General features: G+C 37.8%; 2 protein-coding genes across 6 annotated transcripts; both read right to left on the bottom strand.

Moving 5' to 3' along the window:
• Positions 1–10,412: 10,412 nt before the first annotated feature.
• On the bottom strand, positions 10,413–27,545 carry tlcd4a (TLC domain containing 4a). The gene is made up of 7 exons (XM_087789077.1): positions 27,212–27,545; positions 20,785–20,954; positions 19,950–20,039; positions 18,712–18,770; positions 18,534–18,628; positions 13,666–13,739; positions 10,413–12,745 (listed from the first exon to the last, which is right to left on the bottom strand). Exons 2-7 carry the CDS (start codon positions 20,937–20,939, stop codon positions 12,427–12,429), a joined length of 792 nt encoding a protein of 263 aa, XP_087645203.1. The 5' UTR covers positions 20,940–20,954; positions 27,212–27,545; the 3' UTR covers positions 10,413–12,426.
• Positions 27,546–29,905: 2,360 nt separating this feature from the next.
• On the bottom strand, positions 29,906–71,505 carry phldb2b (pleckstrin homology-like domain, family B, member 2b). Of its 5 annotated transcripts, XM_087789091.1 has the most exons (26): positions 71,304–71,505; positions 64,123–64,176; positions 63,907–64,030; positions 61,615–61,713; positions 60,932–61,015; positions 52,665–52,784; positions 49,880–50,064; positions 47,534–48,634; positions 45,508–45,867; positions 44,310–44,471; positions 43,999–44,136; positions 42,901–43,029; positions 41,917–42,072; positions 41,746–41,856; positions 40,934–41,008; positions 40,746–40,844; positions 40,413–40,553; positions 40,108–40,293; positions 39,852–39,995; positions 39,128–39,227; positions 37,755–37,905; positions 33,622–33,712; positions 33,393–33,539; positions 32,267–32,486; positions 32,115–32,200; positions 29,906–31,083 (listed from the first exon to the last, which is right to left on the bottom strand). In XM_087789091.1, the coding sequence occupies exons 1-26, from the start codon at positions 71,331–71,333 to the stop codon at positions 30,943–30,945; spliced, it is 4,434 nt and encodes a 1,477-aa protein (XP_087645217.1). In that variant the 5' UTR covers positions 71,334–71,505; the 3' UTR covers positions 29,906–30,942. The 5 variants fall into 5 exon arrangements, with proteins under 5 accessions (XP_087645217.1, XP_087645213.1, XP_087645215.1 ...); XM_087789087.1 differs by lacking the exons at positions 40,108–40,293; positions 40,746–40,844 and having other exon boundaries at positions 40,419–40,553; XM_087789089.1 differs by lacking the exons at positions 40,108–40,293; positions 40,413–40,553; positions 40,746–40,844 and having other exon boundaries at positions 71,304–71,504.
• Between the last annotated feature and the right edge of the window lie 584 nt (positions 71,506–72,089).

Here is a 72,089-nt window from a genome sequence, read left to right as displayed (position 1 = left end):
TCACTATCTCTTGCTGATAAGAACTGCTGCTTGGCAGACTTGTCTCTTTAGCTGCTGCAAGTACGAATGAGCTCCGAAAGAGTTTTTCCTTGTTGGTGGGAGTGGTTTCGCTTGGAGGTTGAACTTTTAAGACTTCCTTCTTTTCCTCACCGACCCTCCCGTTGTATTCATGTCTTCTTTAAACACACATTCTTACGTCATCTTGAATTCTATTCACTATTGGGTTTGATTACTTAATTGAGGTATATATGAATATTTACAGTTAATTACTGGTATAATTGGTTTAAGAAGAAAAACAAACCAACTCACATTTCAATTTTCTCCTTCTTCTGCTGTGTTCAATAACAATAACACAATTAACATTGATTGTTGGCACACTGTTGTATGTATTAATGATCTTGATCATCCTCTCTTCATATTTCACATTATCAATCGATCAACTCACAATTGGTCACATTGAGTGTAACTTGGTTGTTTTGTGTTGCTAATACTGCTTATCTAAAACAAGTGTGTCACTGACTGCTTGCACGTGTGTACGTTTGTTGATATCTAGTTCCTGTTTTCTCTTCTTCTCTCAATTTCTGATCTTTGGTGTTGTATTTGCTATGCTGCCACCTGCTGGTTTGCTCTTTGTTTACTTCCTAATTGACTTTTGTTCTGACTCAATTGGTGTAATTATTTAATTATTGATTAATTGAATCAATTGCAGTTTATTCTGTTTTCTTAGTTTTTCAATTATTACTTTAAATACATTTTATTATTTTAACAATTAGTCATAAATGTACTATTTTATTATTTTTAGTAAATTAGGGATTGGATATTTATCTTTTTAATTATTGGGGGAATATTAAGTTAGATGTTTTATTTGGTCTTTAGACAGTCACTCTTATTCCTCTTTGTCAATTGTGCTATATATATGCAACTAATTAGGAAGTTAAATAAATAAAAATAAATTAATACTAAGTTGTTAATTGAGAATTGTTTTGACTTGAATAATTGTAATTGATTAGTATACATTTGATTAGATCTAATTGAATTTATTATTTTCAAATTATTCCATTTTATTTTTATTTTTTATTTTTTTTATTATTAATATCTTAGTTTACTATTTGTTTTATTTGTATTATTATCTCGGATTTTATAATGGATTTTAATTAGTTAATTGAAGTTTTGGTTCTTAATTTAGATTTTTAAATTCTTCATCTTTTATATTTTCATTTAATTTTTTTTTGATAATCGCTTCTTTACTTATTATTATTTTTAGCATTATTATTAATATTATTAATATAATTATTAATTTGTTCTATTCATTTATTGACCTCCTCTTTTTTAAGACAAAAGTAACTTTTACTACAGGTGACAAGTTAAAGCTCCTGACAGGGAAGAAAATAAGAAACTTTAAACTCTGTTTTTTAATTTAATGGTAAATCTTATGAGTAGGTTACTCACATCAATGATTTCTGAGAATTCATAATAAATAAAATAGTTAAACAAAGTGCTCTTATTGAGCTCTTGAGCTAGCTTGATACAGCTAATTAAGATTCAAATTAAAGACTTGAAAGAGCTTCTCTAAAAATAGAGATGATGATAGTTCTAGGGTCCTATCATATCTCCCTATTGGCCACTGGCAGGAGTGCATGGGTGTGGCAGGAGAAGAGGACGAGGGGATGGAAACAAACAAAGAATTTTGGTCAACAATGGCACATTTTTGGCTTTTAGTCCAGGAACTTTGGTCCAGTTCCCTAATGGTGACACCTACAGTTGAAGCAATTTTTCTGAGCTGAACAAACAAGAACTCAACCTCAACAACTCTCGACCAAGAATGAACTTCTGCTCCAGAGAGGGAGGAGCTGTACTGGTTCAACGTGATTGAACATCTGATTTCCCTGATCTTGAAAAGACTTTTGAGACTTCATTCCTATGATCCACCTTTGGACCCCCCACACTGCACTATGAACTATATCTGGGATGATGATGAACGTGATAATGACGACAAATGGCACGATCTGGTCACAAACATGAACTTGACTCTTGTCTGCGGTGACATTTTTGTGGTCCTGATGGTGTGGCTGCTGAACTAACAAACAAACAAGGTGTTCTCTATGCTCTCTCTGACACTTCTGTCCCTCGTGTTGCTCTTGCTGTGGTTGCTGGTGGAGAAGCTAGGGCCCTGAGACACATGATTAAGAAATGCAAAGTTGTTCGTTATTTGACGAAAAAATTAGACAAAGCTAAACTGTTAGAGACATGATATCTTAAATTGTAACAGTAAACAGTTAATCCCAGAATAACATACTCTGATTGCTCCACTCAGAGCTACGATGAAAGCAGCCATAAGGCAATAAAAAATAAATAAAAAAAACATGTGTGGTCAACTGATGCAGAATTTTATTTTTAACTAATTAAAAGTGACTCTGTCTAGAGCTGCTCGCTTGTCACCTCCAGAAACTAGACTATAGAGACTAGACAATAAAGAATATACTATAGAGACTAGACTATACTATACTAAGCCACTCCATATTGATGCGAGTGAAATTTATGTTATTGTTCTTTGGTAATTAGACTTAAAATAGTGAAAATGGAAAAAATAGAGACTAAAATACTGTAGGAGGAAAGTTCAAAGAAAAAAAATAGATTAAGAGATAAATTAAAAGAAACACTGAGAAATATTAATATGATATTCTTCTCTCTAGTTGCATAAACCAAACACCTATAGACCAAGAGGAAATCTCATTGAAGTGAATATTAATTAAAGAAACTAGTCAAGATAAGCAAAATAGTAATCTAGAATAGATACTGTATTTATGTTGTGGGTAAATAATCAAAGAGGTCTGACTCACACCTGATCAAATTAACAATTACATTCAGAAAATACATTTGAACTGACACAACACTCTCATTCATTCACATAGATACTACAAATAACACACTGATCTCAGAGACAAACAAACAAACACATGACTTACATTTTAAATTGAATAAGATAAAAAAGTGTCTCTGCTACAAACTGCTCCCTGTGTGTGTGAGAGAGAATGAAAGAATTGCCTCGAACCCACCTCTGTTTCCCTCTTCACCATGAAGTCAAAACATACTGATAATTTGAACTCTCTGCTAACTTCAAGGTTTATTCAAATAAAACACATGACAATCTTTAACAGACATCCACAGATCAAAGTTATGAATACACAACTCATGACACACACACAATATCCTCATCACCACCTGAATAGATGCATAACTGACCTCATAACTTCTGATCATTCTTATCCTGTCAGAGGTGGTGTTGAGAAGCTCCAGTGAGGGAGAAATAAGAAGCCACTGTCCACTGTAGACTTTTAAATATATCAAAAGATCTCCTTGTTAGAAGGTGAACAAGAAACATGAGCCAGCATGAGTAAAGCTAAAAACTTGACTAGCATACTTTTAAATATATATATGAACAAATGTAGTTTTAGGAAACTACTCTTTGGACATGTGGTGAAATAGTTAAGATGTTTAAATTACCAAACACAAGAAATCATGATTTGAGATAAAATACAACTTCCCTAAAACTAATAAGACTTTACTTAATGCTAAAAGAAGGAACATATTGGTGTTATATATTTAAAAGGACAATCAGATGGGCTGGAAATTGTCCAAACATTGGAGGAAATTTCAAATAACAGAAAACATATTGTTATGATTAAAACATATTTTCAGAATTTATATATATAATTTTTTAATAAATTAAAATAAAATATTTTATCTACATCAATAGCAGCCAATAATACAATAGACAATATGAAAAGTGAAACTTGGAATTAAAAACTGAAATTGATTAATTGAAAAAGTTCAATAAGAAATGGAAATATGTTTCTAAAGCTGCTTCTAACATTCTAAGACAACTATAAACATTAAACAAAATATAAAGCAGGGAAAATAATTGACTTTGAAAAATATAAGACCCATCAGAAAAAATAAATAAATGATGCCTTCAGGAAAGAAAATAGTAAATAATCTATTTAGAAACTACAGAATCATATCAATCTTTAAATTAACTTTGTTAAGGGTAAATCTACCTTTAATCTAAGTTGATCAAAAAATAAGAACTAGAGCAAGAGATTGATGGAAAATAAACAAGTTGAGTTCTAAATTAAAATATGGACTAGCAAGTGTAATTTATTGAAGGAATTGAATTACATAAGCATTGAAAATTACTAGTCTTCATCCGCATGACAAAATGAACCTGAATAAACCTAAAATAAATACCAATTTGAAATACTAGAGTTTAACAGTTATTTGGGGAACTTTAAAATAAAGATAATAAATTCGTTGTAACGATAAGACACTTAAAATTAAATTAAATTGAATTGGTTAATAATGGAAAATAAGGTTACAAATTTTAGTGGAGTTCTATATCTTACAAAGGAAAAGAAAAGAAAAGAATGAATCATTATAATTATAATCGGAAAAAATATTTTATAGAGTAGATTTTTATTTTTTTATTTTTAATTTTTAATTTGTCAATTTTTAAATTATTCATAAATTAAGTCTTGGTTAGTCTTTATTAATTGGTTAAACTTAGGTCCGGAAATCCAACAATAGAAATGCTAATATAGAAAAAACAAAATTGAATAAATAAACGGATGCAGAAATGGTCACTTTTGACAGTCACTTTTTTATTTTGATATTATCCATTTACTTTAGCAATAGACTTTCAAACCAAATCTAAGAGGAATAATAAAGATTAAACAAAGCTTAGAATATTTTTTTTTAGCTAATAATGTCATATATTTTAATTTAATTAAATTAATAATTAATTAATCTAATTTAAGAGAGTTAATACAAAGAGTATTATGATTAATTAAATGATTTGACAATAGATTTGGATATAAAGTTATTCAAGAAAACATTTTTTAAATACAAATAAATTAGGTTGTTCTATTTGTCCCTCAGGGGGAGGACTTAGATAGATACTTAGCTGGATAATAGGTTTGTTACGTGATGGTGATTCTTGTTGCACGGTTCTGTCGATCAACACTGCTGAAGGGAGCTCTGTCCAGATTGCATTCAATTAGTTTAAATTTTTGGTGTAGAAAACAGCTCGAGAATAAGGTACGACTGTGTTTTACTATCTCTCTGACTTGGGTAGTAAATAGGAAGGGGTTAATTTTGTCTGCATGAAGTAGTATGAGTCAATTCTAAATAAAAAGCATGATTTAAAGATGTATTGTTTCTCATTTGTCCAAAGAATGCTATGCTGTTCATGTCTTTCCTATGTTGCAGGACGAGCTCAATGATGCACTGTTGACGGGGGAGTACGTCAACAACAACTCACACGAAGAGCCCACATCCAAGTCGCCGAAAACGGGGCTGCTGCTTTCTTTTTACCTCGTTAAAGAGGTTTTTCAAAGCAGTGGATACTGGCTCCATATCAATATATATTTTATCAAAATCTCTACTTCAAAATAGACTTATTAGATTTGAGTTAGTTATTGTGAATATGTTTTTTGATGATTTGGCATTCTATTACTTCAGTTTTAATTCATAGCATAATTTGGAATTATTATTATTATTAATTTTTTTTTTTTTTTTTTTTTTGGAATTTTTCTTTTTTTTTGTGATTTGAGAGAAATGCTCATAATGTATAATTGTTTTCATTAAATGAATCTGTGTTTCCTCTGTTGCTTTCTCACCATATGTAATCTTTGTGTGGCACTATACGGATGATAGTTTAGCATGTTTAGTTTATAATCAGATTCGCGATTATTTTGAAATCAGACTTGTCTTTGTTTTATTGCATCATTAGTTCATGATGCAATCAGGGGGAGTGTAAGGAAATGACAACTTTACTGTAATCAATCATCTAGATTTAACACACATTTCAAATAGTCACTTGATTAACTGATAATCTTACATATTTAATTCATATTAAATAATCCTATTCTTGCATTGCATTCACTTAAACTATACTCAGGTTCACAACTCAAAGGCCGAGGTCACAAAGCCTTGCACACACAGAAAGATTAAACAATCCCAGATTCCAGGATGTCTGGACACCTGTCTGAGAATTCACTCTGAAGGACACAAGTCGCTGGGATCAGATTCTTGAAAACAACAACTTTTGGTAAATTTCCACTACGATCACGTGCGACCGGCCATCTTAGAATCAAATGTTTACACTTACTGACCAATCCTACGTTCACATTTGACTAGAGGCGTTAACCTGAATATTCTACTATAAAGATCCACCATTTTGTATGATCTTTGCGTTCTGGCATTCGAAGACGTCTGCGATAGATCTCTCTGCTTGCTAGCGCCCGTGTTCACGTAAGTTTGTCTCTGACTTTTGCATAATTCACTAAACGAGCATTTTTCTTAAACTCATCCATGTGTCTGTCCGTCATTCCATCACCACGTACGAGGCTGGGGAGGGGTCGGTTCATGGAAACACAAAAACCCCTAACAAGATCCAACGAGATCCCGGCTGTGACTGAGGAAGAGAGGATACATTCAACTTGAGCAGTTTTTTTTAAAAGCTGATCTTTAGACATATATTGTCTTGAAAACAAATGAAAGCAGTTGCGACTTCGTCAAGAGTCATGTGGTCTGTAAACTCTGCAACACCAGAGTCAAGTACTCGACAATACTACGAATATATCCTTGTTACTACAGTATATATTGTATAGTTGCCCTGTAGGTATTGAAGTTTTAATGCTAATACATACCCCTATTTAAAACCAAAGACTAGTGATGTGCTGATGAAGCAGTGTCATGTTTTTTAGAGGTCAGTAGGTGGCGCCATCAGTTTAAAAATGATGTGATGTTTCATTAGAATAGTTGCTCAAATCAAAGGAAAATAGTGCCGAGACTGCCATTTAGTGGATACTAAAAAATAATGGCACTGCTTCTTGAAGCTTCCTCAGACCATCACTACCAAAGACTATAGAGTTGAGTGCCATCTAGTGGCCTTTGAGACACACTGTATCATGAAACCACATCGACCAACCACATATAAACCATAGTTGTTGACTATGATTTAACGCATGTATCAAATCACATGTGGGTTCTGTGTCATTGACTGGTTTAAGAAACCACTTGGTAGAATTTTACCAGGTCACATATCAGTTGAAGATCTTATCTGATCATTACAGGAACACAGCCTAGATCAGATAAGATGAAGAAGTCGATAAATGGTACCTCTTTTTTTTTTAGATATCATTTGATCTGCTGCAAAGTTTAGTTGTAGAAATAATATCTGAGCCTGGATTGTATGTTGAATACAGTGAAGAAAACAAAAAATGTCGAGCCTGAAATACTCATAATTGAATCACACATAAAAGTGACTCTAGGATTCAAGCGAGCCTGATAAGAAGGGTGAGATTACACACACACACACACACACACACACACACATACAGGAGTTTTGTAGGATTATAGTGTATGATCAACCAATTATACCAAACAGGTGCTAATGATCATCAATTTCACAAGTAGGTTAAAACTCTGCTACCAAGCTGAGGTTGTGGAAGACAGTTCCATGTCACAGGTCATACACCAAGACTGAGCACAGTAACAACAACACACAAGGTAGTTCTACTGCATCAGCAAGGTTTGTCCCAGACAAAGATTTCCAAGCAGACTGGGGTTTCAAGATGTTCAAGCTCTTTTGAAGAACCACAAAGAAACAGGATCATAGATGCAGTGGTCGGCCAAACTTAGTGCAGCAGATGAAAGACGCATCAAGCTTATTTTCCTTTGAAATCGAAAGATGTCCAGCTGTGCCATCACCTCAGAACTGGAAGAAACCAGTGAGACCCAGGTACACCATCTACTGTCCGGAGAAGTCTGGCCAGATGTGTCTTCATGGAAGAGTTGCAGCCAAAAAGCCATTCATCCGACATGGAAACAAGGCCAAGAGACTCAACTATGAACAAAAGCAAAGGAACTGAGGTTCAGAAAAATGGCAGCATGTTCTCTTGACTGATCAATCAAAATTTTGAATTTGAAGGGCTGGCGAGCAGTACAATAATTAGTGTCTACAGGCAACAGTGAAACATGGAAGTTTGGGGCTGCATTTGAGAAACACCTACAGAAGATCTGTGGTTAGTTCTCCAAGATGTTTGGAACAACCTACCAGTTCCTTCAAAAACTGTGTGCAAGTGTATCTAGAAGAACTGATGCTGTTTTGAAGGCAAAGGGTGGTCACACCAAATATTGATTTGATTGACATTTCTCTTCTGTTCATTCACTGTATTTTGTTAATTGATGAATATAAACTATTAACACTTCCATTTTTTAAATGCATTCTTAGTTTACAGCAATGTTTCACAACCGCCTAAAACTTTTGCACAGTACTGTATATACTGTATATATATATATTAAGCATTAAAGCTTCCTTAGAACACTTTGTCTTGCGTTTAACTGTATATCAGGATTCTGTTTAGCCTTGGACCTTAGTGTCAGAGTTCACGCTCCCTCCTCATGGGCATAGCTTACAATCTTCAAGGTCTAAATGACACAAACAATATTCTAATGATTACATCACATGATCAAAAAGTAGATATTAATATTATTATATCTACTAGACAGGAAATCTAGTGCAAGAACAAATAATTCTAACTAACCCTTCTCATTTGTTGACATTTTTTGCCACTTTATTGTCCTTGATAAAATAATTGCCAACTCAAAACATTTCTAAAAAATGTGTTTCTGTTTTTCTACAATCAGCCCAAATGCTTTGTCACTAGACAGAACTCTCTGAACGTGTCTCAGTTTCTCAGTAAATCGTTTACAATGGAGATTGTGGTTCACCTTTACACAACTCTGACCTGGAAGATTTTCAAATGTTCAGAAAAGATTTGAAAAAAAAAAAATGAAGTCGCTGTGACCTGATAAGAGCCAGTGAGTCTTCTGATAAGATGACACGTCATTCTTTACCCTCTGGCCATTTCTGGCAAGTATGTTTTTTTTCCTGTCTAAATACAAATCGTCAGCATCAGATCAATTGATTAATAACCAAATTAATGTGTTACTTAAAAAAAAAAATCAGTGTCTTTGTCATAGCCAGATGAGTGCAATTACTTTAGGGTGGTATGTATTAAGATTTTAATATCACATTTTTTTTTACGTTAAGGAAGCTAAACAACAGTATCATGTGACATATTTGATTTTTGATTAGAAAATTAAAGTAAATTCAGGTGAGTTTAATTACGAATATATCAGGCACTTTAGGAGTCGAAAGAAATGTGTTCGTCTTAAAAAAAAATAAAAAGGTGTAATTTTAATTTAAAAATACCAAAGAAACATGCAGTAGGTAATTAAAAAAACTTTTTTTTTTTTTTAAACTAAATTCACTTAAATGAAATAGGAAATACCAGATACCAAGACATATTTTGAATGAAAACCTTTCATTTAAAAATGTGTTTACATAAGTTACATGAAACCAGTGATCCCCAACCCCCAGTGAGACATTTGTTACCGGGTCGCAAGGAAAAAAAATATACCCCCAAAAAAATCTGTTCTATTGATTATTACTCGCCTGGAAAGTTTATTTATTTTGATAAACACAACCTGAATGTATTTGTAATAACATTTGCATGTGGCTAGCGAATAGTTAAAATGAGTTAAACACAACATATTTAGAAACAAAACTTTGTCTGCATACAATCAAACATGGATAGATATAAATACACAAACACTTTGTTGGAACCAGTCCAGAGCTCTTGCTGATTCAGCATTATTGTGAGACGTTTTTATGCACTGTTGTGTAGATTTTTGCAGGCGATGTTATTTTATCTTAAGTTTTTTCTATCTGAACATCGGTCCGTCAATTTAATCCTAACATTTAAACTGTCGAAAAAAAGGTTGGGGACCCCCGGAGGTAAAGTATGACAGAACGAAATATCGCCCTCCAGTGGACAATAGTGTTAAACTTTTTGGTCAAATAATGACAAAGCAAATTTGAGCCTTTGAGCTTGAAGATCCTTCAAATGCAGGTTCTAAAACTGTAGTCACAAGGAAGTAAGTACTCATTTAGTTGAGGTACAAGGAGGTGTCGGATCAGAATCATTACTAACAAATTGTTCTTTACGAGGAAGTCAGGACGCTGGAAAGTTGGGGGTACGAAGACCAGTCCAGGAAAGACAGAATAGAGGTTTGGGAAGAAGGCAGGCGAATAAATGAGTTGATTGAGTGAGGTGAAGAGGAGAGTGCAGGCAGGACGGAAAGATTGAGAAGGCATGATCGGGGGGGGGGTTTCTATTGGACAAAAGTGAGACTTGATTTTCAAGTAGAAAAGTCAGAGTTGAAGAGGTTCTGGTGACGAGGAAGGACAGGATAAGCGAGGGCCAGTTTATGAAGAAAAGTTGACTTGGATGGTTTCATAGTCATGGTTAAAAGTGACAGAAATCGTTGACAAATGACATCACGTCTGCTGATTTGGCATTTATTGTAAAGAACAGATGAAAAAAAACAAAGACGAACATCTCTTCTACATTCATAGAATGTCGATAATCCTCGCACGGACTTGGTGTGGCTCTCCTGTGGACAACATTCAAGAACACCGGCAGTCGAAGAGCAACACATGCCAGATTCTATTTGCACTGCCCAGATCAGAATCAAATCGACTGACTTATATTCAAGTATGTAAGGTCTGTGTTGCGTGTGAATCCATCCAGTTGATTCGGGTTCGGCTTCAATAACCGCGTGTGCGTGAAGAAAGGGAGCTCACGGGCTCGTGTACATGTGTGTGCGGATCCTCATGCAACAGGGCATGCGGTCGGCGACGGTGCATGCAAGTGTGAGGCGACAGTCGGCTACTGTTCCTCTTCAGTTCCACTGGCTGCTCTTCCATAAAAACGTCCATTTAAACCTCGAAATACAACACATGCAACGATGGACTGGAGTCTAGCTTGGCACACGATATATATATATATATATATATATATATTTATAAAAATAACAATAATCAATAATCGACAACACTCAAGAACGATGAAATGCACCCACACCATCTCTTATCACATCGTCAATGTTTATGCCGATAAAACACCAGAAATAAAAATCACAGTTAAAAGGCCACCAAATGAAAACATCAAGCAAATCAAGGCATGAGTCAATTTTCCTGGATCTTTATCTGACGGTGCTCACAAGGACACTCGCCTCTACAAGAGGAGCAAAGGTCGTGAGAACATAAATGTCCAGCAATGATTAACGCGGAGAAGCTGAAGAACACCTCTGACGTGTTTTTTTTTATTCCCAATCCGATTCACAGAAGTCCACTCGCCGAATAACGGCTGTAAAACGATGGATAACGTGTAATTCTTGGAATCAAATGGACTCTTATATAGATCGTCATCTCGTCACATAATCCGCCGCTCAAATGATTTACAGCTTTAGCTTCAAATAAAAGAATCTTTACATTCAGCAGCACTTGGGTCTCGCTAGCAAACACCGGGATGAGGTTCGACCTTCGACTCGATCGGACGCACATGTTCGATTGACTCGAGCATACATTCAAACCGTTGTAATCACTAGACTGAAAATAAATTATGGCGATTGTTCAAACGGTCTGAATCTGTGAGCCGGCCTGTGGGAATATTTCTGTCCAAAGAAAAAAAAAGGTACAGATCGAGGGTCTCAAAGTTATATCTGAAGTTTGAACGATGGATGGTGAAGGAATGAAAGTAATCCTTGCAGCTTTGGTTTTGTATTTTGAAAATAATAAAATATATATACTTCAAATGAGTCAAAATATTTTTTGTGAAACAAACTTAATAATTCTGCTATTAGATTTTGAGAAGTAAATTATTGAATCATCCGTTTGCCTCCAGACCCCCTGATATGGTTTTGTTACACAAAGACCGAGCAGAAGTTTGTCGTGATCAAGAAGCGTCATGTGCAGCCGTGTGTCTACAGTAGAAACACTGTTTAAATACCCTTTGATCACATCTGTACACGTTTATAACTGTTGTTCTTAGATTCTCACTCCTCTCTTAGCGAGACATAAATAAAACTCACACACACACACACACACACACACACACTCAGTGTTAACGTCACACTCGTGTCAGCAGATGACGGATAGATAAGACTGGATTCTCACGTGGATTCAAACTATTTCTGTGATCAAGTCTGTCGTGATAATGATGGATCACAACAGGTTCGACTGGATTCAGTATAAATATAAAACGACAGTTTAAAGTTCTGTCTGTGCCGACAGTGACATTTAGGCAGACCTCAGCTCAGGTCTATAATTCATGGCTTGCTTTCAATCTGCCGACGACGTCTTTCCGTCGGCGTTTTTTGTGTTGTTGTCACATTCCACATGAACGTTTCCCACTTTCAATTTGGTCCTGATCCGTCCGTGGGTGTGTGTTGCAGGTCCGAAATCCTCCTCGTCCTCAATCGAAAAAACCACTGGAACCAGTGTTACTCTCCCTGGATTCAATCGGACTTTCCGTTCACCTGAGGCGAGTCGGTTTTCCTGCGGCGCGCCGAGCGCAGCACTCTGTAGCAGCCGCGAGCGATCTTGTGCATCCACATGACGTTCATGACGTCCAGGCAGATGCTGGAGCCGATCCAGGCCACCCGCCCCCCCCAGGGCACCAGGTAATAGGCCTCGGTGCCGTAGACCGCGTACATGCGGGTGTAGTAGACCGGCATGACGGCGATGCGGACCATGAAGAAGACCGCGGCCATGGCCACTCCGTTGGCCATGTTGGGTGGCGAGGACTTGGGGTAACCAAGAACCTCGAAGAACCAGCTGAAATAAAAGAGGGGAGTCGAGTAAACCACTACAAGCGAAATGACCAATCAGCAAGTCTGAGATGGACACATTTGTATTATTTTAAAAGATACAAAACCGTATAAAATACTTAAATTTAAACTTCACTCATTTTCTCCTCAGCCTCATGTTGACTAAGGGTTGTGATTATTTTCAGAGTAATCTGTTCCTTTTTAGAGTTATAGACAATTATGTTTGTTCATTTTAATGTAGCGACTGGAGCTGAATTGTCTTCGTCTTCATCTTTGTCCGAAAAGACACTTAAAAACATCCAAATACTTCCATACGGTTGGAATTAATCATGAATTAATCTCAACGTCTTAGTTAAAACTGTAGCAATGATGAGAAAACCATTAAAGCAAATTAAATTTAATTAAACAACATTCAAATATGAGCTCAATAAAATGATATAAGACCAAAACAACTACATTTTTTCTAAAGTAGAACAATTAGGAACAACAACAACGAAACGGTACAAAAATGTAATGTTGAAGACAGAAAAGTTGAGGTCAGCAAAAAAGTCACAATATTCAAGAAAACAAAACCGTTGCATAAACATAGACTATAACATTCGTTAAGGAATTTAAAGCTTGGTAGAAAATATTTAGTTCATAAAAAAGACGTGCATAAAAATTATTATTAATAATAATATAATTATTATTATTGTATTTATATTTAGAATATTAGTAAAGAAATAAATGTTGTGAAAAGTAAATAAGGAGGTGATGTAAGATGCACCCTAGAGGCACTACAGATTAGTAAAAATAAAAAGAATTGAAATGTATACACAAGATTTTACTCTTTATATAAAAACCCAGTTGTCAAAGTAAAATCAATGACGTTATCACAGGGAGAAAATCGAGCTTCCCGTGTTGCATTAGGACCTGAGATGTACCTACCGTTGGTTAACACATGGAGTAGAAAACTCAGCAAGCAGTCGGAAGTTAGCAAAATAAGGCAACATTCCATGGCCCTGAGAGAATCGGGTGAAAAGATGACAGAACGTGAAAGGAACAAATCGTAGACGCCGCTTGTTCCACACAGTAGAGCTCACACACGCTAGTAAAAATGTGGGTCAAAACCAGAATTCAATGCTGGACTTTCAGCCCGTTGCCATGGCAGCCATTATCATTTGGGTGTGTTTTGCATCGTTGGATTTTACATCCTTAAATCTTCAGGGAAATATGTCCAATGTCAAATACGGAACGATTAATCGGGGAGATTTGAATTCAACACAAGGAACAATATTACTTGAAAAATAATAACAAAAAAATCAGGTTTTGACACAACAAACAGCCATCGACAGAGGGAGCAACCAGAAGCCATGCAGCACTGACCATTCATCGACTTGTCGTTTTACCAACAACGTGGAACGTATTTGCTAATAATATATTGCAGAATTGAATTAGTCTTTTGTTTTAGGAGCCCGAGTGGATCAATAAAGACTCACGCCAAAGGAAACTTACCGTCTCTTAAATGAAGACATTCAAACATACTTACTATCTGACACAAACAGAAGGTCTGCATGTCAAGAGCATGCACTAAATGATGACACATCTCACCCTCATAGCCAGAGGATGCCGATACCTCTAGGAACTGGTAAGTCCATACTGTGACTGGGCATCACATCTGCTCAGTGCAACCAACAGCAATACCAGCAGACAAGACAGGAATAAAGAAAGTCCCCATCTAGATCCAGGACCTGCTCTGGTGTTCATTGGATTTTACGAATTTCACGGAAGATTCTTGGTAGTTTTTTTTGCATGAACCAACTTCCCGTTGGCGAGTTTTGAACGTGGGTTAATAATGTCAACGAGACTGACGGACAGAAAGATTAGAAGACACTTCAAATTAAAAGTTGGAAGCAACAGAGGAGAAGAGCAACACTGACAGACACTCGGACAAAAAACATGCACTAAAGACTTTACAGTTAGGTTAATTTACATGTTTTAAAGATTATTAATTTATTAGAGACAGATAAAAAAAACAGTCTGATTATCGAGCATTAGTAACTCAAGAACAAAACATAACACTGATGTTGGCTGACTGACGTGATGTTTGACTAAACTGCACTTAATGGAATCAATATTTCTAATATATATATATATATATATATATATATATATATATATATATATATATATATATATCATCAAATAACTTACACTTTACACATTAACATAAATTAACTTGGGCCTCACAACATGTGTAATTAATCAATTAAAACAGCAAACATATAAGCTGCTTAAAAGGAAAATAATAACATTTAAAATCTCTTTTATACATCTTACAATAATATTTGATATTAAGGACAATGACAGTTTCGTTTTAAGGCTAAAGACAAGACGACAAGTGTCAGCTCTAGTCGAGTGATATTCTAACTAAATATCAATATAATTTAAATCATTTCCATTAAATCTTCAAAGGCAACGTTTACTTGGCACCAAATCAAATGATTCTTTAAAGCAAATGTATTAAAATTTATTTTGATAAAAGAAAACATTTTTCAGCATTGGTTTATGAGTAATTAATTGAAAGGCACTTACTTATTGGCAAGGTAAAACTAGATTAACCTCATCAAACTAGATTTGTTTGAGTCTTCTGGACGTACATTTTTTTACAAACCTGGGTCGGACATTGATTGATAAATGAGTTTTAGTCTTAAAGTGATAGTTCACCAAAAATTCAAACTCATTTTCTACTCACCCTCATGTCGTCTAAGGGTTGGGATTATTTTCAAAGTAATCTGTTTTTTTTAGAGTTATAGACAAACATGTTTTTTCATTTTAATGTAGCCACTAGAGCTCAGTTGTCTTCATCTTCGTACAAAAAGACACTTAAAACGGACGTTACAGTTGAGCACTACGGAGGTATATGGATGTTTTTAAGTATGTCATTCGCTTCATTAAGATAGATTTACATTTTTGTCTATAACTCTAAAATAGAACAGATCACTCTGAAAATAACCCCAACCCTTAGTGGACACGGGGGTGAGTAGAAAATGAGTAAAGTTTCACTTTAACAATGGAGGGAAAACATATGGTTTTGGTGACACTTAATTGAAACTCTTGCATCTTTTTGTATCAATATCAATAAGTAAATTGTGCAGAGATCCTTCACCAATGTTTCATCTGTCACTTCATTTTAGTCGGAGGAACAGTGATGTTTGTCCAGAAACAGTATGGTTTACTTTCTTTCATAAACGGTTTGAGGACTCGGCCACCAAGACGCCGGACTTACAGTTACGTGTGACACTGATTCAAATGTCAAGTTTTGTCAATTTAAAAACACTCTACGAGGTTAAAGTGAGTGATTTTATACAACATTGATTCGAAACAAGTAGTGTGTCACATTTAATCAATCTGTAAATCCAGCTTATTAGGTCAACATTCAGAAACTAGTAATAGATAATCACTAAAGTCTTAATTTTCTGTTGTAATCAATCGTAAAGGGATGTAAGTGAGGATATTAAAGGCAACCAAGCCACCACGGCTGAGTATGGATGCGTGTAACTCCAAACAGAGGACAAGAAAAAGAGAGGAGGCAGGAAAGCAGACATGTGCTAAAGCATCAAAGTGGTCAAGGAAATATATCCACACAAATATGTTTTGATGGAAAAAAATATAAATTTAAAGGTGAAAAAAAGACTAATGAATAAATGATAAAAAATATGTTTATAAATAGATATTGAATTGTTTAATTATAAAAAGAAAGATCGGGTTGATGAACTGCAGTATTAGCGGTCACCGCTCAAAACCCGCAATCTTCTTCTTTCGGTCACCAACGATCGTTCGTGACACAGAGAGATTTGCATTTTAGCTTAGCTCTCTTTTTACTACAGACAGGTGCAGCGTTCGCATTACTGCAGACGCCGCACCCCGATGTCAATTTCTCGCTTCACTCACTAGGAAACAAGGTTCCAAGATTAAAAAGATTAAAGCGATGACACTGATTTTCTACTCACTCTGATGTCAACTAAGGGTTTGGATTATTTGCAGTATAATTTGTTCCTTTTTAAAATTATAGACAAAAATGTTTATTTTAATGTAGTAACTGGAGCTCAGTTCCCTTCATCTTCATCCAAAAAGACACTTAAAAACCAGAATTAGTCCAAAAAAACTGAAAAAAGTTTGTATTTTAAAGTTGTTCATAGCAGACGCTGCCAAGCTAGCTGCTAGGCTAACTGTTATGCTAGCTCCTCGACCAACATCCCACACAGACAGGAAGTACTCCAGAAAAATATCTTGAGCAATTCCCATGTAGACTGGAAGTGCTTGCGATATTAACCCAGAGTACTTCTCATCAGTGTAAACAGATGGCTCAGCAGCGTCCGCTAAAAACGATCTTAAAATAGAGACTTGTTTTCGTTTCTTTCGTCCTTCTTGTCGAGACTTGAATCCAAGAGTGACGTTACAGACGAGCAGTTGGGAGGTATTTGGATGTTTTTAAGTGTCTTTTTGAAAGAAGACGACTGAGCTTCAGTCGCTACGATAAAATGAACATATATTTTTGTCTACAACTCAAAAAAAGGAACAGATTACTCTGAAAATAATCCTAACCCTTCATCGACATGAAGGTGAGTAGAAAATGAGTGAAGTTTAAATTATGGTTGAACTATCGCTTTAATAGTTATACTTTCTACCAGAAATCGAATTTGACTCTGGTCGTACAGGGAACGGACAGTCCTCATCGAGGTATCCGATACCCAGATACTCCCGGACCAACAGGATTCTCCGAAGGACACATCGTACCCCCAAGAATCCTGCCGAGGGTATAGAGCTGATCCACAGTTCCACAACCCCCTGAATCCAAGGTTCGACTATCCATTGGAATCTCTTTTCCAGGAAACCTTGGATAGAGCCTGCCAGAGAGGCCGATTCCCCTTCTGGTTGAAACACACCCTCTGATCCCGAGGAGAAAGTGAAAAGAGCGGAAGGTCTCGAATAACATCGTAGTAGTGTGGACATTGCCTTGAAAGTTAATCATGCTGATGAAACCTGCCTCCTCGACGCACCCGAGACATGCACAGGGAAGATTCAAGAGAAGCGTTCGGCTGCAGCTCCGATCAGTTCAGCATCCAGAGACATGGAAGTGGTTTAGTAACACAAACAAAAAAAAGCATAAAGGTTGGTTTTTGTAAAAGGTTTGGGGTCAGGGAGAGGTCATCAGTCAGAACCATCGTTGAGCATTCCATGCAAAAAAAATACCATCGTCATTCCTTTTATAATAGGACAGAGAGCTGGTGTCCCTGGATTCCAGATAGAAACAAGAGTGAACAACACTGTCCTTTGGTTACTGGATCTACTGACCACATATTTAATAACTAGCAATATTGTTCAGTGATCTTACAGATCTAATTCTAATAGTGGTGCATTTATTCCCCCCAAAAATAATTTTAGAATTCCGAGAAGGCACTTTAGTCGGTTCATGATAAAAAAAAGAGATTTCTGGAGTAACCTTTTGTCATTAGCTTGTGGTAAATATCACTTCTGCTCACGTTATATTTGGCTTCACTCCAATGTTTCTCTATTTAAGTCATTGTATTTACACAAATAAACATACGATTGTTCAGTCAGAATGAGTTCCATTAAAGAAAGGTATCATATAATGGAAGATAACAGGTAACTAAGAACGGTTAATGTTAAAAAGTGTATTAACACTGGCTCAGTTTTTTAAAAAACAGCTTCCAAGGACACAGCTGTTCACTCTTGGTTTTCTCCTTCCCATCTTGCCTGCATGTTCTGTTATTGGACAATAAGGCACTCACCAGTACATAGTAGTAAGCATACAATGCTGCCAGATGGTGAATTACAAAAAACTTGTCGCCTATCGCCTTCCAATAGTAAAATATAAGCAGCAGATCTGGAAATTGAAAAAAAAAAAAGAAAAAAGAAAAATCGTCAATACTAATTTACACTCGTGTTGACTTGTTGTGCATCACTTACCTGATATGAGGTAGCCTGTTGTGATGGCAACATTTATCTTCACCATCGTTGGGTCTCCCCTGTTAGAGGGGAAAAATTAAAATCATTGGCATTACTGTATCGATATTCAAAAGCACTGTAACGATATTACAAAATAGTGAGTGTGTGTTTGTGTGATATATATATTTTAAACCTCTGAAATAACATGTTATTTTCATCCAAAGTTATTTTGTGGTTTATGTTTCAATAGTGTGTGTATAAAAGACAATCTAACAATGTTTTATTTTACAATTAAAACTGAAATACTCACAGCATTTATTCTATTATGTGTGGTGCAATTAAACATCTGGCCACTAGTTGGCAACATTCGTCATTTCCTCCGTGCCAAAGTAACAGCAGAACTGGCGAAATGGCAGCAATGCGTGAAAACGAAAGTATACATTTGAGTCCAGCAGCTTTTAAAGCTGATTTCTGGACTCGTTTTGGCTTTAAAACAAAGTTTAAAGTTGAAAAATGAAACACAGACAGATACTGGATATTGCATGTTAATGCACTTCATTGTGTTTTCATTTGTTGTTCATATTTTTAAAAAGGCCTTTCACATTTGATTAGAGAAAGTTTATGCTCATGTCTTTGTTGTAAAAACCAGAAAAAAGTGTTGTTTTTTTCAAAAAGAAACAACATATCATTGTTCCTACAGTATCTAATATATCGTATGGTCACACATGTTTCTTGCCAATACACAGCCCTGGTCATCAATAATTATTCAGGTCTCACTTGATGATTTTAACACAAACTATTTCTCTGTAGTGTAAACCGTGAGTACGATAAAAATCAACAACAATATTTATTGATTTAAAACTGCAGGTCACAATTAAGATGAGCTGTGGAGGAGATATAGGTCATACGAGTTCAGTCCAAAGTAACCGCAGCATGGATGTATCAGATAACCATTACATTCGTCTTAAGAGCTAAGAGTATACTTTATATATTTAAGTTACACATAAACAAGTGCGCAATCTAAAACAATTTCTATACAAAAAATACCGGTAAGTTATTTTCTACAGGTAAAGCCAAAACATAGTGTAAAATCAGCAGTATATGTTAATATTATATTATTTTTAATAATATTAAACACAAATCGAGCAAAAATCAGAGTCATTGGGCAGAAGTATGTGTTGGATTACACATGAAGAAGTATTACTGGCTCAAAGGGTTTTTAAAATACAGTTGTAGCAAAGTAAACAAGCTGCACTGACCAGGCTGGATCTTCATTTACAGCATCATCGAAGAACAAAATGCAGAGACAGAAGATTCCCACGACCAGTGCATGAAACGTGGACACGGTCCTGGGAAAAGAACATGAAAATACCGTCAACACCGCCCTGCAGGGACGCTTCTAATTTTAGACGGAAAAACCAAGTCATCGCCCGTCAGGGCTGCACACAGTATAGAGGAGAGAGATTAAACACCAATGAAGGGTCAGTCAGGCCGAGTCCCAGTCGGCCGGTGTGGCAGGGAAGAGTCCTCACAAGTGGGTAAGACCAGGATTATAATACACCGTCTGGCTGCAGTTTCACCCATCACTCATTTGCCCATAAAACCATGTGACCTTTTTAATTTCAAAAGTGCTCTCATACATAATAAAGCGAAGTAGAAAGATGTGCAATTCCTGCACATTAAAAAGATGAATAATCCTCCAATTTTCTTTATCGTCCTTAGTAGACTAAGCTATTTTAAAAAGACAATTTTCTCCAACAGTCCCTGAGAGCAAATACAACCAGCACCAAAGTTTATTAAAAACCTGAATTTGATTTACAAGTAAAATGAGGGAACCCAGTCTTCCAAAACACATCAGATTTTTTATTTAAATAACAAGACTTGAGGCAGATTTTTTCTATTTTAGATCAAGTTTGAAGCAACAATAAAACATCTATAATAAAGTTCAAAGTCTCTTCCTGTACTTGACATTAGCTTCTCTTTAGCATCTCTATTAGCATCTAACCTTTATTTAGTTTTTGCAAAAGTAAATAGTCGACAGCCTGACAATACAAACAGTAAGGTTTGCCAACATTGCTGTCGTCGTCCACTGACCTTGAGTTCCACTCCACCTTCTGTTTGTCGCTGAGGCCGGGGAAGCCCTTGCTGACCCGCTGTGACACCCATGGACTGACCGTGTGGAAGAGCCACTGGAAGGTGAAGAAGCTGGTCACCGAGATGACAAGTATGAGCAGGCTGAATGGGTCCATGGCCACCCGCTCACACTGTGGGCGACACAAGGAGGGAGAGCTCTTTTATATCAGATCCTTGGAAAAAAAAGGAATGTTAGAATATTTGGCTTGATTCTATAACTGGATTTAATGCTCCTTTATTTTCGCTTGATGGCTGTAGTTTAGAGCTACAGATAAAACTAAACATGAAATCTATACGTGACAACCGTGCTGGGGGCTCGTGCAGACTTTTATTCTCCAAAAAAACACAAAAAGGAAGTAGTTCCATGTAAATGGAAATAAGGTAAGGTAAAACTTTATTGATCCCTCAGGAGGTCTCCTTTGGGAAATTGTTTTTAACCAATAGCCAGCAATTTTTCATAAACAATAAAAAATAATACATAAAAAATAAAATAAGAAGAACATAAAGAGGAAGAACAAGATGACACAATCTAAGTCTAAAGACAAAGACAAAGGACATAGGTCAAGGAAAGAAAAACAACAAAGACAAAGATACAGAGACTAACATGGAACAGAACATCCAGATACTTTCACTCCACTTCTGCCCCCGAACTCAGAATTGTACAATTGAATAGCCCGAGGGATGAATGAGTCCCTGAGTCTATTTGTTTTGCACCTGGGTAGGAGCATTCGTGCACTCATTCTGCTTCTCTGCTCACTGATGACAGTGTTCAGAGGATGACTGTCATCATCCATGATGGACAGTAGTTTGTTCAATGATATCCTCTCAGCAACTGTCACCAGTGAGTCCAGCTTCATTCCAACCACAGAACCAGCCCTCCTGATCAACCTGTCCAACCTGTTGACACTCCTCTTGGACACATTTCCACCCCAACACACCACAGCATAGATTCATTATTAGATAGATCATAGATTCAATATTCATTATGAAGGCAAGTAGGTTTGTGTATTGGCAAGAATCTAGCGATACAACACGCATCAAGATACGCGTGTAAGAATATGATTTATTGCGATACTGTAGGAACATACAGGATATATTGTTTATTTTTGAAGAAACAACACTTTCTGGCTTTTACAACAGCGAAATGAGCAAATTCTTTCACTGATCAAATGTGAAAGTGTTTCTTAAAATATGAACATTAACATCTCAAACAACCCGCAGCATCTTGCAAAATCCAGTATCTGTCAGTGTTTAATTTTTAACTTTGTTTTATGGCCAAAATGAGTCCAAACATCAGCTTTAAAAGCTGCTGGAGCCTGGTGTTTCCTTTCATTTCTCACTCATTGCTGCCATTTCACCGCCAACTAGCGGCCGGAGGTATAATTCCACCACACAAATAAATAAACGCCGTGGAAATTTTTAGTGTTAATTGTAAAATAAAACATTGAATGATTGTCTTTTATACACACACACTATTGAAGTATAAACCATCAAAACAAGTTAAGGTAAGGACTTGTACACATGATTTAAAATGGTCTGTGATGACAATTTTGTTTAAATAATCATGAAAAACTGATTAGCAATGTTGTACAGTTATTCAGTAAATTAATTTGATACCTCCTGGAGAAATTTAAAGAGGTCTTCTTCAGGTTGTGCAAAACTGCTTTGGTCCTTCCAGTAGGTAATCACAGCTGCCTTTATTCTGTTTTTTATTCATAATTTATGGTATATATTATCAGGAATTTCTTGAGACATTGTATAAAATTTAGTGTTTTTGGTGACTAAATAATTACCAAACAGAAAGGCTATATCCCCTGTACACAGTTATCTAACCTAGTTGTTGTTACTTTGCCACCCACAAAAATGTTATCTGGACCCGCCCCTGACAACAGCAACAAAAAAATGTGTTACACAAAATACTTCAGACGCAAATACAAAGAACTGTCAAAATAAAGTCAGTTTATCAAGTTGAAAAAAAAGATAAATTTAGTGATAATAACCTTAAAAATTAAGTTCAATGAAGGTTGTGTTCAATTATCGCGGATGAATCAAAATCTCTCATCGACTGAAACCTCATACTCAACCGAAAGATCCGGTTCTTGCGGTCGAAGAGAAAAGTCTAAATGTGTCACAGCAGCAAAGCTTTCCTTCATTCAAGAAGAACATTTATAAAGAGAGACTGTTCGAACACTGAATGTGTCCACTATGAGCGCATCCATTAAACGATGATACAAAATGAATGTCATTGAAATAAATGAAGGAAGAAACATGTTTCAGCTTGAACTGGTGAGAAACGCACACAGATTGTAAATGGTGACAGCTTGACAGGATGCAACACCTCTGCTGTGTGAGAAGAGGAAAAGGGGGAGGGGACGAAGTCGATAAACAACAGTGAGTATACTTTTATCCAATATTATTTTCGGAAATAATTAACTTACAGGACCATCTCTACAGTCAGTACTTGTTGCTACTGACGCTTACATTTACTTGTCCTTTATCTTTAGACTCAGATTGTGTCATCTTGTTCTTTCCCTTTATGTTCTTGTTCTTATTTTATTTTGGTTTATTTTTATGAAAAATTGCTGTAATTTCTGTGGCTATTGGAAAAAAAACAATTTCCCGAAGGAGACCTCATGAGGGATCAATAAAGGTTTACCTTACCTTACCTTACTTGAATTAAATATATGAGGTAAGTTCTGCCCTAAAGTGAGTAAATAATCACAGGAAAAGGTCATTTTCAACAGTTTTTTCAAGTGTTAATTTGAATGTTCTTGCAAAACCATTATCCAGGAGTGTGTATTTAAAATCACATTTTGCCAAATGCATGGAATACAAAAGCATAAATTTAATAATTTATACACATTTTGTGAAAATACGAATACATCTTCGCTGACAAAAACACCATATTCATATATTATTGATCACACACACACACACACACACACACACACACACACACACACACACACACACACACACACACACACACACACACACACACACACACACACACACACACACACACACACACACACACACACACACACACACACACACAAAAATCACTCTGCAAGTCTTAAATTGTATTGAGCAGTTTTTGCAGGACTATTTGGTAGTACCTGTGGGGCATCTGTGTGTAAGGAAGGAGTAAACATTGACAACATATGGCGTGTTCACAAGACATAACCAATGCTCTGTGAAGGCTCTGCTTGTGCCTTCTGCTGAATATCAACGTGAACTTCATCCACCGCCTGGAAATGCGTGTGAAAGTGATTCACTTTCACAGTCACAAAACTCACCGAGAATTGAGGACCATGGGCTCCGCTTGGAGCCCTTCATGAAGAAGTGACGTTTAAATTGTGTTCTTCCTCAAGAGAGTGTTTTTGTCTCCAACTTAAAGTGAGTTTTGGAATGCCAAATAACACATAACATTAACTTGCTGGTCCATGTTGACCATGTTTGAAGATAAGTAATGTTTGCTCTGCATCTCACATAGATAAGACTTCGCTGTACGTATGCATTACTATGTAATGGATTAAAACTGGGAAGAGAAACATATCTTATGAACCAGCTCTACAAACATCTGCTGATACAAAACAATCAGACTCCAAGAATTCACTCTTGTTTAGGGATGAATTTGACAGAGTAATAAAAGTTGTAATCTCTCTTGAGGGCAAATAAAATGAAGAATGAAATGAAAAACAATGACATGAACAACAGAAAGTGCAGTGCAGTGTGCAAACATTGAGTTTACACTTTTTTCTGCCCTATATTAGAAAGGAAGAATGAAAGGGTGAGAAGGACGATGTTATTCTATGTCAATCTTTGTATCGTCTTCCTTGTTTTAATTGCTTTGATCCATGTTCTTTATATATGCACTTTGTCATCCCTTGCACTTTTTATTGCACATTCTTATTCATATTATTTTGAAAGCAATCATTAAATCCTCTGTAGCTAAAGGAACAAAGAAACCCAACTAGATCATGCCGATGACTGAGGACGAGAGGATACAGTCAACTCCAGCAGCTTCTAAAGTTGATGTTTGAACATATTTAGGTTTCAAAACAAAAAAAAGCAGTTACTACCTCCGTATATTCTGCCACTACAAATATATTCTTGTTACCACATTATAGAAATATATCATGACATATCGTATCGTCGCCGCTATATCCTGGTACATATTGTAATCACCGTTTTTGACATCAATATGAGGACGTTGAAAACAATAATTATCCAATCAGTCTGTGTTGTATTTTCCTATTTTTTTTAGCTAAACTAACCTGACAGATCAAGTGAAAGAGTCTATGACTAACAGCCATACAGACACACTCGGATCAATGCGAGTCATTTAATGACCGCGGAAAATCGTGATTAAAGTATAGTCGACCGAATACACTTTCAGGACAAGAGAGTCAGAATTAGAGAAATTCCATTTCTCCCTGCGACTGCTGTAGGGTTGTTTTACAGTCATACTATCTGCGGTTTACTTGATTGTTTTCATTTACTTAAAACAGGAAAGTCCTGATAAACGAAAAGTTGTGTAATTTAAAAACTAATAACAAATACACAGCATTTAGAAGAAAAAAAATAGTGTGTTCGTTTTGAATGAAACTCCTATTCCACTGTATACACTTAATTCAGTATCGCATGTTTTAATGCATATAGCTTTTGTTGTACATGTGGTTATTCAACTTCAAATATTGGTATGAGAGAAAATAAACACATAAATTAACTTAAACATCGCAATACTTTTTTTTACTCAATACGGTCAGTACTGTACTGTATCGATATTCAAATCATATTTTTATTTTTAGCATAATATTTGGGGGCAGGAATAAAAGCACGATGTTGTTCTCTTTTAATCTTTGTTTCCTTTTCTTTGCATTATTTCATTTGATCTATGTTCTTAATATTTGCACTTTGTCATCCCATGCACTTTGTTCTTGTTTTTATGTCTGTTATGAACTGGAAACCCAATTTCCATAAGAAGATCTCCACAGGGATTAAAAAAAGTCTATGTAATGTAATCTATTCCAATCTAATTATTTTATCGTTTATGTTTCAATTAGTAAGTAAGTAAGTAATATTTGTAGAGCACTAATTAGGTTTTTATAAAGTAATATAATTTGTATATACATACAAATATTCCCTCATTGATTGTTTAATCATTTTGCTTTGGCAGTTTAACTCCCAGCGGATAGCCAGGAGCTGCCATCACGTCCTCTGCAGCTAAAGGAACAATGTAATCCTATTCGATTTCGTCGATAACTGAGGACGAGAGGATACAGTCGACTCTAGAAGCTTTTAAAGCCGACGTTTGGACATATTTCGGCTTCAGAACAGATGATAGAAAACAGGACTACATCAGGAACCATGTCATCCGTGAACTAATATATCTTTGTTCCGACAGTATCGCAATGTATTGTATGCAACTGTATTAATGGTAACACCAGATCCTTGCCAATACTCACCCCTATTTTTAACAGATACTGTTTTGTACACCAAATGTCACTAAGAGGGAAAAAAAAAGGCAGTCAACGTGACCAGTGAAGAGGCAAAACAAAACAGCAAAAGAAGAGTTCATAATAGTTGTGCACAGACTTTTAGAAACATAAACACGGAAAATCCAAATCTTCCAGTTCCGACCATGAGCCGTGACCCCGAGGACTATTGCTGAACCCGATGGCTTGGGTGATGGTTTCGTGCACATATTTGACATGTTTGCCCCCTTAAAACAAGGATCATGTTGCCAAGGACAAACCAGTCTACGATGGTGGCACCACGAGCAGCCGTTGGTCCAGAATGTTTGGACATAAAATACCGGTTTAGGACCAGCTTAGTCTTTGGACGAAGAAGAAGAAGAAAACTTCATTCAAGAGAAGAGGAAAACAAGAGAAACTCCTCAGACCAGTTCTTCTGACTTGGCCTGGGATCAGCAAAGTCACTTGAGGTCATTTCAGACATGGGTACATTCCTGGGGGTCAAGATTTAAGCAAAAATATTCAAGGATGACATTTAAAAACTGATAGTTTACACTTTTGCTGTCTTTAGTGTGGGAGGGTTTTTAGTGTGACTTTATTCAAGTCTTCAAGCTCATAAAACGTGTATAAATGTGGTGTAAACATGACCTAGAAGTCAATATAATTCAGAGAGAGAAGCTAGGACATGTTGTTTTTTTTGGTTCCCCTGCAGGCATAAAGGGTTGTTTTTTTTACACTCAAAAAGAAACACGTTTTCGTGGGGGAAATCCCACGAAATAAAAAAAAAATAAAAAACCTCGTCCATGTTGAAGGAAAGATTTCCTCGCGAGGAGGGATCATCTCGGGTGACATCATGAGGGCCACCTCGCTCGACAATAACCCAGGAAAAAAACCAACCCAAAACGTACCTTGAAGCTCTCATGAAGATGGTCCTGGTCCTTCACCGCGTCATGGCGAGTGTGCACGGCTCGCGAACACGGCAGCACTAAAGCCACGAGCACGTCGTCGAGTCATATTTTCTCTTTTTGGTAAACACACCAGCAGCGAGGTCTCCTCCCCCGGACACGCTAGCTGTGGTCGCCCGCGAGCGTCATCTCTGCGGCGCGAACTCAGGAGACAACATCCGGCGCCCGAGTCGCTTTTTTTTTTTTGGTGAAAAGTGAAGAAAAAAAAACCGAAAAACACCAAAGTGTGTTTCTTCTCTCTCTCTATCTCTCTTTCTCTCTCGACGTCGTCGCTCTTTCACAACCCAATTTTTTTCAGTCCAATTCTTAAAGAGACACGCACGCAGAAAAACAAGTGGCCGAGAGGAGCGTCTATTTTTAGCTGCCGTGACGGACCCACACTCCCGGTCTGGAGATCAGCTTTCAGCTGAAAAAAAAAAAAAAAAACCATGGCCATGACTTCCTGCTCGTGTTCACCACGCGCAAATATTGACAAACACCAGTCATCGTGATGGGAAGGCGAAGAAGAGAATGCAGGCTGGGTGGAAACAGGCAGAAACGCAATGAGTTTTTTCTGCTGATTTCTGTGACCTATAGAGTTTTAGAGATACCTGAGATTTTTCGGTGTCGACATAATGTGACGGAAAAGAAGTGACTAATATAAGTAAGTAAGTAAGTCATTTTTATGTGTATAGTGCTTTTCTAGACCAGGGTCACAAAGCGCTTAAACAATCAAAACAATGTTTTTCTGCCCTATATTAGAAAGGAAGGATGAAAGGGTGAGATGGACGATGTTATTCTATGTCAATCTTTGTATCGTCTTCTATGTTTTATTTGCTTTGATCCATGTTCTTTATATATGCACTTTGTCATCCCTTGAACTTTTTATTGCACATTCATATTGATTTACTTTTCCAAGGACTGTGTCCACATATTAATATTATTTTGAAAGCAGTCATTAAAACCTCTGTAGCTAAAGGAACAAAGCCATGGCCATGACTTCCTGCTCGTGTTCACCGCGCGCAAATATTGACAAACCGAACCGCACCAGTCCCATCGTGATGGGAAGGCGAAGAAGAGAATGCAGGCTGGGTGGAAACAGGCAGAAACGCAATGAGTTTTTTTCTGCTGATTTTTGTGTTTTTCGAGCGAGATACCTGAGATTGTCGGTGTGACTAAATGTGACGGAAAAAGAAGTGACTAATATGGAGCAACAGCCTGGAAGGATTTCTCTCCTCTGGTCCTGAACCGTGTGCGAGGAACCATCAGTAGATTCTGATCCACAGACCTCAGAGCCCGAGCTGGGGTTTAAGGCTGGATCAGATCACTGATGTAAGGAGGAGCCTGACCATGAATAGATCTGAAAGTAAGAACCAGAATTTTAAAGTTGATCCTGAAAGAAACTGGAAGCCAGTGAAGAGTTTTAAGGATCGGAGAAATGTGAGTTCTTCTACTTGAGCAGGTCAGCATTGTGACGCTGGTCTGAAAAAGCGCTATACAAATAAAAATGACTTACTTACTTAATATAAGCACTAGTTAAAACCAGTGCCCAGAAAATCCGATCCCTTAAAGGATTTGTACAAATTCAAACTTCACTCTTTTCTACTCACCCTCATGTCGACTAATGGTTGGGATTATTTTCAGAGTAATCTGTTCCTTTTTAGAGTTCTAGACAAAAAAAGTTTATTTTAATGTAGCGACTGGAGATCAGTCGTCTTCATCTTCGTCCAAAAAGCCAAATTAAAATCATCCAAATACCTCCGTACTGCTCGTCTGTAACGTCCATATTGTATTGAAGCCTTGACGAGAAGAATTTTTCCTGGAAAAACTTAAATAGGTCTTTATTTTGAGATGTTTCTTACTGGACATTGCGAGGCCATCATTCTAAATCTTGTGCATGTAAAACTTTCAATGTATTCCAGTGACACAACGTCCGCTACAAACAAACTTAAAATATAAACTTGTTACATTTTTCCCATAAATATTCTTTTGCGTTGCAATGAAACTTCATCAAAGTCATCACCTCCTCCGCAGCCAAATAAACAATGAAATCCTGCAAGAACCCCTACGATGACTGAGGATGAGAGGATACAGTGGACTCCAGCAGCTTTTAAAGTTGATGTTTAGACAAATTCTTTCAGAAACCAAAAAAACAGTTGAGACTGTGTTCTGTGAATTGAAGTACTGTTAATACCTTGGGCAATACTACAAATACTAGTGATGGTCTGATGAAGCTTAATGAAACAGTGTCATTATTTTCAGAGTCCACTAGATGGCGGTCTCTGCACTATTTTCCTATGTTTTGAAAAACTGTTCTAATGAAACAACACATCATTTTTTAAATAATGGCACCCTCTGCTGACCTTAAAACGACATGACACTGTTTCATTAAGCTTCACCAGCACATCACTACAAATACAATATATCCTTGTTCCTACAGTATCGCAATATATCATATGGTTACCCGTGTATTGTGATACTTATCCTATCGGCAGATTCTTGTCAATACACACCAGCTCGTAGGTTCAATTATTTATTACTAGTTTTCTCTTTTCATCAGAGTATTACTTATAACTTGAAATTAATTATTCCAGGGGCAGCAACTTTATTATTTAAAAAATAAAATAATTGAAAATAACTTTAGTTCTGAAAGAAACATTTTTGAAGGGTAAAATATACTTTTATTATGCAGATGGAAGTACAAAAATACAGAAACATGCAAAGATAAAGGTATTATTATAGTTACTAAAAGGACAAATGGAAGCTTTGGGATCATACATAAACATAAAACTGAATAAAACTGTCATACTTGACAAGAGAAAGTCATTATAACACATATATAACACAACTTTGGTCTGTAAAATAGAAGAGGAGTAAGAGATTAGATTAGAAGTAGAATCGTTGTTATATAAAGCAGCTTTAGTGATGACGGTAGAAAAACCAAATAGTGGTATAAACAGGAGACAAAACGGGTGATATTGTAGTTATCAGCAGCTGGATAGTTTGAAATACGTGACCATGTACCTTCTTTAGTAGTGAGAAGTCACAACTACCGTGGTCAGAGACTAACACATGAAAAAAAACGAGTTTAGAAAATGGTAACATCATCTGGTAACAGTTGTAAACTGGTCCGTTAACTCAACTACCAGCACGAGTTTTCAACTCTCCTCGTCTCAGCACCTTTGGAGCTACACTTCGGAAGCCCTGCGTAGACACACACTCTGTACACACAAAAACTAGGCACTTCGTGACTTAAATAAACGACGCACTGATTTAAGACCTGAGGATGACGATCCTTGTGAAAAGTCCTCAAAAACTACCGGGAGATTTGCCGAACCACACGAAATCACTAACCAAGAGTGGTTCAAATTGTCAAATTTCTTTTTTTCTAAACCTGTTAAAGCTTGGTTTAGTTTCAGCTGGTTAATGAAATCGTTATTGGCTTCATCACTTTGTCCTTAATTATAAATAAACAGCATCATTCCAGATTGTTTGAAGGAATGAACTGAGATGTAAAGAAGTTTGGCTGCTGGTCTGCACCTCCGCTCTGAAGCATCAAAGCCACGCGGAGGAGAAGAAGGCAGGACGAGAATAGAAACCACTTTTATGCTCCTCGGCTGCTACAGCAATAATTCTTGAGGCGATTGAGTCTTAAAAAAAAAAAAAGGCGCAGAGATGATGCCGGCAGGTCTTCGCTACACCATGAACTGAGTGTATCCCTCGGCGCCGGTGACGATCACGTCCATCCAGATCCTCATGGCTTCAGGAGAGGGAGCCACCATGTAGTAGACCCGGTCGTGGGTCTTCACACTGAAGGTCAGTGAGGGATTAGGGCTCTGAGAAATGACACCAACAAGTCTGAGTTACAAATGAAACATCACCGTGGCCTCTTTAAAACAACGCTCAGCTACCGTGGTTAACTTCACACAGTCTTGGCTTTTAACGAATCTAAACCCTGGACTTCGTCCCGTGTTTCTTCTTCTGTGTCAAGAAGGTGTGACGACGTGTCAGTAAAGGTAGAAATATGTGTATTTTTTGTTGAGGTTCACAGTGATTCCTCAACCTAATGGCAGTTCAACAGACACTGTCTCACAGATTAGGTTTTTCTTCACACAGTAATGCATATTTAAATATATATTTTTAAATAGCACAACCACAGACAACAACCACTTAGTAGGACGAACTAATTACCGTAACCACCTTACTTATGGTGTAAATAAAACTCCCATGATGCCTTTTCCACCCACTGCTCTAGTGCTTTAGTGACGACCAATGAATCGCTACGATGCTGTATTTAAATGTAACATGTACGTTGCTATGTCAAAAGTTAATGACACCTGGGATTGGTTGGCTGGGCGGCAAAGCATATTGGGAGCTTTTTCAGGTTGCCTAACTTGCAACGTTGAGTTTGCGAGTTTAAATAAATGGTGCTTATTTAAAAACTTCTCTGGTTTGATTTTTTTAAAGGACAGCACTAAATGAGCTTATATTTGTATTTGCAGTTCAGTACATAGTATTATAACATTACTATTCTTATTGTGTTACAAGTAAACTTTATCCTTTAAATTGGTAATTATTGGTTTGTTTTGTGTGTATTTTATTTCCTGAAGACTATTGAGAATTTGAACATCTTTAAGTTGACGTGTATTAATTTATTAATATAATTTAATTTAATTTCACACACACAAACACACACATACGCACACACATTAGGATTCTTTAATAAACATTAATAACTGTATATTTTTTAAATACATATTTAACCATACTTCTCATGGTAAGGGTTAGTTCTCAGTAAAAGTTGCGTGACAGTCCTTCCCTTTATTTTAAACCTATATGTGTCTATATATAAAAACTCTTCACACACCTTGTGAGCATTCTTCAAGTGGTCATAGTAGACTTCTTCAATAGCTTGGAAGTAGATGACGCCTTTCAACTTCGCCTCATGCTTGTCTGTGGATCAACACGTTGTTAATGACGTCCCTAATGACTTCGACAGCACCAGTGTGCGTTTCTCACCTGCGAAGTAGGAGAGCGTGCGACGGTTGCGGTCAAAGACGAACCAGCGCTTCTTCCAGGTTTTGATCTTGCCGCCCATCTTGATCAGGTACCCCCTGCAGGTCTTCTCGCTGATGGAGAGGTGGTAGCAGGTCTCCGGGTTGTGGCCTGCGGACTCGATGTGAGACCGCAGGTCAAAGTCGTCCTTGCGCACCGGCAGGTACCGGGTCAGAGGCCGGGACTGAAAGCAAACTCACGGTTAATGAGCTACGACTAGCAGCGAAAATATCCAGCTCTCTCTCTGAAAGTGCTTTGTATTTTGGATGCATTTGATACATTTCTATGATGCTGGAAAAGACTAGACGTGGTAAAACCCAATAGATGGTTGTAGAAAATAAATAAACTAAAAGGATTTACTTTGGCTCAAAAGATGTTTAAAAAAAAACACCACAAATACACTTTCGCTGCACCCGATTGTGGCGAGTTTAAGGACGTGGGATTAGCTATGGTGCTTTCAATAGCGTAGGAAAAATAAAATGAACAGAAAACCAAACATTAAGAAGTAAAAATCAACTATTAAAACACATTAAGAACATGTATACTGTGTAGGGCGCACGGTGGCGCAGGTTGCTAGGTACCTAGGTATGAGTGCGTGTGTGAATGGTTTTCTGTCTTTGTGTGACCTGCGACCAGACTGGTGTCCTGTCCAGGGTGTCCCCTGCCTCTCGCCCTATGATTCTGGGACAGACTCCAGTCTCACTGCGACCCCGACCCCGGGATAAAGCGATTGTCAATGAATGAATGTATATTGTGTACTTTTTCTGGATGGAATTCAAACACAGTATTCTTTTGAGGTAATTTTTTTGTGGCGTTTTTCCCATTTAAAAGGTTTTTATAATGCTAAATGTAAAAATATTTTAAAGCATATGAATGTCAAATGTTATAAAAGTTTTAAAGTAATTAAGTAAGTAACAAAAAGTAAATTACTTTTGTTTCTTACTCAGGATCATAGTTAAAGATTTTTCCAGTGAGATTAATTCAACTAATGCTGGTTGTTCGACTCCAGACTCGCTAATCTAAGCTGGGACGAAGGTTTCAGGCAAAGCAACCATTTAAAATAAAGATTTTTCGGAACAGTTTTTCTCACCTGCGCTCGCTGCTTCTCTCGCAGCTTCACCTCGCGGTCGATGAGCTTCTGCCGCCTGCTGGTCTCCTCCTGCAGCCGCTTCTCCAGCTCCTCACGTCTCTTCTTCTCCTCTTCCAGCGCCTGCTTTCGTACCTCCATCTCTTGCTCCTGGAGAAGCAAACATGCACATTGAGCTCATGCGAGTCGAGAGACGGTTTATTAAAAAAAAAACAGGAGCCGGGGGTTCGACCTTGTTCTCCAGGAGCTTGTTCTTCTCGGCCTGAGCTTCCCTCAGCAGACGCTCCATCTCTTCTAGCTTGGCCACATTTGAAGTGCTGGCACTGTTTCACGGAAAAAAAAGGAAGAAAGAAAGATGAAATTCTATCATAGTTGGGCAAGTTTTAAAAGAAACATCAGAAGAGTTAAACATTTAGAGCCAAATTATTTAGTCAGTCAACTGGCTGTGTGTTTGTTATCCTTCACCTAGAACACGTCCTTCCTTCAACATCACTTGGCTCTTTCTTTCTGGATAATTGTTAACTTCATTGACTTTTGAACAAACAATCTGGCAGGCCACGTAAAATGGATTTGTCCTTTTGGTTTTGGCGTCGAACAGGTATTAAAGTGCATTTAAGACTTTGTGTTTATCATCTCACCAGTGACACACTTGAAGAAACCAGTTTGAATCTCCACGTCTGCAGAATAAACATGCTTCCTCTGCCAATGCTACTCCACAAATCGTTTGACTCTATATTTGTTTTCATGTTTTGCCGATTAAAAAACCAACAGTGACTCAGTTGATCAAACAGAAAACAGAGCCAGACCGACTGTTTAAACTCAAATCACTAGAGCTTGATTTCTCCAGGGCTTTTGTTCTGACCGATCCGAGGTCATCAACGCATGAACGTCTGCTAAATGTGTGAATACTCAACCTAAAGGAGGCAGATAAGGACCGTCCGATCGTACGCTTTAGTCCGACTCGGCCTCGCTCGACTACCTGCTCCGTCACAAACTTCACATTGCAGGCGGCAGATGTTCAACACATGCCTTCATAACTGACATCACACACACACACACACACAAAAGGGAAAACGTGTCCATTTGTCAAATCTAAAGTTGAGCAAAACATCTCTGCCTGATTTTTCCTGTTCTCCATTTCCTCATGGCGCTTGATCTTCTCTCATCTGAAGCCAGAATGAAAATGAATCCTCAGTGTTCCGCGCTCAAGATTAAACATACACAGACTCAGTTCTAACACATTCTCAAGAGGGAAGTCCAGCATTAGCTTTTGATGACTAGATATAGAACTATACAGCCGCTTCTACTACTAAATTGTGTTATAAAGTCACACATTTATTCAGAAATACTGATAAATTATCTTTCAAATAATAATTAACAGGGTTTTTTTTTTGCCATTTTGACCAACAATCTATGAATTAGTTCATAAATTGGCACCATTTTTTACTGCTAGATTCTTGAGACGGTGCACCATTTTTTTTAAATGCAATACTGACAGGATAACCTGTAGATTGTCATAAATGTTTTAGTTAAAATCAAATTATAAACATTTTCTTCGCACTCATTAAGAATTTCTCCAGCACACATTACCACTCTTTGACGTTTATTTATTTTAAGGTATTATTTTCAAGTTCAAACCCTTCTTATTATGGTACAAACGGCACTTTATTTTTATATTTTCATGCAAATCTTAAAGCAAATTAATATACATTTTTAATACCCCACCTTTTAGCTCTAAGAATCAGAAGATTGACAATTTAAATACTTGTTTGTGTTTGTGTAAGTGTTGCACACTGAGCTCAGAGAGTCTGTCAACACAGATGTGAACTGGATGAGCCAGACGGATGACGTCCTCAAGTGCGATTGGTACAATGCATCACCGTGAGTCAAACTAAACTCATAACGCTGAATCATTCACTCAGACAGACTGAAAGTTAAGTTAATGAAAAACAAAAATTGCTTTTTAAAGAGACAATTGAATTCCTAGCGAGATCTTATATACTATGTTCAATCTGGAAACATATAAAACCCTTCGTGGTCTTACCTTGACCGATGAGAGATCACGACACTCATTGTCAGCCAAAATATCCAAACATAAGTCAGTATCTGATCCACCTGGAGAAACCTGATCTGCCCTCGTCCAGCACAGACTCATCACTGCTGCAACACCAGTTCTGATCCAGATGGAGCTCTGAGGTCCAGAGCTGCTGAACGTTGGTCAATGTGCAAAGACTTTTTTTCAGATGAGTGGAGAAAGCGACTATGAGGTTCTGAGAGACACGAGGAGGAGGGAGGAGGAAAGTGGGCGGCGAAGGGAGGAGGAGACATATGGTCACTTTAGAGAGTAGGCACACATGGTTTTCGTCCAGAAGGAGGCTCCCATGATTGTACCTCCGCACACACACTGGAACACTCAGTTCGCCCGGACCAGTGGGGGTTGACTATGTGTACACTAACCACACGTACACACACCTTTTGAGTTTTTCCATCTTCCGTAACCTGAGCCCCTGCTCAACTAATCAAGAGTGAAGCCCGTAACGCAGAACATTTGAGCATCGGGGTCTCCGAAGGAAGGGGCCGTTAAGAAGGCGGGAAAACCTGGACTCTGGAATTCAAAACTCGCTTTTCCCCTGATTCCCTCCAGCGATGCATGTTTCAAATTATGAACACAATAGCCAGTTTTTTGTCTGTCAGTCTCCAGTTCAACGAAAGGCTCAGTAAAGTGTCTATTTTGTTGTGGGGGAACAAAAATGTCTGGAAAACAATCAGGTCCATGTGCATGAGATCGAACAGTCAAAGTGTCATTAAATCTATTCATAGTTTGGTACTGCTGAACCACTTACAGACTAGAGCATCTCTTTTGCTCTTTAATATTTAAAAGTTATTTTATTTTATTGGACTATTCACACTGTGTAATGAGTATTTGGTATGATTCCACACAGCAATAGACAGTAACATGTTTACACTGCCACAAAAAAGAAAAAACAAGAGAGAAAAAACAGAGACGCTTGTTTAGCTAGTGAACTTGAACTTGGCAAACAATCCTTCTGTTGTTTTGAACTATGTTTACAATGATATAATAATAATTGAAATAATTTGCTATAAAGCAACATGTTAGCAGAATTTATATAAAAACATTAAGCAGAGAATATTTTACAGACAAACCAAAAGTTAATTAATACCTATGTTAAAGTTATTTATCAGGTGTTTCTACAGACATTAAAATATTTTTTAATAACATTTAAAAATGAAATTCAAGACCAAAACGACACAAACTGAAGAACACACTGGATAACTTTTTCGTTTTTTGGTTTCGGGACAATGTTGTCCAAATGTTTATTTTACTATAAAAGAGATTTTAGTTTACGGAAAATGTCTTGGATCTAACCCTTTGTTATCTCAGGGTCAAGGTGACCCGAAACAAATGTTTCTGTGGTATCCCTTGTGTCGTCTCTGGGTCAAGGTGATCGACCTCCACCACTGTATATGTATTTATGGAAGCCAGGGAGGTCGTTCTCCTTGACCCACTGACAACACAAGGGATACCACAAACACATTAGTTTTCAGGGCCTCCGGGTCACTTTGACCCTGAGATAACATAAGGGTTAGACCCGAGAAATGTTCCTGCATAAATTACACTGTTCTTTCTTCATTTTGCCTGAAACCAAATTCAACCATGGAGAAAAATGTTGATTTAATAATCTTTGCATTTTAACCTTCTCATGTCTCAACTGTAAATAACTTAAAATAAACAACAAAATAAATGTTCAAAACATTTTTGAGTTTAAGTATTTTGAATACAAACAATCTTCCTTCACATTTGTAAGACTTTAAATTATGATTCAAAACAAATGCTTTGTTTAATTATTTTTTTAATTGATTGCCCCTCGGGGGCCCTAATAATGAAGGACTTTTGAAAGTTGCCATATAATAAGTGTTTTTAATGTATTGGTTTGTAAGAATAAAGGCATATATATTTTCTTGCGATCTCTGTGACCAAAAAGAAAGATCATGTGCTATTCTATATGTCCACCAGAGGGCAGCATACAGACACTCGGAAATTGGTAGATATAAAAATATGATTCAAGACATTTTACTGCCTTGTTTTTAGATTCTTGAATTGATGACTTTTGAAATATACCATATAATAATTCCACGTTTTCAATGTATTGGTTTGTAAGAATAAGGGCATATATTTTCTCAATATCTCACTGTCCAAAATAATAATCTGCTATTCTATATGCCCACCAGAGGGCAGCATCTACAGGCTCTGAAATTGGTAGACATTTTAGCACTAAAAATAAACAACTATTTAAAAAAAAAGCTTAATTATTAATTAGGTCAAAAAGATCTGAATCCACTCACCTGGAGACGTTGTCAGGCGAGCAAGCGGAGATGCTGGTGTCGATGGAGTCGGTGCTGTCCACGCTCATGGTGTCGAAAGCCTGGTTGTCGCGGTAACCAAAGGCATCGAGGTAGATGTTGGTCTGAGAGGCTGCTCGGGAACTGGACTGGCCTGTAGAAAAATAAAAAGTAAAAAGAAATGCTCAGATAAGAAGTTGTTCCTCGTCCTCCTCCTGTACCTGGTTCAGCGATTTCCTCTACAATGAGACTCTGCTGGTTTAATTTGGCATCACCATGTTCGTCATCCTCAGACATCGTGCGAGTCAAACTATCTTATATCGCGTCCAAAGAAAAGCGGTCAAACACTGAGCAGGCTTTTTTAAGTGCTGAACGATTCAGGAAGACTCGGCCTAAATACCATCCGACTGATAAAATCAGAACATCAGAGAGACACACCCTGGAAATGATCAAAGATCCAGTGGGTCCACGGTCAAAATATAACACTTTTAAAAGTTCAGTTGAGTCACACTAGAAGTCGGTTTTTTTTTCGTTGTTACAAACTTAAGATAACTTTCTGAATACCAAAAATCAAGAAGACATCTTTGATGCATGTTTTGTCAATTGAGAGGAAATGAGTGGTTGCGTTAGAGACAGGAAGAACTGGTCTTATAAAGTCTAAAATCACTGGTTCCCTTGGCTGGTACCTTTCCATAAGACATTTGTTACCAGGTCGCACAAGAGAACATTAATATTTTAATTTCAGCTGTGTTGATTATTATTGCATGTTCAGGTTGTTCTTTATTAAAGTCATATTAGATGGTTATTCTGTCAACTTTACAAAAGAGAAAAGAGTCCAGACATTAAAACTGTCTGCGGTTCGAAGAAGCCTGGTTTAACAAAAAATGATTTTGCAAATACTTTAAAATAGAAGATATGTTTTTGTAAATTCATTCATTACTTTATGTCATGTAAAATATGTTTAAATGTAAATTTACTTTAATTCCCCATATGACTTTTAGAGATTATGACTATCCATCCATCCATCCATCCATCTATTTATGGAAGCCAGCCAGGTCGTTCACCTTGACCCAGAGACAACCCAAGGGATACCACAAACGCCTTTGTGTCAGCATGACCCTGAGTTTTATATATATATATATATATATATATATATATATATATATATATGTATATGCCCAGAATCCATCATCCAATATCTAGTTAACATATAATATTGTACTTATACATGATTTTCTGTCCGCGTGAGTTAAATTAGTTTCCAGGCCTCTGGGTCTCCTTGACCCCAAGATAAGACAAGGGTTACAATAATAAATCTAATGCAAAAAAAGCTGAGTTTTGGACATATATTCATGCAAAGAGGTGGAGAACTGTACCTTTTTGCAGACGTCGAGCCTCAGAGTCTTTGTTGGATAAAGAGAGCATCCTTGGCAGAATGCTGCCACAGCTCGTGCTCTGCACCAGAGGCTGATGGGTCTGTGGAGACATTTCAAGGTCAGTGTTAATTCATAAGTTGAGAAGGAAAGTGAAGCAAAGCTTAATGAACGGAACAACTTTTGTATTATGAGTCAATATGTCCTGGATCAACAGTAAAATTAAATCTAACCAGACGTTTGATTAGATAGTATTATCCAATTATTAACAAGGATTTATTTGAATTAACTAAAATAAAACATAAAAGTCTGTCGAACACGAGGAAAGGATCACAGAAACCTAAAACCTTTCAAAAAAATAAAATAAGTTGAAAAACAAAAAGAAACTACTAATAATAAAATGTAACCACAGTTAAAAATATAACGTGCATAAGTACATTGAGCAGAATATATGGTAAACATATTAAATTGCGATGACTAGTGTCATTCGTTTGCCACAAATACAAATTTTATTATATGTACTTGTTTCTATGTACAGAATCTTCATCAAAGTACAGAAGTGACGATTCATTTTGTACGGAAATTGAGTTTTTTTGGATGAAGACTCTATTCATTATATACAACATGACAAACACATTTTCCCACCAACTCTAAATGAAATGGTAAATAAAAAAAAACACTTTGATAACGATGCAACGATAATACAGACACCAGTTGAAGTGCAAACCTTGGAGTGGAAATTCCTCCCCAGTGTGGCACATGTGAACTGGGAGTTGGTGGTGGGAGTGGTCTTGTTTCTGGGTAATGTTCCACTTAAATGTGCGCTGCCATCTCGATCTGATCTCCTCCTCTCTTCCAGTAAACGGAAATGCTGCATAAACACACAGAGCATGATGAACTGTTAACTGACTCACTTTTCCTTCAACGCAATCCTACATCCTCAGAAACCACGACATATTAACACACACACACACACACATTACCTGCCTGTGTCGGTGGTGGAGTTTTTTAGCAGGTAGAGGAGGAGGAGATTCGGGAGGAGGGGAAGGGTATCTATACGTCACCATATTCTCTGGCCAGTGCACAGACGGGGATTTTAAGGAAGAGCGAGAAGTGACATGGGAGGTGGAGGAGGAGAGACAGGTGGCAGGAGAAGAAGAAAGAAAAAGCTTTGGAAAGGAAAAAAAGAATCAGAACTAGTCAGCAGACAAGTTTGGACATTAGAGGGAAACACACACACACACACACACACACACACTGGAGCGTCCGACACTGGGATCTAACCAACACACACCTCGCTCTCCGTGTGGTCTTCAGATACTGTCTCCGATTCGGGAAAGGCTTTGGCGAGAGGAAAGGTAGAGGCCGGTTTAGAGGCGCCCCCTAGCTGTGAGTAAAGCTCATTGATTTCACTGACTGTGACATAGCCCTGGAAGGATGTGCAGAGAGGTGGGAGAAAGAAGAGTGAGGCATGTGTGGAGTGAGTCAGCCATACATAGAGAAAAGACAAAACAACATTTGTTAATAACATGAAGACAGAGATGTAAAAAAAACAAGTGGTTAGATTCCTGTATGAAAGTGACAAACGTAGAACACGACAATGGAAGGGAGGAGAAAGTACCTCAATGTTCTTTAGAAAAATGGAGGAAATTAAAGAAGAGAAGGCACACAAGTGCAGAGGAGGAGGAGAACTACTGAAAGATGGACGAGTGGCTACTTCCTGTCGACCGGACCAGGAAACACACACACACAACCATAGAAAGTCAGAATTTCCAGTCGGGATGAAGCCGTCCTTGTTTGGGCACCTACCTCTCGTAAGGTCACGCCACGGCCTTCAGTCAGCTCCGAGTAATTCTGATCCAGTCTGGCCAAGTTCTGCTTTTCCTGGACCACAGAGAGAAAGTCCATCAGACACTTAAGCCTTATCATAAGACACTAGAGGGCTGTGTATTAGCAAGAACCTGGCGATACGTTGCGTATCATGATACATGTGGGACGATACCATAATATTGCAATACTCTAGTAACAATGATATATTTTTCTTTAAAAGATACAACACTTTTTTATGGCTTTTACAGCAAATAAATGAGCAAATACTTAATCAAACGTGAAAGTGCTTTCAAAATATTAACAAAAATGTAAACTTTAATTATTTACATTATCATCATCAATAAACGATGAAGTGCATTAACATGTAATATCCAGTATCGGTCAGTGTTGAATTTTTTAACTTTAATCTCGGTTTTTAAGCCAAAATGAATCTAAACATAAGCTTTAAAAGCTGCTGTTACCTATATATTTAACCTTTGAAATTACATTTTTACTTTAATTCAAGCGTTTAACGGTGTTATGACTAAACTTGTTAAATGTATTTTCGTGTCATCATTGTTCGTCATGAAGTTCGTGGAATATAAACTTAGCGCCGACGTCACACACGAAAATCAGCACTACCAGCCTTTATTTAACCATAAAATAAAATATCGATACAGTATCATGAATACAAATATCACGATATACCAGTATATCGATATTTACTTTACACCCCTATCATTGACACTAGAAACATCCCATAATAAAGGTATAATTCATGTGTAAATCAAACTGCGAGATAAATCAAATACCCGCTGCAGCATCTCCTCCAGGTTGGCTCGCTCCTTCAGGAAACTCTCCTTTTCCCGCTGAGTCTGCTGTGTGATCTGAGCCGCCTGTTTCTTCAGGATCATCACTCGCTCCTGAGACCAGTAGAAACATCATGAACGTCATCAGAACCCTCAGCAGGAAGTGTTCAGTACCTTGCGAGCGACGGCGCTTCTCTGGTACTCGGCGGTCTCGCGAAGAAGCTGCTGCACGTTCGTCTCCTTCTCCTCGTCCTGCCGACTCTCTCTCTCCAGCTGCTGGAACTCCAGGTCCTCGAAGCGTTTGGTCTCCGTTTCCAGGATCTCAAAGTCCTGTCAGGCAGACAAAATAAAGCCATTGTTTTAAAGTTGAAAGTCTTATCAGTAATTGATAGAAAATAATACATTGCAGTAATTAATTCAAAATTATTAATATAATTTAAAAATTTTAATATTTATATTACTGGAATTTTAAATAATATATCTAAACTTTTGTAGCTCCTTTTTTTAAAAATTGAAACAGTATTTTTCTTATAATTTATAGTTTCAAGTTGTATTTAATCACAATAATTAAATATTATTAAATATGTTCTCACAAAGACATAAAAATGCTTAAATTTTGCTCTTTTTCAGGGATGTTATGATCTTAACTTTTGACTCTTCCTCCCAGTATTGAACAAATTGACGATGCCTCAGGAAAATGTATTTGTTACATCTTTCAAGATAACTTTACGAGTACAACTATCACATAGACTGATCATTTAAGTATTATTAAGTAGGATTTATTTTTTCATTTTCTACTGAAGTTAATCACAGTACAATAACCCTCTATATTCTTTCATACAACAACTACCACTTTTTTCTTTGAATTCTATTTTTAAGATAAAGTGATTTGGTACATCATCAACATTAATAGGTTTAGTCTATTTCAGTAATTGTAAATGAATAAATAAATGTATGTAAACGTTAAAATCAAAAGAATATAATCAAGGTCATGCTCTGAAGGCAGTTTTATCGTTTAAGAAATAAATGTACAAAAAACTAACTTTAATATTTGAGTTTGCATACATTAATGGGAAAAAAAAAACGCTCCTAATTCCGGCTTCCACTTTGGACGGCTCCTTATACGAGTGTGTGAGGTGTCGGTGTGAGTCTACTAACCCTGGCTAGCTGCTCCTTCAGGGGCTCCTTGGTGGCCTCGGGGCAGCTGTCCAGTTGGGATCGCTGCTCACACACACTCTGAGCCAACCTCTCTACTCTGGCCCTTTCTGTCTGCAGCAACTCGCACGCCTGCCACAGGTACACACCCACGTACACACAAACATAGCCCATTTCCACGAGCGCACAACACACAGACGGACAGAGAGAGAGGGATGACGGCGTTAGTTGGGAGTCGAGGATCAACCGTTAGTTACTTATGGTGACACAGGTGGGACGGGGGGAGCAGGAGGAGGGTCTACGTTGCTGTTAAAAGAACTAAATGGAAGAGAAGTGTTCTTCTGTTAACTGTGAGATGTGGAGAGATTAGCGAGGGTGGAGGAGGGAGAGATGAAATGGCATGTGAGAGTGAACATAAAACGTTAATGAACTCTCGCTTTTGAGTCTCACAACAGAAACAAACGTCTCTACACGCACTCATCTTCGCCTGCTCTCGCTCTCCTTTTGGGTCTCCCCGTTGAACCCCGTGAATGAGATTTAAAAAAAAAAAAAAAAAGACTTATTAATAAACGCGGCTCTTCTTGTCACGTCTAATAACACGTGTGATAACAAGCTGACCCTCACCCATGACCCGCCGCCAGCTATTTGTGTAAAGATCCACAAGTGCTCGCTCTACCATGAGCAGCATTAGCAGATATATATTTGGTCCAGAAACAGCATGGGGAGGATTAACACCTTGGAGTCACATGACCCCCACAAGCTTTTGGGTTGTGTTCAGATCGTACACGTTGAGCAGTAAATGTTATTTTTAAGTGATATATTGATGAGATTTGAAGTTATAAAACTTAACAGTGAATCAATATTTTCATTTATAATCTTGCATTTTTAACAGGAAATCCATTTTTTATTTGTTGGGACCATTGTTTGAGTAGCTAAATATACATTTAAATGGCAATTTATTTATATAAAAGTCACCATCAGAGCATATTTATGTTTTTTTTTACATTTTGTAATTTTTTTTTCTACTCGTTGTTGTGCCACCACCAGGATAGAAATATATTTAAAATATGAAATCATTGAATCCAAACACATGACTCATACCTTATCTTTTTCCTGCTTGGACTTGTTCTCCAGGTCAGCAATTTTACCGTGAAGCGCTTCAAGAGCTTCTCTTTCCTGTTGGAGAGCAGCGACCTCTGACTCCTGCTCAGCCTCCACCAGAGCTCTCTCCACTTCCACCTGAGGACCAGAAACATCATCCATTTTGAGAAGAAAAAAAACATTGATTTGTTACATTATAATATAATTTTATGTAGTTTCATGAAATCTTAATTTTGTTGAATTTAATCAGAGTTACACACAAATCTTTTATCTTCTAAAATCCTCCTGCTCTCCACCGAGCATTCCTTTACCTCTCTGGCAGACTCGTCCATTTGGTTGTCCAACTCTTTGATCTTTTGCTCCAGCTCCTCCATGTTGTTCAGGACCTGGATCCTCTCTTCCTCCACTCGTCTTATATCCTCCTCAGAAGTCTTCAAGTCTTGTGCCCTGCGACAAATGATGTCCTCTTGCGTCTGTGGAGCATGAAGAAAATGTATCTTCACTGTTGCTAGATTTTAGAAATGTTTGTATTATTTATTTTTTCGCATGTTTGCATTCATTTTTCACATAGAAATGTGTTAATAATGTTAATTATAATAACAAAACAATACTAATATGATTGTAAAGATGGCAAACACATGCTGTCATTAGGGGTGTGTATTGGCAAGAATCTGGCGATATGATACGTATCACGATACAGGGGCAACGATACAAAATATTGCGATATAATGAAGTATTGTTTGTAAAACAATATATAGAATTATAGAATATACAGACCGAATGATTCTTCACAAACGTTACTGCTTTATATGTTTTCAAACCAAACTATGTTCAAATATAGCTGGTGTACACTGTGTCCTCTCATCCTCAGTCATTGTAGGGATCTCACATGATTTCATTGACCTTTAGCAGCTAAAGACAGTTACCATTCAGCGACTTGAAGTTTAATTGCAACACAAAAGGGAAAATGTCAATATGTGCAAGTTACTTGTAGACACAAAATAAAACCTTATTCATTTATTTTACACACAGTGTAATAACATTGAATATTAATGATTTATATTATTTATAATAATTTAAAAAAAACTACGATTTAAAGCAAGAATTTAAAAAAATAGTTACAGTGCTGTTTTGTTTCATACAGTACCAAGACTTGCGATATATAATTGTATCAATATTTTCCTCAAACCCCGAGCTGTCATAACTCATGCCCTTTAACTAGTGATGTGCTGATGAAGCTTCATGAAACAGTGTCATGTTGTTTAGAAGTCAGTAGGTGGCGCCATTAGTTAAAAAATGATCTGATATTTTATTAGAACAGTTGTTCAAAACAAAGTGCAGAGACCGCCATCTAGTGGACTCTGAAAATAATGACACTGCTTCATGAAGCTTCATCAGACCATCAAAACCAGCTGTCGAGGTCATACGTCAAATAAACAACTGATAGTAAATGCCTCATTGTTTTTGACATAAAGAACAGTCATATAATAAAATAATGTTATAGTGTACCTCTCTGGTCCTCTGTCCATGTGGCGATGGTGACGGGGCAAAACTTCGCAGACTGATGGCGGGCGATTCCGCCCTGTAGTCCCGTGTACCGCTGCTGCATCTCTGTCGTACCTGCAGGTCTTCGTCATAAAATCCGTTTTCTGACCCGGAAAAGTTTAGGAATCCGTTCCCGTTAGACAAATCGGCGATGTCTGAAAACACAGAGGGAGTGTCGTCGTCGTCGTCGTCGTTGAGCTGCAGTTTCTCCAGCTCCTGGTTGATTTTCCGGAGGTCGGCCACCGCCGACGTTTGACCCTCATCGCTCTCTGTTCGCCCCAACTCTGTGCACAGAGATAAGATGGTCTCGAGACGCTGACGTTCCTGAAAAAAAAAAGAAGAAAAAGACACAATTAATACGACGAGAAATACATTTTAAAGTGTTGGATTTACCCCTGGAAGCATTGTGTCGGTCTGAATATCACTACATCTAAAGTTTAAGGATGTATGAATGTAATGTTCAAGATCTCTGCTGCTGCCCACTGCATTGACTGCTGGCGAGTGTGTGTCGGGCATACGTGGAACATGCTGGTCCAAGTAATATTAGAAGAGGAAGACAGAGGTTAACAAACAGGAATGTGAGAGAGAGAGAGGCGTGTATAAACATATGTGCTCATGAATTGTTGTGGAGACACACTGCAGCTTTCTTTTTTTAATCTACCAGAAGAGCATCTCTCCATCATATCCGCAGCTCCATCTTTATTTAGAAACGTTTTTAATACCTTGCTATACAGCTGTGAGCTCCTTGTATCATCAATGCAATGTCCTCTGAACGCGAGTGTGTGTGTGTTGGGGGGTGAGTTAATGAGGAGGTGGACAGCTGTCAACTATGATCGGATGTGTGACCGAGAACAAACCATGACTCTAAAAACAGGAATGTGTCGTGTCGCTGAGGTAGTGTCGGCCTTTCTAAGGAACCGCGTTCTCTGAAGAAATGTGAAGGACAAATGTACCCGGCAACACGACCTGGAGGACAAAACACTTGAAATAGAGTAACGCTATGGAGACGATTGGAAGCTGATCACTTTATGCTTTTAACATATGTTTTTGTTAGGAGTTACAAATGGTTACGAATGACAATAAAATAAAATAAATCCAACCTAATGGAATATGATATGTAAACACTAACTAAGTTGTTACAGACAACAGCAGTAAAAGACATTGGCTTTTTAATAAATATATATATGTCAAATTATATGTAGTAAGGAGGGAAAGTGCAGACAAACAAAGAACTTTGCACCAAATAAACTACTTTGACTACAATCTAATCATTGAAAACATGTAGGTTCAACTGTAACCGCCAGAGGGCGCAGTAGCGTTACAAAATCTGATTTTGCAAGATTTTTTTTGCAAGATTCTTGTTTGTTCTATCTAACAATACGTTGCTAATCTGAATAAAATCAATTTATTTTTCCCATGCCTTAAAAGTCAATTAGCCCAGAGTAATAAAGTGTGACTATTTAAACTACAACTTTCACGTACCGGCTAACTAACCCTAATCTGGTAACCACCATGACTGATTCAATTAGTTGCGTTGTTGTTGAACCCATTCAAGTTGAAAAGGACACACATTCTGACATGGGAATGTATTTAAATGAAAGGTTGCAGACTTCTCCAGCCTCATTATAGATTAAACATCTGTGTGTTTATACACCTGCTACACTTAAACTCTCCTCTATAATCTTGTGTGTTTTTTCCTTGGCCACATATTTTGGATCTGCTCTGTGGTTTATTCACGGGTTCCAACCACTCTGGGCAACCGGGGCAGGCACGCGCACACACACTCACACACAAGAAGAAAAGGTTAAGTATAGTTTCTTTGCCGAAAGCATCTCTCTAGTGGTGAACCTCTATCAGTATGTGTGTGTATGTGTTAAGCTCCATGGGAGAGTTTTTCTCTTGGGACGCCACATTCCTACTCTCATGTGCACGGAGGAACCTCTGCGTTACGATTAAATGGATTCAGAGGACAGATGTGATGAAAACTCACCAGCCTCTCGACCTCCTGCTCACGGAGTCGCTCCTCCTTTTGACGTATGTGGTAGTCGGTCAGTTCCTCTTTCCCGCTGAGGGAGCTGATGCTGCCTCGTCGCTCCCTGAAACCCCCCGGCGGGGTTATCCCGGCCTTTCCGAATGACTGCCTTCTTTCGCCGAATCCACCTACAGATTCCAGTCCCATTTTCCCAACGGAAGGCCTCCTTTCTCCGAATTCCGGGCTGCCGAGTGGCTCGGAAGTCTCTGTAGAACTCATGGAGTTGGTCGAAGTAAGGCTGAGTTTTTTGGCCACGCGGGGAGAAGAGGAGCCTCCTGACGGGATGGTTACATCAGGAGGAGCCGTTGTCGGGGAGATGGAACGTTTGGTGGAGGGGATTATTTTAGGACATGAAAGGGAAATGGAAACGACGCCGTCTCCTTGAGCTGTGGTTTTGCTGTGATTCCTGCCATTGAACTGCTGGCTGGAGTTGTGATTGAGGTCAAGGCTTGTATTGTTGTTGTTATACTGGTCTTTGCTCACTTTGTAGGACACGCCGCCCTCGGACTGACGGGCAGGAAGTCTTGACAACGTCAGGGATCCGTTCTCTCGAGGGTTCGAGGTGGGGCAGAGGCGCGGCAGTGACCGGCTATGACCCGCCGCCATGAGACCGTTCAGTGAGCCGGCCGAGTACTTCCTCGTCCGGCTGCTCGGCGACGGGTCCTGATTGTTGCAGTTGCGTCGGCCCAGACGTGGACTAGAAGGCATACTGGCGGCCCCCGTCGAAGAGTTGCGCGACGATGAAGAAGAGGGCGGAAGAGAGAGAAGAAAGCTGTCGCTGCCGGCGACGGAATTAGAAGAACCGCCGCCGTTCCACATGGACAGTAGAGTCGAGCTGCTCTGGGTGTGAAGCCGACGGCCGTCGCCGAGGTTGTCCTGGTTGCGCCCGATGGAGGTGCGGGAACCATGGGAGGCCGGGTCTGAACGTCGGGAGGAGGACAGCGGAGGAACGGACTTCATGGATAAAGGGGGTCGATCCGCACTGTAGAAACGCCTCGCTTGCTCCTGATAGGAAGTCGACGAGGAGGTTGGTGATGTCACAGGTGTTGTGGGAGGAGACTGAGGACAAATACACAAAAAATATTACTACTAGTAGAAACATTTAAAGTCAATGTCTGGTTGTAAAGATAGTATTTCCATCGATAAGAAAATTATACCTAATAGATAATTTATTGTTATGTCTTTGACATCAGACAGACATTATACATGAATATACTGTCAATAACAGAAACAACAATATCACATTGAGTCCTTATAAATACTTATGACACTTTGACATTTGGGTTTGACACATGTCAAAATCCTCAAGTGCATTTTCATCCATTGCAGAATATTAAAATAAAAACTCCTGAAAGATTTTTTTTTTAACTCCCTCAGCCAGGCCACCTTGATAAGGTACTTAAAGGGCCTTCTTAATTTTACGACCAGACTGGAAAATGGAAATCTTTATAACCATTTCCAACGCTCTAGTCTGACCCTGGGGTGGGCCACACCAGCTGAAGAGCAGATGGATGGATTTAACAGGCAGTCAAGCATACAAATGCAACGCTTATTGTGTAAATACAGTATATCAGGGTTAAGATATTAGTTGTACAAAGGGTCGTAGTGGATACAGGTTTTTGTTCCAACCAATCAAGAGTGGGGTGCGTCCCAAATTGTGCACCTCTGCACTAACACTTAGAATTTGGAGTGCACAAGTGAGTTCCAATTAGAAGTTTGCAAAGAAGTATTGCGCAATGAGCACTAAATAAGCACACTCAAATGGCCAGAAAATTGAGTGTGGATCGATGGACACTTTCCACCCTCAATGACCACCATCTTAGTGACGTAGATGATGCTAAACGGAAGCTACATCACTGACGATGTGTCTTCGGAGCAGATACCGGCGTAAATGTCTCGAGAAAACGCAAATTTTATCACAAAACAACACAACAACATTTATTACAAAATAAAACACAACCTAATAACTTGTCTTGATTAGAGAAAAGCACTGTCATGATAGTGTTCCAACTTCCGGTTGCAATCAGCGTTAAAAAGTGCTAGAAGAAGAAGTTGTCGAGTCATTTCCGGTAAGTGTGTAGCTGCAGTGTTTGATTTGAGACAGAACTATCCGTCGAAAATGTGCGCACTGGTCAAGTACGTGTACTGTCTTAATGTGTAATATAAACCAGTCTAAGATGGCGGCTGTTAAGGATGGAAAGTGTCCATCGATCCACACTCAATTTTCTTACTTCATGGCCTGACTCAAAAAACAGTTCTGTTCTGTGTTCAAAGCAGAAAAATGAACCATGTAAGGATTCCGACCTGTGTCATGCTGAAATATGAGGGATTAGCATTCCCATTCGCTCTCAGGCTGTTCTCCAGGGCAATCTTTTTACGCTGCAGGGTGTCCATCAAATCACGCAGCTCAGAGGCGGAACGCATTCCCCGGGCACTGGTCGTCCCTCCAACCACCGCATGACTGTAGTCACTGCTGAACTTCAGGTAATCTGGAAGAGAAATAGAATGAGGAAAAAAAATGAAACCTTACTCGATGAGGAAGTATAAAGGGGACATGAGTCAGAAACTGAAGCTCTGTCAGTGACTTCATCTTTCAGATTCTGGGAAATAGAAAATTGAACTCAAGTACAAAAGGACAGAAATGGAAAACAAGAGTCATAGTTGGCAACAGAAGGAGTAAGAAATCTTTATTTGACTTGTACATGTACCTGAAGCTCCACAAGAAGCAAATCTACAACTGACAGAAAATCATCCAGATGTGCAAAAACCAAACTCCAAGAACGGTAGGAACCCAAAACCAGCCAGTCCGTCCAAGCCCGACAAATATAACCTTAACTTTGGTCCAATTGCTTAGAATAGGATTTTAGGAAATGAAAGAGACCACTAAATATTTTGGAATACCCTCAAAAGGCCCCGCACCCTTTCCCCAAGTCTCTCATTTAGCAGCACAGGGTCTGTTTTCAAACCTCAACCATTTCTTCTTCTCTGCTAAATTAGACTTGAACGTTACTGATACAAAGCTAAACATGGATCGGATAGGCTTGGAAAAAATGAGCAGGAATCCAAAACTTCCCCTTTCAGCAACATCGTCAATCTTCCTGTTATGCTAGCAGAAGAAAGTGTGTGTGAGAAACCTTCCCCAATTTTTTTGTCCAGCTGTGGCTTTATGTGGAAAAGAAGCCATAACGAAGGTTCAAGAAAAGACCACCTACTGTTTAAAAACCACACATGCTGCTGACATAGACACATTTTCCAAACACCGACAACAACAGTGGCAGCACCTGAGAATGGCGTGCGATGGTTTTCATGTATTGGATTTCAACAGGCTTTCTTTTCACTACTATAATTCTATTTCTTTTGTGTTGACGCTTGGTACTTTAAGGCCGCTTTATCTTTCAAAAGCGATTTGCTTTGGTGTCATGCAACCTGCTGACCGGGACAAGCAACATCATCAAGATAAGAATTTGATTTTCAAATCTTCCTTGAGTCATCTTTAAAAGTCCCTAAAGGTAACCACACCAACAGAATAGTTCCTAGAAGAAATGGGGCAGATAAGGAAAAGACATCATAAGATTTGGAAATACACAAGTGCACTCCCCCCCCCCCCCACACTTATGGAGGCGCTTGTGTCCTTAAATGGTCAGACTTAACTCCAGTCCTGGCCTCCATCAGGTTCTTTTCTATCATGCCACTTCTCATTTACACCTTATGTTGCTTTGGGTTCTTTTTGAAATGTGCAAGACAGTCCAAAATATGGAGAGCATGTGCGCATAAAAATGAAGTATCCGAGGCAAGAAAACATTCCTCAAAAGTTCAAAGATTCTAAAGACTGCGGAGCTCATGCCCACCTTATGTTCTGAATATCAATCACTTCTGCTACAAGAGAACATCAGCATCACCGTGGAAATCTAACAGATGACTGAAACATTCCAATACGACTTCAATCTCTACTTTTAGACTGTGACTGAATCTGGGTACGTCTTCAAACATGTGAGAGGCAGGGCTGGATCTTTTGTGAAAAAGGTCCAATTTTTCATTTGACTGCTGAAAAATAACAGATACAAATATTTTATTCAGCGATACTGTGGCACAGTGGAAAAGTAGATCGATCGCCTCACAACAAAAGGTTGCCAGTTCACTTCCAGCTCAGGATGGAGGCGACTTGTGACCTTTCTGGACACCCCGGTCCAAAAACATACAGAGGTTGATTGGGAACTTGAGGAAATTGTCCATAGATATGAGTGTGTGTGTGTGAATGGTTGTGTGTCTCTGTGTGCCCTGTGACAGACTGTCTCCTGTCCAGGGTGTCCCCCACCTCTCACCCGAGGAAGCTGGGATAGGCTCCCACTGTGACCCCCATAAGGGATTAAACGGCAAAGAAAATCCCAAAAATATTTGTATGGGTTTTTATGTGCTTAATATTTCAATGAACTGTGTTAAATGAAATAATTCATTTTTTTATTTAACAATTAACATTTCAATATTTACTCCCATTTTATTTTACAATATTTGTGTTGCAATAAACTCCCGGCTGCTAGATGGCATCAGTCATTACTTCCTCCGCCATTGAAGGAGGAATTAATTCCTGTGAGACTCTGGCGATGACTGAGGACGAGAAAATACAGTCGACTCCAGCAGCTTTTAAAGCTGATGTTCGAACATATTTTGGTTTCAACAAATGAAAGCAGTTACGACTTTGTCAAGAGTCATGTGGTCCATACGTTCTGCAACACCAGAGTCAACAACTCGACAATACTAAAAAGATTTCCTTGTTACTACAGTATCAAACTTATAGTAATAACAGTGGCAGATTATTACTAACACACACCCCCTCAAAAATCTGTCGAAGGTTGAACATGAGAAAACAATGTGCAATTGGGCCACATAGATAAAACAGGTATAATTAAAATGAATTTAAAGGTAAATCTGACCTGCTGTTGGTTAATTCCAAAATAATGACCATTATAATAATACAATTCTATAATTCAATTATGATTCCAAATTCAAAATCATTGCAAAAAAAAGGCAGGAAGGAAGCTATGGAAAACAGACATGCATTAACCAGAAAACTAGTAAGAGAGTAAATTACCGGTGTTATAGGCGAGGGCTGACACTGGACTCTTTGGCGGGAGCATGCTCTTCATTCTGCTCGCTTCCTCTGGATGGTTGAAACGGAAGAAGTAGGATTTACCCAAACACAAGGAATAACCTGCGGAGAAAACACATTATTTAATTATACCCCTTGCCAGAGATAATAAAATCCGTCCCGGTGTATTTATTCACAGCCAGGCGCTCACTGCAGTGCTCTTGCTCTCTGTGTTTGCCCTGGCCATCATTTAGGTTGAGAGGGCCAGGTATTAAACAAGATGTCAGGGTCACAACCCCTGGAATACACACAGTCCACCACAGCTGTCCAAATACCTCACAAGGGGAAAAAACAGAGCTGTCTTTAGGCAGTAAAGAGACGAAAAGACAGCGGAGAAGGTAAAAAAAATAGAGGGACACAAAGAAGTTCTTGTTCATTTCTCCAGCATGATATAAGCCGTGTAGTAGATCTCTAACACCAGCCATGTGTAACAGGGTTAACACAAACGTTATCATCAACCTATATTATAGTTACATGACATTCCTGGAGGATGTGGTCACATGGATCCTGTAAGGCAGAAGGTGGGGGGGGGGGCTTAACTTAAAGAAAAGACTGAATGGAAAATTGTCACTCTTTCCTGCCCTCCCATCTGTTTTTTCCAACTCTCACATTTGGTCTAGAAGAGTGAAAACCATGATTTTTTAGGGGGGTATTTTAAACTATCTATTCATCAATGATATTGTTTAGGTATAGGACTTAACTAATAAATGATCTTTGATTGAAAACAGCATACTTGTGAGACTCCAGAACGACCTCACATGACTAACTTCTAGGCATTCGGGGCAGCACTCAGGCTTGATCTTAGATCTATTTCAGCCCCTAGCCTTCGAAACCGGATCTGAGATGGGGATTTATTTATTTTTTTCACTCAAGGCTACTACAGATTCCCTATTTTAAAGCGTAAACTCCTCCAGGGTTGGGGATGATTGTGAGCGGTAAAAAAAATTGTAGACTGATGAAACCAACAAGACATCATCTGCATAGAGCAGTGAGGACAACTTGAAGGTTAAAACCAGACCAAAATTAAGACATTAAGACTCCAATATTATGGCAAGTATGTTGTTTTAATCAAGTTTTTCTTTTAAATCAGATATTTAAAACGACCTATTTTAAACTTAACTTTATCTGTATTTAGAAAATCTAAAAGGAAGTTTGACCAGAAATGGGCGTTCAGTGCAATCTACAAAATAATATCGAGCCGTTCTTCACAAGGCAGAAACTCACTGTCTTCTGGAAATCACATAGAGGGTATAATATGGTCCCCTAAAGAATTGAGGTGCCCCATATTGTCGATCTTCCATGGTGACTATCCCCAGGCTAGACATGGTAAAATGCCAGCCAGTATAAGAACCACAACTGATTTCCTTTAATTTTAAAATCAACAGCTTTGAGACAAACACCTGGACACTAGACAAACCTAATGACAGGCAATATTGATAAAAAAACACATTTAAAAATAAGCTTTGCTTGGTGATACCATCCTTGCAGTGCTGAAAATCAACTATAGTATCTCTTCAGAGGATTGGACCTCTGGGTGAGGATGAGGGACCAACGCCACACACATGAAAAGAGATGTTTAGTCTACACAGCTGGATTGTGGACTACTTAAATACATACTTGGGTAAACACCATTTTGCAGGTTCAGACACATACTGTAAGGGAAGTGGCATCATGACAGAGAGATTGAAGTATGTGTGTCTTTATGAGTAAGGGGATCGAAAACAAAAACACAAGGATAGAATGAGCTTTCCATGAAACATGACTACAACAACTTTACTTTATACTGCTGTATTTCTTAGAACAGTCTATGCGATTATGAGTCACAGCTGTACTTTGTGTTTAACATCACAACAAAGTGCCTCACACACACTTCAGCCGGCAGTCAACTCTTGTAAAAATCTAATTTCCTACCCTCAACAAACTCGCCATGTGCCACTGTTAAATTGGATAGTAAAGTGTGCCTGATTTGTTCACAACCCCCCACTCGTTCTGTCTTTCTAATTTCCTGCCATCCGCAGATAACTGCCAGCTAATCCTCTTCTCCTTCACATCTTCAGCACAAGTACGTACATTTACGACCTGTGTTTGGAGGAATAAAACCGTCCTTTATTGGGATTAATCTCAAACAACCATCGCATGAAAGCTTGCATCAAAAACAACACGCAACCTATTATAACCGCAAGCACGCAAACTCAATTGAAGACTTAAATAGCAGAATACAGAACTGATTATTTACCCTTAACACACTCGGATACAGACACAAATCCACAACAGAACACTTTTAATTGAATTAAAGTATTTACTCTAATTGAGTTCACCTCCCATGTTGAGCATATGTTCGCCACCACTACATACAAACCCTCTCCAACAACTTCAAATTAAGCTGTGCATACATTTATAGGATCATTTTAATGGTTGTATTCTAGTAAACCTGGGCCTTGGAGTTCTTTGAGGAGCCAGATGGAGGAGCTCGCTTATGTCTGGAGCCAATTTTATGTTCCCATCTAGCACTGGGAAACAGTACTAAGCTCTGACCACAATGTTATGGGGTAGGAAACTCAAAACTGTTTTTCTGTTTGGTTAACATCAATGAAGGAGCTACTACGTCGAGACCACTTGGTTGGAAAGACAAATAAACCAGTAATACAAATCCTGCACTTGTTACCTGCTAATTGTTAACATTTAACTTGTCAATCAATTCATCTGAAAGTAGTTGAAGTACATTTATTCACTGGGATTTTTAATACGTAGATTCAGGATGCTGTGGGAGACTTCTAAACACGTGTAAAAATATACAAACAGTTGACCACAGGTCCTAGTGGGAGTGCAAATTGGCCTTAAAACCACAAAGTACACATCTTGCGGCCACCGGGTCCAGTCCTCAACAGCCAAGAGGAGACTGTTCTTTGTCAATGAGTCCAAAATGTTTGGGTCTTTTACTCTTTCTTTAACACCCATGGGAAGGTGTTTCCCATAGTTTATCAAATGATTCCCTCTGGGGCCTATAAATTAACCTTAAAGTGATAGTTACCCAGAGTTCAAACTTCACTCCTTTTCTACTCACCCTCATGTCGACTAAGGGTTGGGATCATTTTCAGCGCTTCCACATCGTATACAGTCTACACAGGAAGCACTCGCGCAATTTACCTGGAGTACTTCCGGTTTATATCAATTGTTATTCTTTAAACATCGGCCAAAAAAAATCATAAAACAAAGATTTTATCCAAAAAAATTGGCTTCAATACAAGATTGACATTACAGACGAGCAGTATAAAGGAATTTGGATGTTTTCAAGCCACTTTTTAGAGTAGGTCCGTCCACTGGGCATCAGTCGCTTTATTAAAATGGATGTCCGTTTTTGTCTATAACTCTAATAAGGAAATGATTACTCTGAAAATAATCCCAACCCTTAGTCGACATGAGGGTGAGTAGAAAATGAGTGAAGTTTGAATTATGGCTGAATATCACTTAAAGAAATCTAACAGTCCAAAAACATAAAGAGGTTGATTGGGAGTAACTTCAGAGTTTAAAGTCTTTATCTCCACAAGAAGAAATTCAACTGTTCAGTCTTGACGCTGTTAAATAAAAGTAAAATCACGATGCTTCAGAACAAGTGAAAATAACACTGTGAACCTTGCATTTTAGATATCAACCATGTGGTATTAAGCATTTATATATCAAACACAAAATGACAACCTTAACCGTTTATCTTTTCAAACTGGTGAAAACCAACCGAGAGCCTTTAAAAAAGGCAGGAAAGGGGGGAGAGCAGTCAGGACAATCACAATGAGAACAATGAAGCAGATTTTCTTTTTTCAGGTGTCGAGTATCTAAAGCCCACGGACTGTCTTCGTGGCCACAGGCTAATTCTCTTTGTCAGTAGAACTTGCACCCGTATGTGAACTTGCCACTCTTGCATGACCTATGCATGTTTATTTTTGTTGTGAGGGAGTGAGGTCCACAACAACAGTCAGAAACTGAGAATGACTGTTAATTTTCCTCTAGTCAATATATATATTTGATCATTATAATCGTGATTTATATTAACAGCTCACACATTTCCAGTCTAACCCTAGGGCGACAGATGGTGGTTTCTAAACTTCTTTCTCAACTGTAGCCAATCCTTGGAGCTTTGGATTGTCCACAAGAAAATCAATGCTGTCAGCTGAAGAGCAGATGCATTTTGACCCGCCACCTGGTGAAAGCAGGGTTCCCTGCTTTCTTATCTGGAGATAAAAAAGATCGGCTGTTCCAAAACACTTCAACAAAGAATGTTGACACAGTACAGAATAAATTGAATAACTAGTTTATAAAGCACGTGGCCGGGTTTATTAAACACCGGTGATACTCATTTATTTATAAAAAGATGTTGCTTATATGGGGATTTACACTTAAATACTCAGTAATAAAGATACTTTTTTTGCACCTTTGTTAAGAGTCACTATAGATAAATAAATCTTAATGCACACAAAAGGGAAATTCATCACAATTGTATTTAACTATGTAAACAAATGCTAAACATTTTCAAAATACATCTTAAGAGAAAATACATATTGGAAATATAAACCATTAATAATAATAAAAAAACAAAAAAACAAGAAGCATGTATTTACTGAGCATGGATTATATTTTAGACTGTCTATTGTAAACAGTGCCATATTTAAAAAAAACAATTAATCGACCATTTAGATTAAACTATTACTAATAAAATAGCGAGTTTTAGCTCACTTTATCCGCTTGTAATGTAAAATAAACTGCATCACAAACCTTTTTCTGTCCCATTCAGCGAACAGGACGTGGAGTCTCGGCTGTTTTTGGTTCTTTTAGTTGCTCTTAGTGACTAAAATAGACGTAAAAACTAACTTAAAACACGCTATCGTGGGTTAAATAAAGAAGTTAAAGCTGCAGTGAGCTTGTGTTATTGTTGTTGCTCGTCCTCGATGACGCTCTTCATCCGTCTGGTCTCCGAGTGAAGAAAGTTCACTGATTTAGCATCTACAAGTCTCTTACCGGACCGTACCAACTCAAAGGGGGTTAAAACAATGCAGCAAGGGTGTACGTCGGTAATGAAAGTGTGATGCAATAGAAACAGTATGATAAATATTAGGTAATAAAGATAATAAAACAGTTACATTCAAATGTAACGGATTAATTTTATGTAAATTAAAAATGTATGCCCAAAAAGAAAAGTGACACCCCTATTCTTCTTGTCTTGGTCTGCTCTAAGGTTATGAGGCAGTGAGGTATGTCTCAGACGCCTCCTCTCCCTTTCTTTGTCTTCTCTCTACCTTTTAAAAAGGTTATTACCAACCCACAACCCATCTTGTACGATTTACAGATTATTAAAACCCTTCTGTGATGAAACTCTGAACATCAATGTCTTTTACCGAGGTGTTAATTAAAGTGACTTCTGAGGAAAAGCCACAAGAGAATAGATGCGGACAGACCAGAGACAGACAGAGAGACCGCATTATATAAACAGTTGTTTGAGGTTCATTTTTGAATGATTTTAAACATAACAAAAGTGGGTTGAAAGAGATGATGCTTTGAAAATAAATATAAAAAATAATAAAAAATAGATGATTTCCATTTTGACTAGATAAAACCGCAGAGAAAGAAGTCAAACAATGTGAAAACGACGATAATATAGGAGAGTAATACTATTTAGCTATATAGCAAAATTAGAAATTATATTTAATTTAGTTTGGCTGGTAAGAAATGTATTATTTTTTTGTATTTATTTTCTAATATATATTCTGTAAAGATACAAATTTTAGTGAACTCAGTTTCCAGTGTCTATCCATTTTCTTAAATGCCGATTGCAGTTTTTGCGGTAATAATACATAGTTCAAGACAGGTTTTGGTATTAATCTGATGTTTCATAGTAATTTCCTTATGCATTCTTCATCGCAGTGATGTTGTTTAGGAGCTGGCATCATCACAAGACAATAAAAAAGTTTAAAAAAAAAGAGGCTTTAAGTAACATTAATGTCAACATTTAGTATAACATCACTGTGGATATTAGACCTTAGACTTAGACCGCACTTTATTGATCCCTTTGAGATGACACTCTCAGGGAAATTTCTGTGATTTAATACTAATTTAATAAACTAATTTTCATTAGTGTGACCTGCTGCTCAAACAGAGAGAGACAAGTGACTTCCAGATGTCAGATTATGTCCAGATTGAGGCTGACGTGAATCCAGGTCAAGCCCAGGAGTCTCACATGCCGAACAGATAACTTTCCAAACATTTCTAATCATCCCCAGATCGGCCCCCACAGTGTGCGCTCATGTATATGGTTACACCGAGTCAACCCGGAGTATCGGGGCCCAGGTGGACTCTCCCCGGGGCTTGTTTGCTCTCCTTTACTCCTTTATTTTCCGGAAACATTCAGAACCTTTTGAGCTTTGTGGATGTCTCATTTCTCTTTTCTGTCCTTTTCACCTTCATTGAGAAACAGCGAAAGACGAGGTCAATATTTGAGGCTCAGCAGGAAGATAAATAGGCCTGTCAATATTTAACCGAAAATGACCAGGGAACAAAGGATGGCGAGGGAAAAAGTGTAAACAGAAACGATCGGCGTGTGAAGCAGAACGAGTCCATGTCACATTTGCATCTAAAAAGACACAGGGAGAGAAAGAAGGAAAGAGGGGATCAGACCTAATGAATAAGAAGATGTTGAAAATGAGAGTTTTGAATCGTCAACCAGGAAGGCAGTGATCGTAGCAGACGGTAAAGGTCTGAAGGAAACAACGAGAGAGGAAACAACAAACTCTAACTCCTGACTTCCCTGTGCTCGCTGTAACACAAATGTAGTATTCTGTGCCATGACTGGAAGCTGTGACTCATTGTAGCTGCAAGCGCTTCCAAACCACCATGGATTATATCATACCACACACTTACACAAACACACGCACACACACACACACACACACACACACACACACACACACACACACACACACACACACACACACACACACACACACACACACACACACACACACACACACACACACACACACACACAAACACAGAACATTTATTCCGCCTCTCTCTCTCTCTCTCTACACACACACAGATACACTGAAGTTTAGAACATGTACTTTTTTACTAAACGCATGTGTATAATGTACACATAAAGTATGCATTTCAACAACACACATGTGAAGCCTTCCAAACCACAGAAGCTGCTGCAGCCTGTCCACATTTCAAGAGTATTTACTGGGTAACTTCTAGAGTCTAATAGATGCCTCATGAAAAAGTGAGAAACATTTCTATAAACCTTTCATTTTTGACTGACGGCCTCTTCTAAGGTTGTAAAATCAATATGCGAGGCTTAGAGCTAGTCATGTAGCAGCCATTAGACAAATGTATATTTAATCCATGCGTTTGTGTCTTCTCGTCTGGACTATTGCAACAGTTTGTTTTCATGTCTTAACAAGAAGGAGCTGTCTCGTCTGCAGTTAATACAAAACTCTGCAGCGAGAATTCTGACCTGCTCTAGTAGAAGAACTCACATTTCTCCGATCCTTAAAACTCTTCACTGGCTTCCAGTTTCCTTCAGGATCAACTTTAAAATTCAGGTTCTTACTTTCAGATCTATTCATGGTCAGACCTTTCATCAGTGATCTGATCCAGCCTTACACCCCAGCTCGGGCTCTGAGGTCTGTGGATCAGAATCTACTGAGGGTTCCTCGCACACGTTTCAGGACCAGAGGAGCAAAATCCTGTTGCTCTTAAGCTTTGGAAGGATCTTCCTCTCTCTCTGTGTTTGATGATCTACTGACTCCTTCAAGAAACATCTTAAGAAATTTTTATTTGTTCAGGCTTTTCCTTGATTTTGTGGAACTCCTGTGTTGTTCTCTGTGTCACCTTGACCTTTAAAGTATATATTTTATTGAGAATGGTTTTGATTGTTTAAGCGCTTTGTGACCCCGGTCTGGAAAAGCGCTCTATAAATATAAATTACTTACTTAATTCAATTTAATATGTATTGTTTTTGATGCACTCTGCGTCATGTCTGGACAATCGTCTGGAAAACTACAGACGCAGTATTGAGTTGATTCAGATAATCAGCATCTCCTCTGGATGACGTTTACAGAACAGGGTCCACTTAGTGATCTATCTTCTCCTAAAACAAACAGATTCACGACCCCCCCCCCCCCCCCCGACCCCAAGTGACGATAAGACAGCACATATCTTACCTTGTGTAAGTGGAGTGGGCACTGTCACCTGGACTCCATCCAAACTGCAAGGATGACCACAGGGGTCCAGTGTCACCACCCCTCCTGTGAGACAATGGAAATCACTGACAATTACGTTGGTGTCCATTGTTTGTTCCGGGAAAAAAAAAGGGGTTGTGAGCTCCTCACACTATTATCACGCCCTTTTATGACACTTTACTTCAAATGTTGCTTTTAATTGGAATGCACACCAGAAAAATAAATTAAACTTTTAACTAATTACATGTGGATATACATATAAACAGAGATAATGGTCACTTTTCTGTGAGGTAAAAAAAAGATGCAGGTAATAAAAAGTGATTTAGAAGCTGTGAAAAAAAAAACATTACAGATCAGACAAAAGTACTGTTCAAAAGGCAGTCATGATAATTAATGTGAAGGATGTTTTTTTAAACTGCTAGGGCATTAATGATTTAATAATAATAACAATAATTCATTTTTATTTATAAGGCACCTTTTAAGACACTCAAGGAGACCATACAAACAGATTCTAAAACAAGCGTTAAAAAGACAACAGTAAAACAGATGTTTTAATGATAAGAAAGATACAAAAGTTAAAAAGTTTCTTAAAGGGAACTGTAATACAAGGAAATTATAAAACAAGTAGAAGTAAAGTTTAGGTTTTTCCGTGTACTTGTAGTTACCTTCATTAAAGATAAGGCAATGCTCTGCTTCAATTCCGGGACCCTGGATGGTGATATCTTGAGGAATCGGGGCGTCTTCTCGACCTATCCGGGTCACCCCTGAAAGAACAAGAAAACAAAGTTGATAAAACAGACAAACACAAAAAATAAAGTAAATTGTCATATTCTGAAGGAAATATATGTTTTACTTCGATTGCAATGATTTGTCATTAAATGTGAGAATAAATATAAAAGAACATTTGTGTTAATAAAAATGCATTTTATAAAAAGCTATAATTTAAACATGTACGTTTAAATGATAAAAACGACAATATAATAAAATACATTGTCTTTTAAATGGTTTAAACTTAATAGTGGATGAGTCAATAAATCATTTCCAGCCACATTTGCTTTTACACCATTTTCTTGCCCCTCACTTACTTTATCTAACTAACTTGATGGAACTCATTTGCACAAAACAAAGTACGAAGACGAAGAGTGTTCAATACCATTTACAGAAAGTAAAAAAAACTTTTAAACTATTCTTAATCCACATGGAACTTTGTTAGATCCCGGAAATTCTATCTTCGGTCTGCGAGTCCGTCTCTGGGTTATTTTGCAAACAGACTATAAGAATGAGGTGGAGAACCAACAGAAAGGGATGAGTAGGAGAGATGAGCAAGATAGGATAAAGATAAGGTCAAGGAGTCTTGCTGTTGTGACCCTTGATAGAAAACACCAAGTAAAGATTACACTCCTGTCGTCAGGCCTCTCACTGGTTGTCTTTACACAACTACAGCACTGGTGAAATTGTTGTTATCAGTAGAGAAAGGGTGAACTTTGCCCCTCTACAGTTTGAACAATAATGTGACATCTGTCTCTTCAGGTCAGACCATTGAGTCAATACCTGTCAGATTGTACTTTATATGTTGTCTTTTGGTCAATTTAATTCCTTATTGTAACAGAATATCACTGAACCTGGTTCTCACATCCCTCCAGTCTAAAGCTAATACATGAATTCTAATGTTCTTTTGTTACTTAAAACCTCACATTTTTCCTTCACATAAAAGAAGATATTAAAGCTAGTGTTAAAGAATGAGAAAAGAAAGTAAGTACAATGAAAGCTTCTGTGTTTGTCGTACAATAAATCCTCTGAGACACACAGAAGACAAATGACAGCGAGCGACCATCACAGTTTTACCAACAACCTCTGCTTGTGAGTGACTATGGTAGTTTGTTCACACAACGGCATGGAAATACAGAATAAATAAAAGCCTGATGTGATCTCATGCATCTCTCAGCGTGTGTGTTGAACTAGCTGGACTAGTAACAAGCAAGGCTGATGGTTTGTTAACCTGATGAGGGATTAGGTTCTGAAGCATGTTAGAACACCTGTATACACATATACATGTATATAAAACTGCTTCAATTAGCATTGAAAATACATTGAAATATCATTAACAATATAAAAAAAACATTTATTATTATCTAGTATTGTTATTATATAGAATATATATATATATATATATATATATATATAAAACAATATCACAAGAGAATCCAAAAGATGAAACAATATAAAGGTATTGCAGGTTCTATAGCAAAAAATATGTTTTTAAATGTAACAAAATTAAATAATCCATTTTAAAAATATAATAACGTTTCATGTTTTAAACTGCCTGAGGAATTAAGATTAGATTGAGAAGATGAGAAATTAATTTAAAAAAGGTAAAAAGTATATCAGTTTTATAGTATCGACATTACATTTTAATTGATGAATAAAAAATAAACTTGGATGTTAATGATACAAAGTTTCACCTTATTTCAAAGTTCATAGTATAACTAACACCAAAATGTTAGCGATTATCTTAGCCACTTAGCTCAAATGTAAGTAAGTAAGTAAGTAATTTTCATTATTGACCTTCTACCGACCATCCATCCATCCATCCATCCTTCATCCATCCATCCATCCATCCATCCATCCATCCATCCATCCATCCATCCATCCATCCATCCATCCATCCATCCATCCATCCATCCATCCATCCATCCATCCATCCATCCATCCATCCATCCATCCATCCATCCATCCATCCATCCATCCATCCATCCATCCATCCATCCATCCATCCATCCATCCATCCATCCATCCATCCATCCATCCATCCATCCATCCATCCATCCATCCATCCATCCATCCACCTATCTATCTAGGATTATGGGTGTTGATAAAAAAAATCATTTATTATATTAATACTTTCAATGTCATCTGTTTAACGTCAGACAATTGAGATCAAAGGCTGGAAAGGTTACCTTCTTTCAGTGGCAGCAGGGTGATGGCTATACTCAACCTCCCACTGCCCAGGCTGACAAGATGAGGCGTGGCCGTCTGGACCTTCAAACCGTTCCCTGTGTCCACCAGGTCAAGGGGCGGAGACTGTAAACAACCAACACAGTTCAGAAGTCAACGTCAGGATTGACTCACTTTATTGAACGTCTACAATCTCAACAGGAATGTGATCCTCTCACCTTCGGCTCAGCTGGAAACTGGTCCGACTCCGGCTGGAACATCATCTCAGATTCCTGAGAGAGAGTTGGTTAATAATTAGACTTAAATGGAGAATGAGCAGTTAAACTGTAATTTGAGTGGCGACCAAGTGGAGCGTGACTGTGATATGTAGTGTTTGTAAGTAGGTGAACAAATATATATAAAGAAGAAACAGCTGGGATTTATGCAGGGAAAAAAGCACTGTGTGAAAGTTTTCCTAAGGAAAAAAAGCCACTTCAAAGGGAACACATATGCTGTGTTTCAGTTTAAAGGAGACAGGAAAAAAAGGGAAAAAAAAGAAAATGGGACTTGTTGATTACTTGCTTGTAATACATTTGACAACAGTTAACTTCCATCCACAAAGTTAATGTAGGTCCCATTTTATATTTTATAATTTTATATTTTATGCAAGCTAAAAAGTATTTACAGCATTTATTTATATTTATTTTACCACTAAATAAAGCTGCTGTCACTTTAATTAAACAATACAATGTTTTGTGATATGGATTTTATTGTATCCTAACTTGTAAAAGCACGTTTTCTTAACCCTTTTATGTCGGTCAAAGTGACCCGAATGCCCGAAAAAAAATGTATTTGTGGTATCCCTTGTGTTTCTCTCTAAGTCAGGATGATCCGAAGGCCCCAGAAACAAATGTGTTTGTGGTATCCCTTGTGTTATCTCTGGGTCAATGTGACCCGAATGCCTGAAAACAAATGTGTGGTGCTATCCCTTGTGTTGTCTCTGGGACAAGTTGATCCGAAGGCCCCAGACACAAATGTGTTTGTGGTATCCCTTGTGTTGCCTCTGGGCCAAGATGGCCTTAAGGCCTTAAAAAACAAATTTGTTGGTGGTATCCCTTGTGTTATCTCTGGGTCAATGTGAACCAAATGCCGGAAAACAAATCTGTTGTGCTATCCCTTGTGTTGTCTCTGGGTCAAGGTCATGGCCTCCCTGGCTTCCATTTATACATTTTCAGTGGTGGAGGTTGTTGAGCTTCTAACCAAGAGAAATAAATTATATAAATATATGTACTTCTCTCTACATCATAACATGCATGATTACTTTATTATTATTTTTATGTTATTATTCACCATAAGTGGAAGAAATGCATTAATAAAATTAATAAAGGACAATGAAATTCAATAATAATTTTTCATTTAATTTAGCCGAAATAAATCAACAAATTAATGTCAGGACACACACTTAATAAATCAATTCAAATAAATAGATATCCATGACAATAATTTCATTGTTTTATGAACCAATAAATTCCTGCTGCAGTCGAATATTTTTGTTCATAAACATATCAGGTTCCAAAAAAATGTATTTAATACAGACTGCAACAATTTCCTGCTAGCATTTATCTTGTCGTTTAGTAAAAAACAAATAAACACTTTGGGATAAAAGGTAACATATTCAATTTCCCTAAAACATTCTCTGCACATTCCAGAAGCAAACCTTTGTAGTACTATCCAACTTTCCAATAACATCCAACCACTGCTTCCAGCTCCAGTTTGTTGTTGATGTTTTCAAAATAATCACATTGAAGTCAAAGATGTGTAATTTATAGTCATTATGTTTAGGAAATCCCCTGTTCAACCTTCCTCAAACTTCCTCTCTACTTTTTATCCTCCTCTTCCGAGTTATCCCTGTAATAACAAACATGGCTAAACACAGTAACTGCGTATCAACTCTTACTGTTGTTGCAGCGGTTCATCTTGGATCACACTGGCTTTTCTCATGTGTCTCACAAACTCTTCTATAATCTGTCGGCAATTTCATTTCTTCAGGCCGTCTGCTTGAAACAGAAATATAAATAATAGTCATCACTTCCCTTAATTCAGTATCCACTTCCTGTATGGAGTCACATCCTGACCAGCTTTTACTCTGCTGTGAGGTCATTTGAAAATTCAACATTAAATTTCCATTCTCTTTCAGGTTTTTTCCAGACTATATATATCAGTGTGTGATTCTGCACTTTGAGTTATCGTATCTTTTGTTATGTTTACTATCGTACATTAAGGTTGACCACTAAGCTATTTTTAGTCTAGTTAATTTTTTTTCTTTAATTTCATAAATATAATTATTTGGTCTTTGTCTTTTGTTGTGTGTTTTGTATTAGAACTTGTGTGATTCATTGGTTAACATTTAATCTCGCTGTATATATTTAATTCAGCGTGTGAGATTATGCACTTTGAGTTATCATCTTTATGTTATCTTTACTATCGTACGCTAGTGTTGACCGCTACGCTGTTGTTAGTTTAGTTTCTTCAATTTCTTCATTTTTTCTTCTCGTTTCCGAAGACATATTTTGTTCTTTGTCTTTTGTTGTGTGTATTGTAATTGAACTTGGGTCAACCCCCCTAGATATCAAGTCACTTTGGTCCAATTACTTCTGGGTTTAAGACAAAAATGATATCCAAAAAACAATACATTGGTGATTAAAGTGTATTTACTGTAGTACATATGTTCCTCAGTCTGGTTCAAGATATGACCATGGTCTTTTTACCAAAAAAAAACGTTTTGAAAATCTGGATAGGTAAGTAAACAGTTGACCTTTAGCAAATACAAGGTTCTCCACTGAGACTAAACTTCCATCAGTGATCTTTTATCGAAAAATGTACCTAAAAACAGAGAGCTACATTTCAAATCATGTCTTTTCTCAACAAAATCATCTCTTTTAAGAAAACGTCCAGTGTATTTATGTTAATGTAGCTACAAGCTCGTGCTTGTTCGACAAAAACATCCCTTAATAAGTCACACGTCAGCTCTTTTCTATCTCAAAGATATGGGCCGAACATTCCACTGAGCTTCATCCCTCATCGGTGTAGACAAAGCAAACACATGTATAATGGCAACACAATAGCTTTTTTTTACGGAAACCCAATGACAAGGAAGGTGAAGCAAGAATGTTGTGAGTGATGACAGGACAAAACTCCTACTTCAAGGGTAGTTTTGGCTGCTCTACTACCAGGTGAGCTCCACTCAGGACACGCCAGGGCACGTCTACTAAGTTGCTTGACTTTACCCTGTGCATAACAAAGAGTCTTCTTCTGACCCCCTTTTTAGATGTTCCAGATAAAAAACCTCTGGAATCCTGATTGTTTTCACGATCCCCAAACACTATACTGGATGTTATCTCGCCGTCATGTTAGAAACTGTCAAGCAAGGCATAAGTAGGGGCTAATTTAAGGGTCAAAAGAAGGCACATTTTTCACCTTCTCTCCTTTTTCTTTGACAAAGAGATGCACGAGAAATGGCAAAACATTCAATTTTCTGTTCTGATCCATCTGGAAGAAGAGGTGAACCACTGCCTCAAAGTCACAATTAGAAATTGGAAATATTAGGTTCTCTCATTTCTTTATCCAGCTTATAAGTGGTGTCCTTTGAATGCCAAAGGGTAAGATAACTTAAGGCTGGTCTCAATAATCCTAGATCAGCCTTTAGGTTCCAGTTGAGACGGGCTACAGACCAGCCGAAGAACAATTCAATTATAAATGTAATCATGTAGGTACATTCAACAGCATGAAGGTAGCACCCCAAATAGTACTGTGTTACATGACGGAGAATCATACTCGAAAATGTGTCCGCACTCATGAAACCAGTCTTAAGCCATAGGTGTACGAACATGCATTGCACTGGCTGGACCTTGTCTTGTTTTTTCCATCTTTATGGTTCTTATCATAGTGATATTCATTTTTTGGGTTATATTTGAAAGAGGTTATGAGCATTTGAGTAGTTCAATATTGTACTGTGAGTAAAAGTGTTTGCTTTCTAACTTGATAGAAAGCTCTTGAATCTAGAACAAGGCCTATGAACTGTAATAACTTTCCAGCCCACGTTTTCATGATGTCAGTGTGTCAGTGTTGATGTGAGTTCACACAAATTAATCTGCACCGTTCCATGAGAGAACAAAGGAACGTATTGTGGGAACATCTCAGAGAGCACCATAACCTTGAGAGTGAAGTTGCTGTTTCTGGAACATTTCCTCTGGATGTAATCAAGTTCAACCCCAAAAATGTTCATCAGGTTTATATCAAATGGCATTTGTTTCTGATAAATGAAAGAAAATACGAGAAAACCGACATTTTTTCTTTGTTCTCAGCTGTGGAACAGCTGAGTCCCACATCTGGAATGAAAGATAATGACAGCCATAGAAATATGGGGTTCAAGAAGGACTAAGTAGAAGATGTGAAAAGAAAGTAGAAACTCTTTCTTCTCTTTCTTTCACTTTCTTTTTTGTCCTGCTCTCTTCTCTCGCTCCACATCTCTCTACTTCTCCTCCAGCTGGTTTGACATTTTTGCTTCATTGTTTTTGTCTGTCTGGATTTTTGGTTTCAAAACGAGAGTTTAGAGAATTCCATCTGTAGAGAATGTGTGACTCATGGAAGTTTGTATTGAGTTTGTCAAAACATCAGACCAGAGACATTTTTTTTTCCCAACCTTGACAATCCTACTTTATTCTTAATTAGTATATTTTCCCTTTAACACAATAAAAAGTAATCAAAACATGATCCACTTTTTCTCCATTTCTCTCATTTTGTCCCATGTTTTGTCTCCCAACTCTTATCTTTATGCCATTATCACTCCTTCCCTCATCCCTCTATCTCGCCCTAGCATCCCCTCCCTTACATTCCAGCCGAGCTCTCTCCTCCTCCCACCTGACAAAGCCGCCATTGTATCGCGGACGCTGTTTAATAAGGAGTCCCTCAGTGTCCCCTCTCTTGTGCTAAACTGACTTATTTTTCTTCCTCCCTCATCCCACTCTCTGTTTGGTCTTCAAGCAGACTGTAATTGCTTTAATAAATGCCACACGCATGCATACCCTCCTTCAACTTATTATAAAAACATGTAGTAATTCTTCTTCTGGGGAAGACTTTGTCAAGATTGTAAATAATGGGCGGGACTTGACCTTGAAGTGCATACCAAGCCTGCGACCATCATTGTTCAGGATGGCGTGAGCGCCTCACAGGAAAGAAAGTTCATTTTTCTTAGGAAAGGAAATCTATCTTTGGACCTTTTAGAGTGTGTGTGTCTGTTTGGAAAAGCCCAGATTACCTCCACCGCCACATGCCTGGGATCAGCTAATATTTGGGTTTCAAACAAGCCGGATATGACACAGAGTTGAAGGCGAGGATTGGGAATTTGTTGTGGGAATTAGTAACATGGAGAAAAGAAGGGTTGGAGGTAAAAAAAAAAGGTTTGGCTGAAGGAAAAAGCAGCAGATAAAAGAAAAGGAAATGAAGAAAACGGCGGGGCGAGAATTCCAAGACTCAGGAAAGAACAAGAATTCCTCTGAAACAGCCTCGAGCTGAAGAGGGATCAAAGAATATTCCCAACAGATTAAGAGAATAAAGAGGATTCAAATATGTTTAGATCTTTTAGGAATAATATGTCACAGTAAAAATAAACTTCCCTCGGCTCAGAATGATAGTACTGACCGCTGACGAGTGCTTTTGAAGAACAGAAACAATATTTTAATTCAATTCAAATTTTGTCTCTGATTGCACAGGTAATAGTTAACATCACTTAACTTATCTTTTCGTCTTGAGATTCAATGGTTTAAAAAAAAATAACTTCATAATATTTCAGGTCAAAAGAGGTTAAGTTCGAGTTGACTCTCAAAATACTAAGAACACTTGAGTTTTATCGTGTGGTTGTTGGGTTGTGGTTTCACATTTACCAGAAAACCCCAAATCTGATCCTCATGTCAGCGTTCACTGCCAAAACAGACAATAAAGATCAGTGTTTGGTTAAATTCCCGTGCGAAATATTCCTTGTAAGCTTCACCAGAATCGTGGACGCGACTCAGCATATTTAGTCCAGACACCTAATCTGCCGGACTAGAGGCAACATGTTATAATTAGTTAAACCCTGGGAAAATATTGAGTCAGAGGCTGTGGGGTGTTTTGGCTCGTGCCATAGTTGGCAGCCACACGTGAACCACTGACACCGGCATGACCTTTTGAACCACACCTGGGCAATGTGTAGTCGAGGGGTTCACGCTGATGTGTCTCTTTTTTACCTCATATTCATAGCACAGATTTTAGTTCCTGAATTGTATGTTCCAGAACTTAAGTAATCAACATACAGAAGAGTTATGGTTAGACAACAAAGTGGTCGAAAATCACAAATCATTTCTACAAATCTTTTAATTAAAGCTACCCAAAGGAGATCTCCAGAGGGATTAAAAAAGTAAATCTATCTATGTACCCCTCTTAAAATCCAATTCATTCTATTAAAAGTTTTCCTTCACGTTGTGATATATTCAATACTAATATTATATGATATATACTATGTATATATCTGTGCCTTCTTTTAAATCTCTTTTACAGACTGGCTTTTATGTGATGTCCCCTTTTAACCCTTAACTGGGTTCATCACTGGGCTTTTACTCTCCTTTATTTTCAGTGTTTTTATCATTTAATTTTTTCCTTGAATGGAACACATGTCTTATCTTGTTTTATTACTGTGCTGTTTTAATGTTTTGTTTCATTTTTAACTGTAGTTGTAGTAGTCTTTTTAACCACTGTTAAAAGAAGTGCTATATAAATAAAATGATTATCATAAAAATAATGATTTTATATATAATGCAACACTAATAGACTCAGGGAACCATTTATTCGTTCTGCTATTCGGCTGGATAATTCTGAATTTGGGGCCAGCAGCGGAGTGAAAGGATGATGTTTTTCTATTCTATGTTAATCTTTCTGTCCTTTTTCCTCTGTATCATTTCATCTTTGTTCTTCATACTTGCACTTTGTCATCCCTGGCACTTTGTTCTTTTGTACGAACTTTGTTCTTGTTTTAATGAAACTCCAGAGATCTCCAGAGGGAATAATAAAGTTAATCTTTCTATCTATCCATATATATAAGTCATCATATTGACACTTTAATAATGTATATCATATCCTTAATGCATGGAATTTAATATATCATTGTTATCATTATTTTAGCAATTGAAGTTGATTTTTTGATTTTTTTTTTTATAAATTCTTCTAAGTTTATCTATTTGTCTCACCTACCGTAAAAACCTTTTATTTATAAATACATATAAAATAAATACATACAAGATTTATTTATTATTATTATTTATTTATCTATTTCCCTTGATTTAGCAATCTTGTAATTACTATATATTCAGACGTTCAATCCACTCACCATCATTAAATGACTCGCTACTTCTGTCATCGTGCAGGTCCTCAGTTCCAAAGACAAAAAATAAAAAAAGTCTTGTATCAATCTCCGGCAGGGTTTTTATCCAGAAGGTACATTTGGATATCCAGGGAAATCTTTTTGAACCTACTTTAGAAGTTACTTTAAAAAGCCTACAGCCTTCCCCAATCGCTCCATGCAGAGGAATGCAGGAGCAGCTGGATGTTGAAGCAACTAGTAGTGAGAGTCACAGTCCCTCCCTTCCCTTCTCTCCCTCTCTCTCCCTCTCTCTCTCTCTCTCTCTCTCTCTCTCTCTCTCTCTCCCACGCTCTTTTTCTCCCTCTCTCGCTCCGCCAGTGCACTGACAGACAAACCAAAGATAATGTGCAGGTGCAAACAGACCACCTAGACTTGACCTCTTATTCTCACCACTGTTCAAAGAGAAGAGCCAAACTGCTGATGAAGGAAGGGAAAGAAAATGAGAGGTATGCAAACTGAGGGAAGAGGAGGAGTCACAGAGAGAAGAAAGACTTTTCTTCGAGCCATTTATGTACTACTTCATAGACACTGAGAACTTCTACTGAAAAAAAGACACTTGAAAAAATGTTCAATAATGTCAAAAGTCCTTAGAAATGTAACAAACCACATTTAACTTTTGTTATAAAACTTTCTATAGGTAAGATTTGTCATCACCTGGTGCTTCAGTTCTATGACCTTTCTGTGAGATTTATGGAGATTTTATGGAGTCTCTGACTTCATTAGCCTTGAGTTGTGAAAGTCTGAAAGCATCTG

The sequence above is a fragment of the Callionymus lyra genome, chromosome 4 (assembly GCF_982586985.1).
Source record: "Callionymus lyra chromosome 4, fCalLyr1.hap1.1, whole genome shotgun sequence".
NCBI classification, from domain to species: domain Eukaryota; kingdom Metazoa; phylum Chordata; class Actinopteri; order Syngnathiformes; family Callionymidae; genus Callionymus; species Callionymus lyra.
The sequence above is the reverse complement of the archived record's forward strand: the minus strand, read 5'-3'. Positions and strand labels throughout refer to the sequence as shown.

What these genes read in the sequence shown, in the direction of transcription:
- tlcd4a (XM_087789077.1), bottom strand. Translation starts at nt 20,939, where the DNA reads ATGGACCCATTCAGCCTGCTCATACTTGTCATCTCGGTGACCAGCTTC. An exon ending in GTAAATGAAGATCCAGCCTG is followed by an intron (nt 18,771 to 19,949) that starts GTCAGTGCAGCT and finishes CCCCTCTAACAG; the next exon opens with GGGAGACCCAACGATGGTGA. An exon ending in ATGCTTACTACTATGTACTG is followed by an intron (nt 13,740 to 18,533) that starts GTGAGTGCCTTA and finishes CGATTCTCTCAG; the next exon opens with GGCCATGGAATGTTGCCTTA.
- phldb2b (XM_087789091.1), bottom strand. Translation starts at nt 71,333, where the DNA reads ATGACAGAAGTAGCGAGTCATTTAATGATG. An exon ending in TAGCGAGTCATTTAATGATG is followed by an intron (nt 64,177 to 71,303) that starts GTGAGTGGATTG and finishes ACTCTCTCTCAG; the next exon opens with GAATCTGAGATGATGTTCCA. An exon ending in GTGGCGTGACCTTACGAGAG is followed by an intron (nt 40,845 to 40,933) that starts GTAGGTGCCCAA and finishes TCCGGTCGACAG; the next exon opens with GAAGTAGCCACTCGTCCATC.